Source organism: Clarias gariepinus, chromosome 9 (genome assembly GCF_024256425.1).
Source record: "Clarias gariepinus isolate MV-2021 ecotype Netherlands chromosome 9, CGAR_prim_01v2, whole genome shotgun sequence".
Taxonomy (NCBI): domain Eukaryota; kingdom Metazoa; phylum Chordata; class Actinopteri; order Siluriformes; family Clariidae; genus Clarias; species Clarias gariepinus.
Genome location: NC_071108.1, coordinates 33515347 through 33587435, shown reverse-complemented (window position 1 = coordinate 33587435; position 72089 = coordinate 33515347). Strand labels below are relative to the sequence as shown.

General features: G+C 40.8%; 1 protein-coding gene across 2 annotated transcripts; it reads left to right on the top strand.

The window, feature by feature from the left end:
• Positions 1–32406: 32406 nt before the first annotated feature.
• tcf7l1b (transcription factor 7 like 1b) lies at positions 32407–67784 on the top strand. Of its 2 annotated transcripts, none has more exons than XM_053503493.1 (12): positions 32407–33585; positions 33850–33922; positions 34025–34152; positions 54767–54850; positions 60295–60427; positions 60544–60646; positions 60752–60835; positions 62551–62691; positions 63483–63642; positions 63791–63898; positions 64450–64510; positions 66784–67784. In XM_053503493.1, exons 1-12 carry the CDS (start codon positions 33400–33402, stop codon positions 67281–67283), a joined length of 1761 nt encoding a protein of 586 aa, XP_053359468.1. In that variant the 5' UTR covers positions 32407–33399; the 3' UTR covers positions 67284–67784. The 2 variants fall into 2 exon arrangements, with proteins under 2 accessions (XP_053359468.1, XP_053359469.1); XM_053503494.1 differs by having other exon boundaries at positions 32425–33585; positions 64450–64501.
• The last annotated feature ends 4305 nt before the right edge of the window (positions 67785–72089 follow it).

Sequence of the window (72089 nt, the reverse complement as noted above, 5' to 3'; positions counted from 1 at the left end):
TATAGTCTTGCTGCAATTTTATAAATTTGTGTATTGACAAGGCTTAACATTGTGCGAGTGACAAAGTTGTAGCTCCAGGTCAAAACTAAACAAGCAACCTTCAGACACCGAACATGTCTTTCCTGATCGACTTGAATGCTGTTTTTTTTTTCTTTTTCTTACCAGAACATTCCTTTAAATTGTTTTGACTTTACAGCCAAACTTCACAATGTCCACTCAGTGTTCCCGTGCATAGGTGTGTCTCAGTTCAGTCTGGGTTTTAAAAACCGCTGCTGAAATGTTTATTAGCAGGAGCAGCAGTGAGGCTCTGCTCGCCATCAGCTCAGTGATTAAATCTAAACGTAACTTTCGCGCGGCAGACGATGCGTATCTATGATTTACACTCGCGTTCCCGAACAGTCCGCGTGTTTCTCCTCTACGCAGTGTCGTAGACAAGCAGGGCCGTGTAGCTGTAAGTACAAGCAGATGAAATGGCACCCGGGTAATGAAATCTAAACAGGCCTATTACTCAGAGGAGGCCTTGGACGAGGCTGGCGCTCCCCGTGAAGACTGTACCGCTGTGAAAGGCTGCATTTATAGCCGTTTTGTATTCCTCTGGGTGGGTGGAGGGGTTACAGTGCTGCTGCAAAAAAAAAAAAAAAGGAGAAGGAGAAGGAGAAGGGGGGGGGGGGGTGCCATGCAGGAAAACAAGATTTATTTGACTAAAAGCCACAGTGCCCTTGAAATCCAGAGTGAAAAGAGAAGAGTGGGCTTTGTGCTTTATTGGATATGGGCAACAAAAGAGAGCAAGGGTGAGCAGGCGTTTGAACCCTGACATAAAAGCCTCGCAATGTGAGGCTCAAACATAAAAAATGTTTCGAAAAGAGATGTCAGAGCGTTTTGTGCTGTGACAGAGCTCCCATTACTACCAGGGAGCTGAAATGCAATCGGGGGAAACTGTATCCTGTTGTGACGTTTCACTTTACACACACACATACACATATACGTAAATATATATATATATATACATATACATATATAAAATGTAACGTGAGAGAAGTCTGAGCTGACACAAAGGGTTGTGTTACAGCTTGTTTGTGTCGGAATCCGACATACTCCCGGTGATAGTTATAGATCGTCCTCTATGAGAGTCCTCGGGTTTGAGGAAACCGCGTGTCTGTGATGCATCGATAAGCACGTGTGCTAGCGTGCTAGCGGACATTACATTATATTTTGCTAAGTATCGAACGTGCTTTGCGTCTGCTGTGCATGAGCGGCTGTTCTTTTCACATGCACAATTTTAAAATATGCAATAAAAAGAAAAGAAAATGTGTTTTCATTCTGATGCTTGACACGAAAGTTTGATGAAACTCTTGACCTGTACTCGAACGCTTTCATGCACACGCCGCTAGCACGTGATTGGATTATAATAATAGACAGAGATGCAGGTGTTTATTCCTGTATGCATGCACATGCATTTGTGCTTTTGTTTTGTTTTTTCCTCATTATTTCTCATGCCCTCACAAAATGGTACGTGAGCAGGTCTGTTTTTTTTCATCCACGTGCATCCAAGCATGCATGACTGATCTATCTCTCTCACTCATTTTTTTCTGTTCAAATATGAGATAAAAATGAAAAGAAAAACAGAGCATCTAGGAGAGGTGTGTATGCGTGGGTGTGTCTGTGTGCATATACTGTATATAATAATGTCCTTAAATAAAAGTGCATGATACATACTGTATATATACTGTACAAGCTTATCTTTTTTCATCTTGTGCCATGGTGTTGGACACAAACCCGTTTATATTTTATACACAATATGGTTTAAGCAAGTGCCTAGGCGCGCACCCGCATAGGTAAAAGTGTGTGCTTGTGTATGCATAGGCACTTACGCACTCACACAATCATACTCACACACACACACACACACACACACATGTGTATGGTAAGAGAAGGGTCCTCTCATCCTGTCACACAGTAAACAGTTGCTTTCCCATGAGCGCCCTCGTGTTCCTGTTGTCGGCCAGCTTCGAGCACACTGGGAAACATCCCGGCCCCTATTGTCCAGGAGGTCGAAGGTCACAGGATGCCCCTAAAGCGCTCAGCGAGCGAGGTGAGAGGTGGGATGCGAGTTACGATAAAGAGGCCTGTCCAACCCCCCAATTGAAAGAAAGAAACACATTAAAACGTATTCTTTCTCTCTCATCCATGTCTCTCCCCCTCCTTCGCTCTTCATTCATTATCAGACGCTGCTCTTTCGAGAGCCTGGTGGAGGTGGGGGTCGCTAAGAGGGAGAGGACACACACACACACACACACAAAAAGAAGAAATGGAGGTGGTCCTTCTCTCACATACAATGGCTCGACTCAGCAATTCAGTATCCACTTCCTGCCCGGAGCCGGACGATCCTACACCGCTCTATCTCCCCCCCACACCACACACACACACACACACACACACACTCTGCTGCTGCTTGGACGTCTTTATTATGAGCTCGCACTGGGCTGAAAGACGTGGACGTCAGCTTTCCCACAGTGGCCTGGGCAGTGCTTTATGAGTCAGAGAGGAAAAAAAGGGGTAACTGATTAGTTGCCCCAGGAATTCAGGGGGTTGTTCTTATGGATTGGTTGATTCTTCACGACAAGGTCACATGACAAGCTTCTACAGGCGGAACACACAAAGGGGTGGGGCGACTTTTCTTAACTTTTCCCACGTTTCATTCCCGTTAACGCGCGCAGGCTGATATGAATCGCGGATCAGTGTGAAATGATTTAGCACCATGAGGGTTTAATAGGTTCTTCTAGATCGCGCTATAGATGGTATTGTTATCTCTTAACTTTCAACGTGTTACACAGTTATAGACTGCAAATCAAAAGTAGCTAACGTTCGCCGGAAGTCTATCGGTCTCGAAATCTGATCTGTAAATCTGTCTCAAACCGTGACCAGGTCTTCATCGAAACTACACAGAGATAAACCGACTGAGGCCATCTCGGAAAATAATAATATATATTTTTTGATCTTATCACGGTTTGAGCTCCATCCCTTTAACTGAACATTAACTCACTCAATCATCATCTATATCCTGTTTACAGGGTCACCAGGGGGCCTGGAGCCTATCCCAAGAGACGCGGTGCCGATCCATCTCAGGGCTCACACACTTACACTCACTCTCTCACACACTGGTGCAATTTGGGAACACCAGTTAGCTTAATCTGCATGTCTTTGGGACGAAACCAGAACACCCAGAGGAAACCCACCAAGCATGGGGAGAACATGCAAACTCACATTCAGTGCACACAGACCCCGAGGCGGGACTCGAACCCGGACCCTGGAGGTTTATGCTGAACAATTTTACATTATACAGATGGGCCCAAACAATCTATGCACACTTCAACAAGTGGTATCTATGCCCTTATTAAAAAAAATAATAAAAAAAATCACTTTGTATAATTATTACAAAACTAATTATGTTAGAGCTCTATCTCTTCGTAGACACCGGGACATTATAGAGACGCCCATCTTGTATGATCAGAAATATTGCTTTTTCCTCAGCTCCGCCCCTTATGATGAGCACCCTTTATGTTATGTTATGTTATAAAGGCAGCCATCTTGGACAATCATTCATTTATTCATTTTCTATACCGCTTATCCTGGACAGGGTTGCAGAAGGCCTAGAGAGACCTTAAAAGATCCCGAAGAATTTGGGCATGAGGCCGGGTAGACTCTGGACAGGGTGCCAGTCCATCACTGGGCACAGACACACGCACACACACACACACACACACACACACAGGACACACAATACAGGCAATTTGGGAATTATTCAATTCAATTCAATTTTATTTCTATAGCACTTTTAACAATGGTCATTGTCTCAAAGCAGCTTCACAAAATGAAAAGAAAATTTATGGAAGTGTGTATGAGTGAGAAAAAAATTTGTGTTTAGATATTAATGAGATTGTGAGATTGTCCCTGATGAACAAGCCGAGGGCGAGGAACCTTGAGAGGAACCGGACGCAACAGGGAACCCATCCTCATTTGGGTGATAACGGATAGCAAAAATTATACAGCGACATCATGTTTCAGGCTGCTGGAAGTTCAGCACAACAGAAGTTGTCCAAGTTATCATGGAGTCCAGTTCAGCACAGGGACGAGTCAGCAGGTGCAGAGGACAGAGGGGGGTCTGGATCACTGGGAGCTCAGGGGCAGTGTGTGTAGATCCAAACCACCATGAATGCCTCAAGATCTTCGCAGGGTTGGCCTCCGCCTACTGGAGCTGGCACAATCTCCAGTTGCCTCGGGATGGATAGAGAAAGGAAAAACAGGAGAAAAAGAATTAGTGTAGATGCCGTTCAGGATATTAGCAGCACTAGATAGGAGTGTGCATTTAGATATACTGGAGTACGAGGTTATGGGATGAATTACATCTATGCCAGATTAAAGAGAGTCTAACTGGTAGACTGTGTCTGAGCCCCGAACACTGTCCGGAAGGATATACCAAAGCTTAGGAGATAAATATGAGAACGCTCTACCACCTTTTGATATCTTGATATCAGAAGTCTGGAGTTTTTAGGACCACGATCTTAAGGACCGTGGTGGATTATAATGTGTCAAAAAACAGGCTAGATATGTGGGAGCTAAAGTAGTTTGTAGTTTGTAATTAATTCTAAACCGATCAGGTAGCCAGTGCAGGGATGATAATATTGGGATTGGACAGTTAGTCTAATCTGCATGTCTTTGGACTGTTGAAGGAAACCAGAGTACCCCGAGGAAACCCATCAAGCACAGGTTCAAACTCCATGCACGAAGCCCCGTGGCCCCGGTGCGAGGACACAGTGATGGTCACAGTGACATCTTAGACAATCAGACAGTTTTTAGACACATTATTCCACCTTTTTTACGCTTTCGACTGTAAGTTTACATGGCATACTAATCGTGAATAGTCTCCTTTAATTCCTTGGCTTAATACCAAACCAACCAGACTCTATTTAGAGGACCCACATATTTATTCATTCCTTCATTTTCACTAATTTGCTTATTAACAAAATTGGTGTTAAATTACTGAGTTGATTCTGAACTTCAATAATTAGAGGGGGAAAAAACATCTTGAGATTATTAAACATTATGGTCACCAATCAGTTCTTCTGAAGCAAACCCTGAATAACTCGCATGATCAGTTTCAGTTTCATAATCATTAAAATGAGGACCTCAGGCAGGAGGTCTAGAGGAAGACCAAAGAGGAGATTTATGGATGCAGTGAGAGAGGACATGAAGTTAGTTGGTGTGAGAGAAGAGGATGCAGAGGATAGGGTTAGATGGAGGCAGATGATCCGCTGTGGCGACCCCTGAAAGGGAACAGCCGAAAGACAAAGAAGAAGTTAAAAATGAGGACCTATAAGTAAGTGATGATGTCTCATTCGAAGTGAAAACTGGAGGCGCAATTTGAAAAAAAGGAACAAATCGTGTCACTGTATATCTGTATATCTATTGTAAGATACAAGGTGTACAGTCTTAGGTGTTTGGGTGCAATCATGCAATTAATATATATATATATATATATATATATATATATATATATATATATATATATATATATATATATATATATATTAAATATATATATATATATATATATGTGAGATGTAAAATATATTCATGCATTAATTAAAAATAATATTTTATTGATTATTTATTTTATGAGTATGATTATATTACAAGGTAAAGTATAGTAACAGTTATACTGTACCTATTTTTTGTCAAATGTATTCATCATGTATAAACGTATTTATTAAAACCAATACGCTGCTCTCTTTATCTTTACTTTACATTCCTGTAAATAAGTGTAATATCACTAATAGACAAATGTCACCCCATCACATGACCCTTGGTGTGTATATACCGTACAGTTAATATAATCGCATTGGTTGTCGTTAAAGCACTCCTCAGCATATTCCTCTCCCTGCTTAGCTTTTACCATCAGGTAATTATCTGGTCAAGCTTTCGCACCCGTCTGGCTTAATAACATCGACTTCCGTGCCATTGCACGCCTTTATGATGATAATAAGAGTAAATGACACAGCCCATCAGCACAGAGGGCAAAATCATTGTCTTCTTCTCTCCGCTTGAGTGACCTGAAGTGGCAGAGAAGAAAAGGGGAAAACTTATTGTGAAGCACATAAGTGAGATTCTTTCCTCTTGGCTCCGACCGCAAGGAATCCCACATGCGGTCGAGCGGCGTAGCTCTGGGTTTCTCGTCCTCAGCCGTGAAAAAAAATAAGGGCCCACGCCGTCTTCACTCACCGATCGCTCCGATCGTCATCGGCTCGCTTAAAATACCGCGCCGGGTTCTGCAAAACGCTCTCTGAAAGTCAAACAGATGCAGGAATGGAACTCAAACGCGAGGCACGAGCAAATGCCAAGCGCGGTGACGTCAATGAAGCAAAGCGTTTAAAGGGAATGCCTCATTTGCTTAATCTTTAATAATGTGAGCTAAAACAGCATGCGCTCCACTTCATGTCTCACAATGATGGATTTGTGTTTAAAAATCACATAAAACCGCTTTATTTCTTTTACTAATACAATCATACAGTTTCTGTCAGCGATTACTACTATAACTACAACTTTACCGTAGTTAAATCATAATCATTACAACAATCAAAACATACTGTGTATATATATATATATATATATATATATATATATATATATATATATAGTGTATTAAGGTGTGAATCCTGGAACATAATTGGACGTTCGCTAGCCATGTTTTGCGCGTTTGCTAATTCATAGCTAGACATAACCCGATCCTGTTTAACTGCAGAATGTTGCTTTGAAAAAAAATTTATATTGCTAAACACCTTTTTTTTTTAAAGCATGTTTTTGTAGATTTTCTTTTTAAACTCACAGCTAAATCATGGAATCTTTCTTGTTTATGCGTTACTGCTTGCTAGATTAGAGCAACGCGTTTACCACTTTAACAGCTACGTTTAACACTTTCGTTCAACGTTCGTAAGTGTTCGTGCGTGGCTGACACTACAATCCCAGAACCTGTAGAAAGACACAATGACTTTATCACTACATTTTTTTAACTTTATTTGAGACTTAATTTAAAGCTGATGTGTTTAAAATTGTTATTATTATTCGAAATGACATCATCTATTTATTAATGTCAAAAAGCAAATCAGCAATCCAAAAATGTGAAACAAAAGCCGCGAGCATGAGAACAAAGCCAGAAAAGCAACGAGTGAAGCGACAATCCAATTTGAGGAACGAGAAAACAAAATGAAATTGGCAACGTGGAAACCATGGAACAACATGCAAGAGAATTAAGGGCAAATCCAACACTTAAATCCAACGCTGGAGTAATCAGCCACGAACGTACACTTACGCCTTGCACCTCCAGGGTCCGGGGTTAATTCCCGTGTCGGGTCTGTGTGCATGGAGTTTGCATGTTCTGCCCATGCTTGGTGGGTTTCCTCCAGGTTCTACAGTTTCCTCCCACAGTCCAAAGACATGCAGATTGAGCTAATTTGTGTTCGCAAATTGCCCGTAGTGTGTGAATGCATTGGAATGATGACTGGAGGTCATGAAAATGGGAATAAATACAACAGTAATCACCTTTGGCCTCTACGGACTCTAGCTGCACTACAGAGGTTCCTGGATGGATGGAATAACCAAGCTAAGTAACAAAGCAAGTTGAATTCATTAAAGTTGTTTATTTAAGCTAATTATATAAGCCGTGAGGTCGTGCAGCATTAGTTGGTGCAGGCACAATATAATAAAATAACAAATATTGAACAAAAGTAAAAATGATGTCACGATGTTTGTTTACGCACTTTTTTTTCAGGGACGTAAATAATCACAAATGATTTGCTTGCCCGAGTGTTTTCATTTAAAAAAAAATGCGTTTGGTTGTTAGCGGTCGCTGATTTCCCGACGTGCTAGCTAGGATGTCAGCTGTGAAGCTTTTAGCGACTGGTGTGAAATGAGGGCCGCGTGAACTCAGCTTTAGGTTAAGGAAGAAAAAAAAACAGATAAAGTGTGTGCTGAACTGAAAAAACGATTGAGTCGAGTAGAACGAGCCGTGTCGCCGTGTTGCACCCCCCCCCCCCCCATCCCCCCCACCCCACCCACCCAGCACTCCGTTATATCTGTCATGCGTCCCTCTGGACATTTTCAGAGACGCATTCGTCTTGTTGTTTTACGACGGGACGGCCGGGTGATAATCCAGATGGGCTATTTTTCTGTAAAAGGGGGCCGGGGTCATTCCCACCCTGATTCACCCACCTCGATGGGCTTCATGAAGAAGTTCTTCCCGATGAAATGACAAGATCGCTGATAAGTCATGCCAGAAAAGCAGACAGGCAGAAAGGCAGAAAGGCGTAATGCAGGAGGCTCTGGGGCCTCGAGCGAAGCCGAGATAACGCTTGTGAAACAAAGCTCGGCGTGATTATTATATGGAGATGAAATGCGATGGCTCTCGTTGGGCTTCCGCGTGTGGCCGCTCCGGTTTCACAAGCCTGACTGAAATGGAGGCATGCGAGGAACAATGAACAGAGCTTGAGTTTCAGCTGCACAATCTCACTGGCGGCTTAACCTTCACCCTATCTCGCCCCCGTGGTTTCAGATTGTAATCGTGCAAGGTGTGTGTGTGTGTGTGTGTGTGTGTGTTTGTATAAGGACAGCTGGAAATGGTTTGCAGGGCTACGCTGGGGTTCTGACTCTGTCTTCGGAACAGGATCTGGTTGTTATGTAAGTGTTAGTTTTAGGCGTTGATGGATGTTGCGTAAGACACACTCAGTTTTTCGAGCCTATTTTTTAAAAAATCTGTCAAGCTGCGTTCTCTTAAAACCGTAGCTGGATCGTACTGTAGGATGTGTCCAGTTCGAACGCTCTCATCATTCTCGTGCGATGCTGTAATGTCCCAGTGTGTTTCTTTTCGACGTGGCGAGCGTGTCCGTCCCCCTCCGTTCCACCGTCTCTGTCTCGGTGATGCTGATTTTTTTTTAAAAAATTTTTACGAGCGTATAAATCAGTGCAGTGCCAAGAAGAGAAAAACACAGGATTAGAATTCCACTTCCAGCCTGTCTTCGGGAGTCCAGCTGCACTCGCGTGTTTGTTTAACACAGCTGTGAGAGAATGAGAGAACGATGGAGTGAGAGAGAGAGAGAGAGAGAGAGAGAGAGAGGTGGACTTACGTTATGCAGAGAAGGCATGTTTTGCTTGGCGAGCTCCGAGTCCTTTCTCAGGGTGATCATTGTGCAGCGGAGCGCAACAGAAACCCTCTGCTTAAGATAATCCAGAGGCCCTCAAATACAACACGACTCCAAAAAAGCCACCAAGAGTTATGACTGCATGCACGACTTCCCGATTTAACACGGTTGCGTAATGATTTACACATTTAAAAAGAGAAATTTGGCCCTAAATTGGAATTTACACAGTTGTTTCCGTTACTTCACATGATGTTAGCCGTGCAAATGTAACCACGGAGAGGTGAGAGTGTAATGTGGTCTAATATGATGGTGCTGTAACAATGCTCTGCTTAGCAAGCTGTCGCTAATCATAAAAGTTACAATTAAAAAGTTTATTTTGTAAAGGCCATCTGGCTAACACATAGCGGGATGTTTAGTCAATTAAATCAGACAAGAAGGCTTAATTGTTTTTACTTTTTTTAAAAAGTGACATCTTGAATCTCATCATAAGCCCCGCCCTCTTTCCTGGGGATAGCGGATTTCCTGGAACCTGATTGGCTTAACGTTTTAGTTCACATTATCCCGTTCTGACTTACATTATAGCGGCTATAAGGCACTCGTCCCTTCACTATCCCAACCCTCTCCCTTGAAGGTAAAAAAGGCGTTCGAGTCAAACCGGGACGTGTGAAAGTGCTTGACATTTACAGAAGACTACAAGCACAAGGACGGTGATGAGACTCTCAGCCGCAGTAAAACATTGGAACGGTGCAAACATTTCAAAGAAAGTTCATCCGCAAAAGACGATCCCGTCTGGTGGCTCGGAGCCCACTGCAGTCGTTCCCGTGAACATTCATGGAGTGGAATTCCTGATCCTTAAAAATCGATGTCGCTGACTTGTGGGAAGAGGTGCATCTGTCTGTGGGAACTGCACACACAATCATTCACCAACGTAAACATTATGGGAACCCAGCTGGAAGTTATTGGCCTCGCTTCAAGACATTTCCACATTTGAGGCCATTAAAGGAGTTCCTGGGAGGCCGGGTTTAACACCTGTCCAATCATGGCTTCTTATGGTATAAAAGCACTAGATATAAACTGGGATAAGTGCATTAATGTAGCAGGAGATTATATAGAGAAATAAAGGGCGCTTATACTTATGGAAGGTCCCACTTTGACTCGAACACCACTCATATGAAAAAATAGGTCCATTACTGAGAAACCGCCGCAAGACTAAAAGTTACAGTGTTTGAAAGCGCTCACACTGGAGACTCTTCCCATCGACATGTCAAAATAAAAAACAAAGAAAAACTTACTAGAGCAATTTTTTTTTTTTTTATGAAATATGATTCGGTTGCCCGAACATGTTTGTCTGAACTACTCCCTACGAATGAGATTCTGACCAATCAGGATCGAGACTTTAACAGATGCAATAACACTAACAATTAAAAAAAAAATCTTGACATTTTACGAAGTTAGGGTGTGCTCTTCATATCATGTTTCACTCGACAGGAGTCATCTATCGTGAAGCAGGGGAAAAAACACGATGCAGAACCGGAGTGTTATTGTTAGAGGAAGCAGGACAGTGTGAGAATGCAGGGCGACTGGATCAACATGTTCATCTACTGCATCCATCACTGAGATCGGTCAATGTGCAGACACACGCATGTGTGTGTGTGTGTGTGTGTGTGTGTGTGTGTGTGTTAGTGTCAAAGCAGCATGACATCCCGGCAAGCAGGCACCACAGAGGTGTTGGTATTTCTTTTTTTCATTTTTTTTTTTTTAAAGAAAAACATTTTACTGCCATGTTCTCCAAACAGGTATTACCCCAAATCTCCCTCACTTTAGATGTTTACTAAAGACAGAACAAAAAAAAAAGCCCTGAGGTAATTATCATTTCTTCGTACACAAATCCGGCTGCACTTTCTCAACATAAACACTTTGAGCCATGCCTGTGTTTTCTTTTTCCCAGACAGTCTGCTAATAGATAAACACACGATCCGCCTCAGCTTCGATTCTGGACCGGGACCAAGACCCAGCTCCTGGGGCAAACTGTTTCAAACGAACTGCCCACACTTTTGCATGCAAAATGAAACACAAGAATGAAAATGATAACACAGAATGAAATTATAACACTGTGTTCTCTGTGTACACGATATCTCCAGTATATACACTCTTTGAGTTCTTTTCTTTTGCTTTCTTTCATGCCTCTCTGTGCATGCAGAGACCCTGTGCATGTGAGAAAACGTCTGTAGTCTGTAGCCACAGAAGTTTCAGTACGTGTGGAAGCTCTTATCGCAAAAAAACGCAGCAAACCAAACCATTTTTCAAGAATAGGGGAACTATTGAGTTATCTGATGAGTCGTAAAGCAAACAAAACAAAACACGAGCTCAGACCATCAAACCAATTTGAGATGGTTTATTCTTGCTACTAAACCCTCCCGGGCCTGGGGCGGCTTGTCTGGATTTCCCCCTGCATGACAGCAGGGCTGTCCGGAATACCAGACTGATGTTTGTCTTAAAGGGCACCTATAATTCAAAGATACCTTACTTTTCGTCCAAGCCAATTAGATTCCTTCCTATAGCAAGTCCTGAACGGGTTCTGTTTCGAGAGCATGTACGTAAGTCTAATTTGTTCGTAAGTCTAAGAAAGTCTTTAGAATTCGAGCCGATGTTTGAACGATTGATTAGCGATGTCTGCCATCTTTTCACTTCGCTGCATTCTCTCAATCATTTTTACTTTCGCTTGCCGCTTCTCAACAGTACCAGCTTCATGGCTGCTGCTTTTTTACGCTGCACACACATGACAATTCATGCTGGACATGTGATCTAACTTTAACGATTTCTGTATCTTCATAAAGTTTGTAACTCGATTGTTCGGATGTAGGGGACTTACTGTATTGTGACCTCATACTGTTTAAGAAGAGCCCCGCCCTAGGGTTGCTGCTCAGCGCTGGTGTTCTCTTGAAGTGAGATCGCCCGTAGTGTGTGAATGGTGACCGGAGGTCACACCACGGTCGTAAAAAATAGGAATAAATACAAAGGTCACCAGTGGCCTCCAAGGCCCCTAGTTGGACTACGAAGGTTCCTTGATGGATGGATGGATGGATGGATAATATGAATGCTTATTAAAAAACACTGCCAACATACAATGGGGGCGGAGCTATGATGTCAATGTGTACAAAAATTTTTAAAGGTCAGGACCTCAGCTGTACCTTTTACAAATTTGTTTTCATGGAAAAAGATGAAACCACGAACTTCGTGAGATCGAGTCTGAAGTCTGGACTGGTTTGTAAAATAGTGAAATAGTATTAAAAAATCGAGGGCATCATGTAACATGTCAGCCCTGCTAATGTTGACTGACGCAGTGTGCAGCTAGTGAAAAGTTGCTCATGCTTTTCATCATAATCGTGTGTTTAATAAAGATGGGCGAGGACGAGGACTTGAGCATGCACAAGCAGTATCACAGAGTACTGGAATCAAAATGAGCTCCTAAAATGAACCTCAAGCCTGAACTCCAAGTGTGCATGTCTGGGTGCTCAGTGCTCGCCGAAGTGAATTGTAAATTCTGGAGAGTTTCTCTGCACTCTGCTCGGCCTCCCGAGGCGAGTACATCTGTGAGTCCACAAACTCGTCTATAACGACCATACTCGCCGGTCTCGCTTACGCTCTCAGGTCAAGATGGTGAACGGGACGATATTTTATCAGGAAACTTGTTCGCTGTTGCTCGTCCTCTTGATATTTTGCAGTCCGCTTTTTGCAGCCCATGATTGCTGCAATACATCCAGAAAACACTGTGTTTCTCTTTTCCCTGTTAGTGTTTTGAAACAGACAGATTGTTAGCCAAGGAGTGAAAGAGAGAGAGAAAAGGGAAGGAAACAGCTCTGGGTAAGGTTGAGTCCTCCTCCCCCCCCCAAAACCCCCTAACCACGCCCCCCCCCCCCCCCCACCTCGTGAGCCGAGCAGCTGCAGGGTCGAGTGCGCTCCCGGGAGCCGAGCGTTCCTCCTGCCTGAAAAAGGTCGCGTTGTGGTTTTTTACGGGTCTGACGCTGAACACGCCGCCGAGGCATAAAACTTGATGGCTTCCAGACCTGCCGCTTTACTGAGCAGCTCTGGAGGGATCGTATATAATGCAGAGAGGGAAAGAGAGATAGAAAAAGAGAGAAAGACGCAAACTAATCCTGAAATCGAAACCTGTTCCATCGTTCTCGTATTCAGCCCGATGGACTGACAGATACGGGGCGAGAGAAAGGAATAAGGAAGAGAGCGCTATGGGAACAGCTCTTTGCTAGCACTGCATTTCCCAAGGCCAGGAAAGAGAGGAAATACACTAGCTGCATCTCCCTGACCTCTCTGACCCCTAAAGTACCTGTTCAACAACCCCCCACAACAACCCCCCCCCCCTCCCAACACCCCCCTCCCTAGCCTCAGGGGGTTCCTGCGCAATGTGTAAACCAGACAGCCGAGCGCATCCTGGAATGGCCGAAGAGAGGAAAAGGACGAGTGGCATGAAAAGAAGGATGAAGAGAGGCTAAGCTCGCGCTGAAAAGGCTTGACGGAGAGCTAATCTGAAGACCACACAGGGTCCTGACTGCTGTCACCTGTAGTTAGTGTGTGTGTGTGTGTGTGTGTGTGTGTGTTGCTCCACATTTCAAGTGTGACTTTGTGTGAGCCGTCACTTTACAAAATGGCGCCAAGCTAAACGGCAGGTGTGCGGCTTTTCACAATCGCTAACTCCGCGCTTACAGCTGCTTTAGCTAATGTAGCGGCTAATCTAATGAGAACGTGCATGCAAATAAACTTGCCTGCTGAGAAATCTAAAAATCTCCTTGTTATTTTTTGGTAACCCCTGACTTTGCAGCTTTGAAGAAGACTTTAAGCTCCAACCAATGCATAATCACATCACATCATATGGTAAATCCAACTTTTACCATGAACCTTATCATCTAAGTGATTATTCAAATTCTTAGGATTTACATCAGATTTCATACTCAAATATATATTTTATAATTCTATGTACCGAGCCAGATATGTACATTTTTATGGGTGTGAAAAAAGCCAGCTAGCTACTAGGTTGTTGTAGCTACAGCAAGCTAATCCGAAGTTGACTCACCCCTAAAAAAACGTTTACTCTGAGAAGCATTCTCCTTCACTTGAGAACGTGTTAACAGGTGGTTTGTGCATATTTATCCATATTTTTCATAGAAATTTATGTGCATAACATGTGAATTTTTCTTTTTGCTTTGAAAGTACTTGTGAGCATATATGCTATACATTGGTGAAGAATGCAGCTAAAATCTTTTCATTTTGCAAAAGGATGTGTGTAATCAATTACATACCGATCAGCCATAGCATTGAAATCATTAACATGATAACCAAAGGCTTTGAGTTCCACTGGTTCCACTGGGGCAGCTCTGGGCCCTTGGGCTGTGGCTTTACCGGGCCTCTGGGGGTGTGCCTTGGGGTCTGGCACTAGGACATTGGCAGCGCATCTTTTGGGTGCTGTGGGTTGTAGGTCGTGGCCTCCCTGGATCAAAATTGTTTCTCTGGTGCATCCCGTAAGGGCTCAATTGGATTAGGATCTGGAGAGTTTGGCAGCTGGGTTGGCGGCTCTTTGCCTGCTGGGCCATGGGCGCAATGGGTTGTGGTGCCCTGGGTGTTCTGGTGCCGTTCGATAATGACCGGCATTTACTTTTTTACGGCAGTTTGTGCTGCATTGGCTTTTCTGTGGGATGGTTTTTGGTCCATTTTGGTCCATTAATGTTATATATCTGGTGATCGGTGTTGTTCAGTTCAACCATCAGTGGGGTTGATGTCATGGCCGGTCAGCGTACAATAATAGCTATTATAATATCTTGTGAGGGGGCTATTGATCATGTTTTATGAAAGCTGATAATTTATTGTGCCATAGTTACAGCAACGTGGTGGCTTCCTGATGTCAAATAAAAGTGCCAGTAAGGTGCTGGACTACGCTTCCCATCAGCCACCTGGAGTCACATGGCCTTATCAGATGCACCTGGTTTAAGAAACAGCTTGCGTTTGGTATATTTTTAGGCTGGTCCTGTTTACAATTAATAGGAAAAGTTCCTGTTTCTGATTTTGTTGTGTTATTTCAATTTGTTTACCTGACTGCCATCCTCAATCCTGACGCCTGACGGAAGATGGCCGTAGTATCCCGTGTGTTTCACTAACATTTATTGTTAGCGGATTTGAACCGCAGCTGTTTCATTTGAACCGAATTAAATGAGCGTTTCTGTTTTTCTGACAATAAATCTTCCGTAAAGAAAGCTGTTCCTAAATTCCTACGCAACGGGTCCCAGATGCAAAACAGTGTTAACCTCCTCGCCCCTCGCCCCTCGCCCCATCCTCACTCAGATCTTATCACAAACACTCTGCACCTGTTTAGTAAAAAAAAATTAAATCCCCTCTGTAAGTCTCTAATGCCAAAATACTGCTTATGACGGCACAAAACATGAGCGTACACAAACACACACACACACACACACACACACACACACACACACATATACGTGCACAAACCACAAAACTTCCCTTATAGGACTTAAAGTGAAATATGATTCTAATATGATAATAAACATACATCGGTTACTTGTGACTGCACCCATCTTTTTATTAATTTTTAGAAAATAATAATATTTTATTTGTAAAATCTAGAATTTAATGAGGTACACTCATTATGTATAATTAATTTTTTAAATATGATCAATATTCCTGCCGAAGCACATTACAAATATGTTTATTCATCAAAGAAATTATGAATATTCAATTTTTTTTTATTAAAGTTTAATAAAACAGTTTCTGTCTATTAGCTTGTACTTTTCACGCTATTATTTTTTTAAATCTTGTATGTATATAGATATTAAATGTTATTATGTTATTCATCATTCTGTCTGTTTTGCCGAACTGAATGCATACAGGACAAAACTATCTACTCGATCTATCTAAGTTAGCTAAAAACGAAGAAATTACACAGTAAAAATACCCACTATAGTTGAAAAATCTGTTTTTCAGAATAACTTTTACATAATGATTTAAACTTAAAACCATACATTTTTTATTGTATCCATTTTTCAAATGAATGTCAAGATAAAAAAAAAAATATATTGGAATGTTTTACATCTTACAAAATTCGTAGATAACACACACACACACACACACATACACCTTGGACACCTGTAATCTTAATTAACTAATGTACTGTATAGTGTAAATGTATATTTATATATCATGTGTATGTACATATTTAATGTTGTATTGTTTAATAACTCAGCTACTACCTAATATTTCTGACATAAACACAAACTTTCTCTGCACTTTTCCAGCGCCATATGAGTGGTCAGATCATAGCTTAGTTATTTCAGGATGATTTGTTATATTTCCTGACACTTGACACGAGTGAAATATTTGAATACGCCATTCCGTGTTTGTTTATACGACTTTATGGTCCACTGGCTTCCAACGGTCAGTTCAGCTTTCCAAAGGAAAAAAACTCCAGAGGAACATTTCTCCACTTTAAGGGTTCTCATTGCTATCTCAGAAAGTTTGGTTTCAATCGTCAACTTTGTTGCTACAGTTTTTCTTAAAATCCTTCAAATTACCATTTTTTTTTTTGCCTTCAATTGTTCGCCGCTTAGTTTAAGAATTAAATTTTACGATTATTCAAGAAAAACTAGTTTGAAATTTTTGAAAGAAATAACATTTAAAAAACTTAATATTAAAAATGTATTCTGAATAATTTAACATGCAGAATTAAAATATTCTAATTAAATTGGACATGTATAATAAATATCGAGTGTTTTCACAAATGCTAGAATGTTCGGTGTACTGTGCAAGGCTTTGAATATATTTACACTTTTACAATGAAATGTCAAAACTTAAAATTCACACAAAGACACAAGATTCAAACAAATTTTTTTGATTGTCTACTTTAGTTGATATATTAATAAATGCCAGTCATAATTACATTTCCATTCTTATTCACAACACAATACTGTTTATATACACTGGAGACCCAAAGCTTCAGAAACGACTTGGTAACTCTTTCCAGACTGATATTTACAAACATTTTGTTTCTCATCTGTTCTAAAATGTATTTAGATTGTGTGTGTTTTTTTAATAGATGTTTTAGAGTGCTTTACTTTGTAGGCAGGTTCTATTTTCTTTAAGTGATTTCTTGATTCATCAGGTCTGGCAGTAATCAGGTCTGGGTATGGCAAGTAAAATAAAATTTAGCTTTCCCAAACGTATAATTTATTCATGATTTAGCAGGGGCTAGGGAGGAGGCAATTACTTTTCCACATACGGCGGTAGGTAGGTTCAGTAGCTTTGTTCCCTTGCTACATGAAATTATTACATAAAAAACTGCATTTTGTATTTACTCAGGTTATCTTTGCATCGTATTAAAATTAGTTCTCAATCATTTAAGTGTGACAATATGCAATACGTTCATTTAAATAAACAGGAAGGGGACAAATACTTTTGCACAGCACTTTACATTTACACACACAACACAACAAAAGGCAAAAAGAGCTAAAAATGATGACTATGACTATGGTACGATGAATAAAAAGGACGTCTTAAAGCGAATCAGCTGACGTTTATTATAAAGTTAATTCTGCTCAAGATAAAACCTCCAGATAAAAATAATTAAATAAATAACGACAGCGCACGACAATGATGTACTGTACAGTATGTCCGAGTCATGACGTTCGACTTATTTTCGTCTGAAACCTCAGAAGGCACTTTGTAACACTGGGTGTGTGGTTTTGAAGAGACAATGTTTCTGCGAGAAGGATACAACAGCGTGAAGAATTTCAGAACAAGGTGTCAAGGCTGGCGCTGAAATTTTTTCTAATGCCTGAGGGTTTCTGAAATGTGACAAAACACAGGGGGTACAAAGTGTAACAGTTTGCAATCTGAATAGTTTGATAGTTTGAATCCGTCTTGTGTAGTGATTGTCGAATAGCACTGCAGTTTGAATGACTTTGAAAAAATGAAAATGGAAACAACAGGAGATAAAGTCGTGAAACATGCTAAGAGAAACAACACAAAACCGCGAGCCGCGCTTGTATCGTCTTGTACTATTTTTTTTTTTTTTATTTATAAAGAAGAAAAAGAAAAAGCAAATCAGCTCAGATTTTTCCTGTCCATTTGGACAAACAGCAGGATGTTTCCAGGTACATCTCACACTCCTTTGAAGTTGCTGGAAATAAGGCGCCTGAAACGCGGCCCTGAGATCGTGTGCGCGGGTGTGTCGATCGATCTGAAAAGCTGGACTGTAATGGAGGCTCCTGTCTGAGAAAAAGTAAATATAGTCCTCATAAGGACCAGAGGAGTATCGAAAATGCTTGTAAATGATAAGGAACGCTAGATCAAAGCTAGCAAACAAGTTCAAGTTCAAGTTCAAGTTCAAGTTCAAGTAGGCTTTATTGTCATTACAACCATATACAGTTAGTACACAGTGAAACGAAACAACGTTCCTCCAGGACCAAGGTGCTAAGTTAAGGAAGGACTGAATATCACTACTATAACGTAATCCAGAATCCAGAAAGTCTTACAGAAGACTTCAAGCTCAGTACGGTGATGAGACTCTTAGTCGCTGTAAAACATTTGAATGGTGCGAAGTTTTTAAAGGAGGCTGTACATCCCGGGCCAAGGTGGCTCGGAGCCATTCCCGTCATTTTTGCCTGAAAATCGATAGATACTGTAACTTGTCCCCAGCCTGTAAGAGACGCATCTGTCTGTGTGAAATGTAGACATGAAACATTCATTCACCAGCACCACTTTACAGGAACTCGGCTGGGAGTTATTGCCACGTCCCCCGTACAATCCTGATCTCGCTCCGAGACATTTCCACATGTTTGGGCCATTAAAGGAGTTCCTGGGAGGCCGGCGTTTCAGATCAGGCAGTGAATCGGGCAGTCCGATGAAACTGCACAAAAAGTCCCAGGTTGACCCGAACACCCCCATAAAGAGTGTGACGAGTTGATATTTAATTGAATAGCAACCTACTGTGGTATAAGAGGATTAACACACTTTAGGACATGCTGTTAGTGGAAAAGTATGCATGGTGACCTGCAATTGACGGTCATCTCATCTTACGGTGAATTCTCCTGGTTTTGGGGGGGTGGGGGGGTTTAAGACAAGGAGGGTGAGGTCATTCATCAAAATGATTTCTACCAGGGTATATAGTTTTTTTTTTTAATTATAAAACTTACAAGATTACAAAAGTCTCATTTCTACAGCAGGTTTTAGTTGTAGATGAAAGCGTTTATGAACTACAAAGAATGATGTAGCTGAGGTTGAGCAACAATCTCATGCTGACAGACGTTTTATTCTAGTCCTACATTTCAAATTTTGTAATAATAATAATAATAATAAGTTTGTTTGTGAGTTTATGTGAGATACATTTTACAAACGTTTATTTAACAAAAATATAACCCGGTTCAGAAGTCATATGTGCTTTGAGATAATTTAAGGACAGGAAAGCTAAATCAGTGCTAGTGAGCCACACGTCCGAGGATGAGGGCGAGGCCGAAACGTGAGAATTGAAACACAGTCCCTTTTGTTTCCTCCTCTGTCTCGCTCACATGGCTGTTCCTGTTACACCCTCTGGGCCGTAAACCCCGTCACCTAATATGGCACAGTCGTCAGGCTCGAAAACTCCGCGCACACCCATGAGTCAATAAGTGCAGAAAGCTTTTCTTCAAGACGAAAGGGTGTGGCATGGGATGTGAAAAAATAATAATAATAATAACAACACCAGAGTCTGTCTTCCACCCAGACCAGAGTGACTGTGGAGCCTGAGCGGAGAAACAGGTGTAGAAACAATAACTTCACTCTGATTTAATTAAACCTTCTGTTTTGATTACGCTCCAGAACACAGTGTTCATGCGTTTATAGTAATCTGTCTTTCAAAATGTTTTGAGTCATGAGAAAACATGCCGAGGTGTGTGAGAGTGTGTGTGTGTGTGTGTGTGTGTGTGTGTGATTTTGGGGGTTGCTGTGCTTCAAATGAAAACAAACACACAAGCGTCCCAAACAGCCTTGATACGGCATCTGAGTCAGCACTTCAGCAGTAACACTGTTTCAGAGATGAGATCTGATCAACGAGATTTCACACAAAGTTCTCTGTAACTCTAACAACTCGCTTTGTTTGTTTGTAGAGAAATTTAACCATCGTTAGGTCAAACAAACAGGTCACAGAGTTCAATTAAAAAAAACAAAAAACAAAAGTGACATTTTAAATCTTTTTTTTTTTTTTTACATTTTATACACTTTTGACAAATAAGATGCAATCGCATGGAATTTGTAAATTATTCTGCTTAAATAGTAAATTTGTAAACTTCTATTGTTATTTTAATTTAAATATCTTAATATGATTTAATACAGATGTGCACACCCACATTAGAACATCTGTTACACCAAAAAATGAATCAAAGTTCAGTAAATAAACCAATAAATAAAGTTACAGTACAGTATTAAACAGAAGTTTATGCAATTTTTTTTATATAAATATAGATACAGCAAAACCTCGGGATACAAATTAAATTTGTACTTAAGGCAAGAATGTATCGTACTGTAAATATATCATATTGCAATATGAATTTTTCCATAAGAAATAATGTAGATGCAGATAATCCATTAAAGCCACCTAAAAATATTACCAATATAAAAGAAGTTTTAAAAAGCATAAAAAAATCACATAGCTTTTTACACAATTTATCGCAAAATTTCAATTATTAAGCTGAAAATTCGTACGGTAACCTATGTGTATGCTGAGGTTCCGCTGCATTTATATTTATATTTTTAATTTCTTTACATTTGCACTGATATATTAACATAACATGTATTTAAGCATAAAGCTGACAACATCCACCCTCGGAGGAAAGTGCTATCTGCCCTCTTCCACATAGACAGCGACTGATGGGCTAACGTCACTGTGATTGACAGGGCAGAGGGTGTAAGCCCCTCCCACTCAGAGGACGCACTTTCCTGTCGCACCACTTGGAATGCTCATCCCATCGCAGACAGCCATAGCTAGCTAGATCAGTCCAACAATGATTCAACAATACGATATTAAGCATAACAGCTTCTCTCAAACAATATACCATAATGGTATCTGATGTTTGATAAGCAGCTGTGTCTAATTGGGAATGAACCCCCCACAGTTATGGGTTATTATGGGGTAAGCATTGTGATGAGTGCAGAGATGAGGGGCTCTCATTAAGGCCAAATCAAGCACTCCTTTGATGAAGGGATGCAGATCAGCTCGGCCTGGCAGCACATGAAAGCACCACTTCGGATTCTCCAACTTAGACATGCACAGGAAAGTCTAGCGCTCGTGGATACACAAGGATGAGAACGCATACACACACACACACACACACACAAACACACTGTGAGTGCTGAGAAACACTGAGGTTCACCGTCAGCCACTTCAAAGCAAGGCAGCTGCAAGGACAGACATGAGTGAATTAATTTGATAACTGACCCTCATGTACTGTAGACACGCACGACATGGGAATAAAATCACCCAAAAAGATAAAGAATCCCTCTATCTGTATCTGTGAGCGATAAGCTGTAATTTTAAATCCCAGGACTGCAGATAAGATAAGAGTCATTTAATATTTATCCACAGCACAGAGGAATCATAGACAGAAACATGGAGTTTTCACGCTTTATCTGAGCTTTATAACAGGCAGAGGTGAAGATGGAACTTTAGTTCAGGAGTTTGAGTTTCTTTGTGGCTTCCTGAGTGCGTTGATGAGCCGTGGGTTTGTATCTTCTTCTCTCGTCCAGCCGATGAGATTACGCCACACTACATTCAATTCGCATTTCAGTTTAAAGCTTCTTATCTAGTTTAAATGTATAGAAAAAAATCTAGAAACATACCACACACCATCTATATGGAAGCATGTTTCCAGCATGTATCCCATACATGTATCTCATAATTATGAGATACCAAGTCATGATCTTGATATAGGTTTTGATATAGATAGTAGGTCATTCTTTCAAAATACCACATCAAATTTAAGAGATACTGGGTTATAAGGCACTGTAAGGTGATAATTATGAGGTAATTATAAGACACATACTAAGTCATGATTATGACATACTAAGTAATGTTTATAATATATCAAGAAACTAAGTCATGATTATGAAATAGTATGTAATATTCATTATATACCAAGCTACTAAGTCATGATTATGACATACTAATTAATATTTATGAGATACCAATATACTAATTCATGATTATGAGATATTAAGAAATATTTATGAGACACCAAAATTATAAGTCAAGATTATAAGATAATAAGTAATATTTATGGGATACCAGGATACTAAGTCATGATTATGAGATACTAAGTAATATGTAGGAGATACCAAGATACTAAGTTATGATTATGAGATACTAAGAAATATTTCTGAGACACCAAAATAGTAAGTCATTATTGTGAGAAAATAAGTAATATTTATGAGATACCAGGATACTAAGTCATGATTATGAGATACTAAGTAATATGTAGGAGATACCAAGATACTAAGTTATGATTATGAGATACTAAGAAATATTTCTGAGACACCAAAATAGTAAGTCATGATTGTGAGATAATAAGTAATATTTATGAGATACTAGGATACTAAGTCATCATTATGAGATACTGATTTATAAATATGATATACTAAGGAATAATTAGCATACCAAGATACTTAGTTGTGATTATAAGATCAAATCATTTATCACAAGATAAAAATCATTATTGTGTGACACCATAGTACTAAGCCATGTTTGAGGTATTTAAACAGAAGTATCATAAATAATCATGACGCCAAGTCATGGTTAAGAGATACAAAGTCATAATTATGAGGTACCAAAATACTAAGCTAGATTATGAGATACCAAGCTACCAGGTCGTGATTATTAAGTACTAAATCATGAATATGAATTACTATGTGATAATTATGTGCGATACCAAGATACTAAGCAATGATTATGAGACACAAAGTGATAATACTGTACTGAAGTCAGGATTATGAGAGCCCAGATCATAGATATGAGATAACAAGATAATGAGTTATGATTATGAGATAGTGGGTCTTGTTATGAGACACAAAACCATAACTATAAGATGATATGTTCTGTTATCTTCAAAGCGGTTCAAAATCCTGCCTTAGTACTTCATGTGTATGATTTGTTTTCTCATCATTTTGACTTGGTGAACAGGTTATTTCAGTGACTGGTAATGAGATTTGATACACATCATCGACCACGGCATTCTCATGGTACACACCAAAGTTACACTATAACTATCCGTGTGTGTGTGTGTGTGTGAGTGTGTGTCTCTGAGTATAAATAGTGTAGATTTCCTTTTTTATACCTATCAATTTTTCGACTTACTCAAGTAACATCCGGACACATCCTCTATACTTTAATTTGGGTGTTATTACTCAGTCGGTATTTTCACCCCCACTGATGTCACCGGTTGTGTTTCTGGAGCATTTTGGTGTCAGAAGCACAGTGGGACCACATAGAGCAGTTTCAGATCAGGTACTGACACATTGAGGATGATAAATTGCTCCCAGAGAGACAGTGTTGTGTTTGCCTCAAGTCTTTTAAACCCTCGTCTGCTCGACATTAAGCGTTTAACTTGCACCGGACTGCAAAAGCCAGCTTCAGGAGAATGACTGTACATAGAAGTAAAGTAGGACTGAAATAAAGACACAAACCCAGTGATTCATGAATGCATTCGTCGAGCACCTGCAAATCTTCCTAAACGCTGACATTACCCAAAAATCCCACGCTGACCCGCTGACCGAACTGAACAGAGTTCTTGTCCCTGGTGAAATCCTGCCATTTGTGGAGTGGCGACGAGGTTCCAGTACCAACTCTCGCACCGGGGTGTTATTTCACACACCGGCAATATTTAAATTCCACCTGCGTGTGTATGGCAATGACGCAAGACTATACACACACACACACACACACATACACACAGACACAGAGTCTTTACCAACAGGGAGCAGATTCCAAACAGTATGCATGCAAATATACACACGTGCATGTTCGTATGTGTGTGTGTGTGTGTGTGTGTGTTTACACAGCAGTACATTTCCTGAGTTCAACATTTGTGTTTCTCAGTGCATTGAAACTGGACAACTCTGCAGTCTAAGACGGCAATTATTTAGACGACAGAAATTATTTAGTCATAATTAATTGGTAATTATTTGCGCATTTTTTATTTCCCACGGGGGAAATTTAACAACAAATCTTGGTATCTTTCCTACCAGATTGTTGTGCTAAATTAAACGTGGGACATGATGTGTGTTTAGCCTGCTGTCATTACTATCAGCTACTCGGTTTAGCTAAAGGGGTGGAGCTTGAAGATATTAAATGTTATGATGGTGGTGATTATGATGTCACTGCACAGATTTGTGTGTTTGTTTAAGGAGGATGTTTAGGGAAGATGTAGTGAGTAAAGAGCTCCTAGAGATGTAGCTTATTAACATTTGAAGAAATGAAGGGTTTATTCCATAAACAGACGTTGTTACATTTACACTAGATGTCTAAGTAAAGCTCATCTTTCATTAGGTAAGCTCTTAGAATTATGGCAAATTAATTAATAAAAACAAATAAATACATTTTATTTCGACATAATTAAATATTTAAAGAAATTAAAGACTGAACTGATTAAATGGTCAAAGGTGCAGTTCCTTCATACATGCTGTTAGAGTTTTACAACATTCTAGTCAAATTTTTTTTAGGAATATTTATATATTCAAATAAACATAAGAGAGCAAACAATTACTGAATAAAAGTATATTTACATAGTTAAGCATGGAAAGTAAAATATTACTAATAGTTTACTTATTTGTGCACTTATACGTATTTTGCTAAAACGTTATCCCACAATTAAACTGTCAATTTCTTGTAAAAATCTAATTATATAAATAAATACATACACTTATAAACATGCAATACCTCTTTAAAATAAGTTAATTAATTTCAAGTGCAGCTCAATGAATTATGTCACAAGAATAAATATTTTTAGCTTATATAATTACATTAATCAATACATAAATTACATAATGTAAGAAATGCTTTAATTAATTACCGGCTCTTTACTTATGCAATGACGGTTCTTTAAATTAATACTGAATTAAATACTGAATACTGAATTAAAAATTAGTCTTCATTTACAGCACAGAATTTATACATTTTATACATTTTCATATTAATTTATTGTCAGATTTTATTAAAAACCAGTCCAGCCTACTATATTATAAGGATGAAAGATCAGAGGAACAAAAGCTGGTCTGTTTTTTTTCTAGTAACCAACCACAAGCTTAAGCCTGACCCTTTACATCAGGTGTTTATGAATTATTATCCATTTATGGTTATTTTTTATTTCCATCAAACAAGAGTTTACATACTTTACTTTACTTTACATACTTTACTGCTATTTATAGTTTACATACTGTACATTAAGGTATTATATAAAGTATTGAGGTTTTTCTCTCTTAACATAAATATACTGCAAAAAATTACACAAGTGAATTTTTTTTTTTTTATATTTTTAATCTTTAATATAACTAATAGTATGTGGTATTTCCTTATAAAAGTATTTACTCTTTTATTTTTTTTTAACTTTAACATAAGTTCGTTCTATCTGCAATTATTAAATAAATAATTATGAAATGATCTGCCAATAGACTTAGAAAACCCAAAGCTTGAAATTATCGAAAATGTCTAAAAAATTATCTTGTAATTTTATTAAAATGACTATTTTACTATATTTAACACATGGAATGATTTCATTTTCATTGATGTAATGTTCACTGGTGTGGAAAAAAGCGCTGTTACAAAGCGCTGACACTAAACACTCCTTCCATGATTGGTAAATAAACATCTTTTGGCTCGACTGTATATTGTAAAACTTCTTTAACCAACACATCTGCAATGTGAATGAGCCGTTACTATGGAAACAATAACACTTTAGAACACGAGCCTCAATAGTAATAATAAAAGATTTTCAGTAGTACTACTGTCTGCTGGTTAGAGCTGCTGTTATAGGAAATTAATCAACACCTCGCATCTGACCAATCAGAATCCAGCAATTAGCGGCACTGTAGAAATGTGAGACGAGGATCTGCTGTTAACGTGCGCACACACACACACACACACACAGAAAAGGAACACATTTCTATTGTTTGAGGAATAAGCTGATACAGATTCACTCCAGAAGGTGTACACGCACACACACAGACACACACACACACACACACACACACATACACAAGGTTGCAGGGCCCTAATGAGGCCCTGAGAGACCCTGCTAGCCTGTCAGTCATCCCCTGCACCACACTGACATGTGGCTGACAACAGCAATGAGCTATTTACTGGCGCACACACACACACACACACACACACATACACACAAAGACAACGAAGGTGATGTGTGTTGTTAATATGCTGGTAGGTGCTCCAATCCACAGCTCATCCTTTTACTGTTAGGATAAATAAGAGGAGAAAATCATTTAGTTATAAAGTGTTTAAATTTTTTATCATTTTCTTTTCAAGGGATGCAAAATTAATCTGACTGTAAGCAACACGATGGAGGAGTAGGAAAGAGAGTATTTTAAAAATATGCTTATATGCTCAACGAATATGTGAGATACTGTATAAAGTATTGGATAATATACAGCTGTTAGCTCCGACTGAGCAATCTGATTGGACGAAAGCCATTCCACGAGTGGTGATAATAGAAAGCAACATCACTGGGACATTAACTATTTGTATGACCCATGACGCATCCCAGGTGTTGTCCAGTGGTTAATGACACTAACTGTGTGTCTCAGCGTGGGTGAGAGTGGGTCTGTACGCTCCGCAGTACTGAGGAGAGAGCAGCTGCCTGACGAAACCCACATTCACACCCAGTCACAGAAGCACTTTCAGCAAGAACACACATCTGATAATGTTACGTTGTCTTAAACAACACGCCGTCTCCTTCTGTGATCTTTTATTTACGACTACAAAGATCACTAGTTTTTAACACAAGGCTGAATCCCAAATCCCTCTCTAACCCCTGATCAAGGGCACTATTTGGTATGTAGACCAAGGGACTATATACCCTACATAGTGCACTAGCTTTCCATTTACTGCTTTTTGTGATTTAAACCCAGAACGTTAACGGAAGCTGATATTCTAAAGCGGACCAAGTGGAAATATAAAGAGAACCTTAAGAGATTTACAGGACTGTCCACCACATCCATGGTTTATTCTCCTCACCTTTTGGCTGCATAGTGCCGGTAAAAATTTAAAACTAAATTAAAGCAAAATAACTGGTTAAATTAAGAAACCAATCATAATCTGTTTTCAGTTTGATAAATGTTGATGTTTGTGGAGGTGTTATATAAAAGGAATACCACATTGAGGTCATGCTGTTGTACTGAATATCAGCACTGTGGTATCTTGTGATACCTGTGATTGCATCACAGGCGTGCTGATAACCAGTAGTACAGCACTCCCCCGTATGATAATGCTTAGTTATCTTTGCTTACCAGAAGAACATGTTTTGGAGTGTTGTATATAGTAGGAGTGTAGTGTGCAGGGTGGGATTTAGTCGTGGATTTAGTATGTATTAGTGCATACTGTTAAGTAGTCTGGATTTAACAATGCAACCCCACGTTCTACCCCATTTGCCCCGTCGAATGTATAAAAAGTTTTTACGAACACTCTCAACACTGAAAAACGTATAGGACATACTTTTGAATTTTATGATCCATTATGAAGAGACAAAAGTCTATAACGAAGTCTATGATCTGTCTACAAACTGCTACAATGCTGCAATGTTTTTTTTTTGTTTGTTTGGTTCAAACATGCTGGAAAGTGTTTTTTGATGACTAGGAGATCTCCTGCCCCATGACTCTCTGATTAACGCCCTGGGATTTTCTATGATCTTAAGGGTTTGGGATTAAATCAGGGAATGTGGGAAATCCCCCTGACATGACAAGATGTGAAAAAAAAGGATTTTGTTTTCTCTCTGGTGAGAGAATGACTGTTTTTAGCAGCTACTGTATGACTGATAAGTTATAACTGATAAGTGATAACAAGACGACATTAACTATAGCCATAAATGGATTTTTATTTTAAAAAAGCACATGCAACGCTGTATATAAATAGCTCTCATTAGTAAATCGCTGCTGTGTGAGAGGAACCAACCACTTGATTCAGAAGATGCTGTACTTCATACTACAACAACACAATATGGAGTGGTTTGTTATTTACGTAATGCGTGTGTTAATATGGCATTTAATGTGTGAATCAAATCTGAGCTTATGCATCACATTTATCAAGTGTGTCATTTTTCACGCTAATCTGCTAGCTATACGCGTCCCTTGCTTGCTAGCAACATGACTGCCATCGCTCCACTGCGAGAAGGATGACGAGAAGTACACTCAACCTCAACATGTTTTGGGTGAATTTCTTTCCTTTTCTTTTCTTTTTATTATAAACGGAGGTCTGAAATGAGGTATTAGCAACATGAGATGAAAGATAAAAGACATTACAAAAATGTGGGAGAATGAGGAAATGAAGACAGGCCAAAAACAGCAACAAAAAGAAAATGCTAGAGCAAATGCTATTAGAGATAAAGCTGCTGCGCTTCCCACTCGTTTAGGAAACGGGACGTGTACCTCTGACACACAAACCTGACTCGTAAAGACTCGCCGTAGCTCCAGCGAATCCCCCGGATCTGAGCCGAGAGCCGCGAGTTACTCGGAGAGCTAATGACCCATACAGAGTAATCACCTCAAACAAACACTTCATCAGAGGTGCTCAGACATGTCCGCCTGGCAGCACACACCGATGTGAGACTCTGTCTCACTCACTCACTCACTCACACACACACACACACACACACAATCAGGAGCTAATTTGTAAGACGGTAACTCTAAACTCGAGCCGTGTCTTTGCATGTTTCTTCAGGGCGGGCCGGATTCGGACTACAGTCTGCCGATTTAGCCTGGGACAATGTCAAGGAGATTACAGCTCCATAACTGTTACTCACACACACACACACACACACGCTCCTCTTATAATATGTAGCCATGGGCACACAAGATGCTAATAATGGCAAAAATACAAAGGTCTTTGGAAGCTAAACTCCACATTTATTTATAATAAGAGTCTTCAGTGTCAGAGTTGATGCTGTAACTTTAAGGTATCTTTTAAAGTCACATCATATTCCCTGCATAATAAACTAAACTCAAGGCATAAGTTTTGGCACCCACTTTTCAGTCTTTATAAAAAGTGGCCACAGTGCCAACCACCACGCCCCCATGCTGCCTGACTTAATTCCTTTTTTTTTTCATTTAAAAAAGAGCGTATGTGGTTAAGCCTGAAGAAAAATGAAGTTTGTTAAGCATTAAAAGAGCATTGTGTGAGGTAGTAATCAAATAATGATTACCATACATGAGACGCATCCTAAAATAAGTAGCATTGGAAAATATTGCATAATGGTACAGCATATGAGGCATATTCAGCTAAACAGAAATCTCTTTGTAACTGTCTTTTATCCAGTTATAATAATCCGGTTTTATTCATTGCTTCACCTTTAACATTACCTTTAGAAATTATGTAAAATACTAATCATGTTTGCTTGTCTGTTTTTTTATATATATATAAATCCTGCTTTATGACAATAGGATCTGTCACTGACCCATGCGTATGCAAGTGTGTGTGTGTGTGCATATGTGTGTGGCCCCTAAGATGCCTCTTGGTGGGAGGTTTAAGGATCACTCTGCTCTTATAGGATTCCGTCACACCGGTATGAGTAAAGCCCTCACTAACAGACCTGTCTTATCCTCACTATAGCACCACCTCACTACTGGACAACACACACACTCACACACACACTCAGCAGGGACCTGCAATTACAGCGGCACCGTGTCATTACGGACTTATACAGCATGCTATTATCACACCCTTATAGACAGGAGAAGGAGGAGAAAGCCTCGAAGCCTCGCTATAAATTATAAACAAGATGAAGCCAAGCAAAACTTTCAGATCTGAGTTTTATTAGTCCTACGTGAGTAATAATAATAATCATAATCATAATGATAATAATAATAATAAAGAGGATCACCATGAAATGGACCCCTACTTCTATTCAATTAGTCAAAGTCATTAAGAAAGAAGAAAAAGAAGAAAAAGTGGGGGTGTGTGGCTTCTCCATTGATGGTCATGCCCTAGTTGTTCTTTTGTGAGGTGAAGCGGCGATAGAGGGGGGCCTACACGACACGTGAAGGAAACCGTCTGGGAAAGCAATGACATCATCAATCTCCACCAGTGGCCAGTGGAGCATGAAAGGGAAAAAGAAAGTTTTAAAAGAGAGGAAATCATCCCTTTAAAAAGAAAAAGGTTAACAATGTATATTTTGTCCATTTTTGTTTTAAAGTCAAACTTTAAATGTGTGTGGTGCATACGATTCAAGATAAAGAAACTGCACGCTTTACAACGAGCAACGGTGCATCAAGCAGGACAGCAAATGGATCCTGTGATGCGTCACATAACCGACATCAGAACCACGGCTACAAGAACAGGCGGCCATTTTGAATCCTAAAATTTTTTTACCACTTATTGCTGTACATTTTATTAGACATTTAACCCAATTACAAACTTTTGCCATACGGTGCAATACAATACAAAACTGTGCAATACAAAACAATCACTTTTGGACCAAAAAAAAAAGTAAATAGTCAGAATACTCCAGACAGAAACATTTCAAAGCACAAACTGGTTTACTAATGAACAACTCGAGATAATGATGATCCATAAATATCCATCATGTAGGTCAGTATTTCCCAATCATAAGACTTTCTCCCCTACTTCATTCACTGCACATGTTCTGCTCTAGCACACATCATCTTTTAACTTATCACCTAATTAGCAAATCCTCCATGACGTTAGAAAAAAATGTTCTGGAACCGGAAATCATATCAAAATATGCAATAGGGCTAAAGGAGCAAAGTAATGTTTTTTTTTTTTTTTTTTGGAAAAACACTGATGTAGGCTGATGCCAGGGAACTTATTTAAAGACGCCCTCTTGAACAAACTGTTCCTTTAAAAGCTCCCCTCCCTGCTGAGTCGCTACGATTCACTTCACTGAATCAATTATGTGAAATCCGATTCCTTTTATTTTATAAGCTTCCAGAAATATCTACAGAGAAAAAGTATTTTGTGTAGATATCATTTTGACTCTATACCTTTCACTTTTACTTGTCTTATAAGTTGTTTTTGTAGCACTATCGCCTTGCACCTCCAGGGTCCGGGTTCGATTCCTGCCTCGGGGCCTGTGTGCATGTTCTCCCTGTGCCCAGTGAGTTTCCCCCGACTACTCTGGTTTTCTTTCCACAGTCATGCAGATTAGGCTAATTGGCGTTCCCAAATTGCCCGTTGTGTGCAAATGTGTGGATGAAAATGGCTGTGGATAGAACCTTACACTGGTTACTAGGTTATTACCTAAAAGAAATATTAGTCAGACACTGTTAAGAATGTTTTTTTGTTTGTTTGTGTATTTGGGGGGGCAAATGTCTATGATGACAGATAGGTTCCTAGATGGATGGATGACAACATTGTTTGTATGATTGATTGAGTATAGGTAAATTGGCGTTCTAACTAGCATAGAGTGGAGAAAACAATGTTATATATGCATTTCTCATACAGCTTAGAGGTAAAAGATTTTTTAAATTTTTATTTTAAAATTGTTATTTTTAACCATTTCATAATGGTTCGATAGTTGTGCAACATGAACTTATATATAAAATATGAATTAAAATACTAAGAATAAGTATATATATATATATATATATATATATATATATATATATGTGTGTGTGTGTGTGTGTGTGAGTTCTTTGTGCTCAATGATCAAAGAAAAGAAAGCTGAATAATAAATAAATATATATTTACTCGTTATAATTTATATATATATATATATATATATATGTTATATTTTGTCAATACAGTTAAAACTATTTATAAAATTCTATTTAATATAATAATCATAAATCACAAAAGCTAATCGTTAAAGTCTAATACTATCACATTAAGACAACAGTTATGGAAATGATTCGGGAGCGCGCGCGAATCGATTCCAAAACGACTCCTCTGCTCGGTTCCTTCCCGCGAATCGTATCGAGCGCGCGTGTCGTTTTTCAGCGCGCGGCTCCTCCTCTGCTCCGCGTTTCTAAACGCACGGGCGCTCCGCGCGCGCACTGCCCCGACCAGCAGCAGCTCAGCGTGCACGCGAGCGGACAGATCATTCTCCTGTCTGAGGAAAAAGAGACAGGCTTCTTTAATTTTCTTTTCTTTCTATTATTATTATTATTTTTAAAACACAGCCGAGACACCGAGTCGTGCCTGCGGAAAGGATTTTAAAGATTGCGATATTTCTTACTTTTTTTTCTTGTTGTTTAAGGAGCCGTTTTTTTTCCATCGCTCGCGCACATTTTGGGTGAAAAAAAAAAGTCTCGCGACGTGACCGTTGAAACTTTTTCCCCCCTTTTAGCAACAAGCTAACCTCCCGGAGCCTGCTTGTGGAAGCCGACCTGAGGCGACGGGCAGAGTTTGAGGAGGTCTGGGGGAAACGAAAAAACGCTTTTAGTGTCGACTTGTTGCGCTCGAAAAGTCGAGTTTGGATTGCAGGAAGCGAATTTCGAGCGCTTTTGGAAGTTTTGCAGACTCGCTTGTGCGTGTTTTGTATCGCTTTTGTTCTCACAGAAGAACCGGGCTTCACTCATTTTACACGATTCACTCACTCGACTCAGTCACACACTCGACTCCCTCACTCCATCAACAGCCGAGAAGTTTTTACCCGAGTCTCGAGTGAGTTTTGCAAGACTTTTTGTTTTTTCCACCTTGTTTTTTTTTTGAGGTTTTTAGCGTTTGTTTCTACGGAGCAGGATTTCACAACGTTAGTCATGGACAAGTTGGATTTCGCTTCCGAGGATTACTACTGAAATAGTCTTTTATTTTTATTCTCTTTTTCTCCAAATGCTGCCCGTGAACTGAGCTAACACTTGTTTTTCATACAGCAAGCTACAGTTCCCTGATCCAGCACGTTTTTGGAGGGATTTTAGCGCATATATCTATCTATCTGTGTGTGTATATAAATATATATATAAAAAAACACTCTTTAGAGCCAACATGCCGCAGTTAAACGGAGGCGGAGGAGACGAGCTCGGGGCGAACGACGAGATGATCTCGTTTAAAGACGAAGGCGAGCAGGAGGAGAAGACAGCCGAGAGCGTGTCCGCCGAGCGGGACCTGGACGACGTCAAGTCGTCGTTAGTGAACGAGTCGGAGAATAACAGCAGCTCGTCGGATTCGGAGGTCAGTCTGAGCGTCCAGGAGGGGGAATAAAATAAATCAATTAAATAAACTTAACATACAGCCCTAATGTAGTGGCTAAATTTTGGGTCAGAAAGAAAGAAAATTGCGCGTGCGTATTAAGCACGCGAGGTTGCAGGTTGCCATGGTGACCCACAACCGCTCCTGTTTAGCCTTTTTCTGTATAGATTAGATATAAGATATAATGCGCAAAGGTGTGATATCGGTGTCTGGTGTGTTTGTTTATTTATTTTTGTTTCTCCATAGCCGACTGAAAGACGCCCACCACCTCGTTCCGACATCGAAAGTTATGAAAAAGCCCGAGAGTGTTTTACTGAAGGTAAGCGGTATTTTCAGGTTGTTTCCTTATACCCCATTTGGCTCAAAATTATTCTTTTTTTTTCATCATGTCGCCTGGTCTTCATTTTTTTCCCTTACAAAGCACTGAGAAGACATGAAGATGGAGGTTTGTTTAAGAGCCCACACTACCCAGGTTACCCCTTCCTCGTGCTCCCGGATCTCACCAACCCATATTTACCCAACGGAGCTCTCTCTCCAACTGCCCGGACCGTAAGTACCCCCTCACACACACACACACACACACGCTCTGTTGTACACCACCCATGTCATCACTGTGCGCTGCTTTTAATGAGCCCACAGCACACGTTTCTAATGGCCCGTGTTACTGCAGTTCTCTGAAATTTAGGGCTCTGTCTGAACTTCACACGGAGCATAAAGTTCAGCCATGTGCACAGAGTACAGAGGATTGCTACCCTGGTTACGGACATTTTAACATTTGATCAATGCACATTCTTATTCGAAATGGATTTCTAAGACACTTTGGAGGTTGTGTCAAGCTTGCAGGCATATCTGTCCGTCGAGGATGACTGTAAACATGTCTGATTTGCACCACATGTGGAGGGGAGAGATACTCCACACTTTGTGTATTTTAAACCAAAACTTTTAACAATTGCTCTCTTATCGGGAGGTTGTGGCTAGACAAATCGATTGTAATATCATATAACCATTACAGGTTTGTACCTTTTTTTTTTTTTTTTTTTTTTTTTTTTTACAAAATTTTTAACATACCAAAAACTCAGACAATGTCATGTCAAAAGAACATGTCATGCCTAAATTTTAGGTATGTTAAAAGGTTTTTGTGTTTACCCTGTGCTATACTTTTATTTAATAATCAGATCACATAACGTCCAAGTGGAAAACTAACCCATTTAAAATAAGGCTAGGTTTTGTTTAATATGCGTATTCAGGTACAAGCAAACAAACCCAAAATAAACCAGCTGAACCTATTCACCTGTTAAATGTAATATTCACAGGCCTCTGTGTAGGTGTGAGAGAGAGAAAGAGAAAAAAAGTTATGACATCATGTTTTTCTATCGGAGTGATTTAGTGACAAGGCACTGTCATGGTCCTCGCTTTGCTGGTGCCAGTCTTTGTCTCGGTGTGTCTCTTGCTTGGCTGTCATCTTCGTATTTGTGTGTGAAATGCTTGGGGGATGGAGCTAACACCATAAAAAAGTGGACTCCAGTGCAGAGCTGCCTGGCTGTTAGTTTGCCAGCAATTAAGTTTTTTTCTCTTGAGTTAAGTCCTGAGTTTGCTTGCTTGAGTTTGCAACCCCCCCAACTCCAGTTCTCATAAAATTCTTGGGTATAGTTTGAACTGGATGATTGGCTGAAAAAAAAAAAAAGGTAAACTTTTTTTGTTTGGTGCCAGGCTTTTATTCGTGTGTGTGTTTGGCTGGTTTTGTCTTGTGCAAGGCGTCAAGTTTTGGATGTTTGTGAAACCTCAGATGCCTCATTTGTTCGAGTTTAGCGTCGTGTTCTGGGAAAGTTGAGCAGCCCTTTTTTAGCTCGTGCACTGGCTTCTTTCAGCGTCGCTCGCTAAAGAACTCAGCGGGCATTCATGTCAGGAGAAAGAAAAGTTCAGGCCTCTGCAAAAGTGAAGCTTTCTTTTCTTTCTTTTCTTTTTTTTTTTTTAAACATAAACTGCAAACCATTTCTACTAAATCTCTGGGTTACGCCACTATTTATTCCAAACCCACAAATCCCTCTCCTTGCCCTGAATCCCAAATGCGTTTTGATTGGGAGCAGCCAAGCATTTGACTGAAAAGTAGCACAACCCCCCCCCCCCTTTTTTTTTTCCTCTTCTCTTCTCTTTGCCAAACTCCTCCTGTTTTTTTTTTTTTTTTTGAGCTCTTCTCCTCCACCCCCCCCCCTCCTTCCCTCTTTCAGTCCTCTCCATTCAATTACTGAGGCGTTAGGCCAGCATTGTTATTCAGAGGGGGTGCTTGATGGCTTCATTGCGGCGCTCCGTAGGCCCTCATTAGCGTAATGGTCTCTCCTTACGCACTAGGTGCATACCTTTGCAGAGATCCTCTTTTGTTTCTTAGCATATACAAGATTTTTTTTTTTTTTGGTAATCTCTCACAACCTCTTCTCCCTCCTCCTTCTTTCCATCCACCATTTCCATACTTTGCTAATGCCTCATGTGTGTGCAAAAATTTTTTTTTTTGGTGTTTATTCCCCACCCAAAAAAAAAGGATTTTGTAGGTGTTCTTAGTGGTGTTTTGCATAGCTGTTAGACATGTTTGTGAAGTTTGATCAGACATTGCAGAGGTGTCGTTTCAGGTCAGAAAGGCATTTTGTCACTGATTTAGACAAATAAGTCGCTTGATAATGTGCATTTTTTTTTTTTTTTTGTTTAAATTCCTCACGCTCGGAACATTTAGTTTGCAGTAAGCAGACAGACAATCTAATTGACTTGGTGCCAAGAGTTGTGTGTGTAAACTTATCAGATTTAGCCCAAGGTGTCAGTCGGTGGTGGGGAGCTGTGGATACCTGTATCTGTGTGCACGCGCGATGTAGACGAGCTTAGCCTGTCACTCAACACCTTTTCCGTCTGAGCCGTGATTTAGTCGCCTAAGTGACCGGCATTCTTTACATATTTACACACCAGTCTTAATCCGGGGCCCTCTCATACACCGACCCCGAGATGCAGCTGTCAAAATCCCACCAGGATCTTTCCAAATAAACCGGAGGAGGCCCTGTGTCTGTCCGCCTCTCAATTACCCGCCCTCACCTTCTCTGTGGATGCAGACTTCTGAGGTTCAAAGTAAACGCACAAATGTGCATCCTGTTTGCCAGCAGGATACGGATAAGCGTTTAGTCTGTGCCTTTTTTAAAAATGTATATATATTTTTTTAAAACAAGCTAATCTGGAATGAATGTAAGTGCTCATGCTGTCCTTACGGATTGTTCTGAGGTGTCAGGCCGAGATTTGTGATCGTCAGCTGGCACAGATCGTTATTTATTTATTTATTTATTTAATTATTTATTTATGTATTTTAATGCTCAAGTTAAAGGGCAGCTTGGCACATTTATATGCAGCTCAAATCTGAATGTGAATCGTGGCCTCATTTGAGAAATCCTGATTTGTGTTCCCAAGGAAGTGAAGAGGATGGACGGGAATTAAACAAACATGGCCGACAGCGACCATGCAGTAGACCATATAGCATCTAATCTTCAAATTAACCGTGATGAGGTGTTGCTTACAGACTCAACACACTACATGCATAACCTGAACGAGTCTAAACACCGATGCAGAAGTATGATATTTTAGGTCCGATTTGAGAATCTTTACCGTGATGACGCAAGGTTTGCAGTAAGGTCCTTTAAGTTTCTTCTACGGACTGGTGATTTTAGGGTTCAGCTCAGCCGACACAGAGGTTAAGTGGCATTTCAAAAGCAGAAAGTCGAACCCTACATTGATGCTCTGTGTTCTCTAGAAAACATAAAGACCTCCATATCTCAAATTTTTCATCCCAAAAGAGAAACCAGCCTAGCTTGAAAAGATGTTTTAGGCTTGAGAAAGGGAGGGAGTGGGGGACGAAAAAAAATCTGAAAGGCTGCGGTGTATCAGAGTTTGGAATACCTGTGGGAGTTTGAGCAGGAATGTAAATATTGAGGCGTTAAAAGAAAAAGGCCATTATTCTCCTGTAACCTCTGCTTTCGTCGGCCCACGAGTCGCTTCAGAGCTCCTCATTGTGAGACGATTTAAAGAGAGAGAGCATGGTGGTATTTGTGCCTGCTTACAGGTGTGCAAATACAACCGCCGTGTGACTTTTCCATAATATAAAGCAAGTTGAATACGACAAGATAATTTCTTTTAGCTCCTCCCTAATGCTGCTGTCTTGTGGCACATTTGTCGCTGTTCTAGTCAAAGCAATACATTTGTTGTGTCTTCTTTTTTTTTTTTTCTTTTTTTTTTTAAAGGCAACCGATGAATCACTTTTTACAAATGGTCTAGCAGCCCCCCCAAAAAGCTTATGATGATCATAATGGGATACCTTTAGAATGTTTTTATATACATATAGCTTTGAGATTTCAGAAGTGGAAGCGATGGAACATTCCAAGACCCACCCAAAGTGACTCACCAGTTCACCATCCCCAGGCTTAACCTTGTTTACACTGTCGTCTTTATCTTACTAATGAAGGTGTAGAGAGATGCTTATTAGTTAAGAATAAAACGTCTGAGCATGCATTGTTACAGGATATGAGGAAAAACCCAGGAGTAGTCGGTTAGTCAAGACTTTATTGGGGAATAGCTAGCAGAATGTAACTGGTAAGGAATGAAACACTCCCAGATGCGCAGTTATAGGAAAATAATCAGCCAATGTAGTGGCGCGATGATGAGGAGGCCTGTTCTATTATTGTTATTTGTGTTGATTTTCTCACAAAGTTCTACAACCAGTGCATGGACACACATTGATCGTTATAGAGCGTGAATCAGCACCTTTTAGACAGTCAGATTTGAGAATTACACAGCGCTGTGGTTAAAGTTAGGCGTAAGTCACCTAAGCTCATCTCTCTTCACCATGTAACAATGGCATAAACGTTGGCGCCCACACTCGCAAACAAAAACAGCCACTGAAATCATTTGTGCACCGTGTTTAGTCTGCAGCGCTAGGAGGGGAGGGCGGAATCTCCACATCGTTCTCTCGGCCCTTCAGCATCCCTGTGATGCTTAAGCTTAGACACGTTTCCATACCCGATTCAGATTTTAGCGTGTTATTTTGCCTGCTACTAAAGGAATGCCTTTGTTTTAGTTTCGTTCTGACCTTTGGTTTTGGTGGTGTTTCTTCAATATGCATGAGGATATAGTAAGGGGAAAAATTTTACTGGAGGTATTTATCTACATTCTTTTTTAGTTTTGCCCCAAAAAAACACTGCAGCCTCCTTTAGCTCTCCGCTCCCTCTCTGCCATTAGATATTCTGTTTATAGTCCTGCATGGCTTTCCAAGAGCATGGCCCTTCAGGGGGGATTCAGCCTCTCTCTCACACATTCACCAATGGCTCCCATCATCCTGTCACGTCCTTTGAAGTATTTCAAGTAAAGAACGTGTATAAATTTATTTCCTCATCAATATATTAATCCGAGGCTGGTCTTTTTGGTTGCCGATAGAAACCCTGCCCTCTTTTAGTCTCCCCTGACGGCCCGTGTGAGTTTGTGGATTGTTTGCTGTTTCCTTATTAATTTCATTATTCCTTTTTATGAGACTCATCACATCTCGATAAAGAGCATCAAATATTAGCAAAAATGTAATAACCCAACATACTACCTTAATCGAATTCCATGTTTGCGTCCCATCTCGGTCTTTCTATTCTTCACATAAACACTGATTGCAGTTTAAGAGCATGTAAACTTGCTGCACTTGCCCAGAGCATCATTTAACAGCGTAGAGCAATCCCAGCGTTCGCTTAGCCACTGTGCAATTAGCAGAAGTCGACTGAAATCAGCGTTAGCTCAACAATTAAAGCCTCAAACACAATGAAGCCAGAGGCCTTTTCAGAGTCAGAGGCACAAAAGCTAATTCTGTGGAGGAGACGTCATTAGCATGAGAAGTGCAAATTGTCGCAAGTGCTCCAAGATTGTTGTGCGCAGAACTGTTGAGGCATACGGACCAGAAGGGGAGGGTGTTAAAAAAACAAAACAAAAAACAAACAAGCACCCATGTTTATAAAGCATATGTTTACGTTGTTTCTATTGATGTGTAATGGGAATAGTTTAGCATTTCGCATCATCAGAAATAACGAGCGTGCATATTCTTGACATATACATGATACGGATACCAACTGGCACAGTGTGCGTGTCCTGTATAAGCCTATAGGTATGTGTGTGTGTTTAGGCACAGCTCATGTTTCAACTCTTGCAGATATCAGTACCCGTCACCCCCAGACGCAAAGGTTTGCCCCCCAGGGAGCAGGAGGGCCAGAGGGGAGAGCCATCTCCGCCTCTCCAGGACCGATAAGACCTCTCAGGCCTGATTAATAGCGTACCCTGCGTCCACCTCCCTTGTCACCCAAAAAAACGACTCCTCCTTATCCACCTCCTCCACCTCAGCTGCAGCAAGGGCCTCAGGGGATGACGTGCGGCCCCTCGCTCCGAGTCCGGGGTTTTATTTCACGTGCAGAGGCATCCTGGCTCTTAAAAACCAGGGCACTAAGTGCTAGACTCCAGGCTAATAAAACAGGATTGTTCCGAATGGGGGGAGGGCGAGAGAGAGAAGGGGAGGGGGTACACCTCCTAAACAGAGTTTCATCAGTCTGGTATTCCAACCAGATGGTTTCAGTTAAAGCTTAGCAGAGAGAGAAAGAGTGTGTGTGTGTGTGTAAGAGAGTGAGTGAGTGAAGTGGACAGAGTCTAAGAGATTTAGCTGTGATAGGAGGCTGCTTTTAGGTGCTGCAAGATAGAAAGAAGAGGCCCAAAGCGATAACACCAGAGTCACCAAAAGCAGCCCACCAGACACCCAAAGACGGTCATGGCATGCGTACATGTGTGTCCGTGTTTAAAAGAACAGCGAAACCGCACGGGTGACTCGGAACACTGAACAGGCAGTTTTGCAGTCCTAACCACTGGCATGTGTACAAGAAACAAGTACTCGCTTTATGCACACACGCCACTCAAGCAGCGTGCAGATTTAAAGCGCCGTTGCACTTGTCTGACAATCTGCCGACCGTCGGCGCTATGTGCAGTTTGTAAGAAGGAGATAGAATTCCCTTCGTAAACGACACATCGGAGAGCAGGGTGTGTGTGAGAGAGCGCTAAAGGCAAGCCGAGGCGTTTGCATATTTCTTCATGCATGTCCTCGAGTTGTTGTGTTAAGTAGGTTTCTTTTCGTTGAAACCTTGCGTCTGCTCTTTACTACGTGCAGCGAATCGGCAGGCAGAAGCGCACAGGGTTTCGTGTCGAGTCAGTCAGCCCTGTTGATAGTACTTGAAGTGTTTGTGACATTGCAGGACGGATATTCTCATGATTCTAAAGTTTAAACCAGCGCTTTTTTTTACTTTACTAAGATGCAACTGAAATCAAATAAAAGATCTGAGATGTCCTTTCTTAGCTCTGCCCTCTTCCTTATACGAGCGATTAGATGTTTGTAGTAACAGTAATATGATCAAGTCTGATTGTCTGCTCCATCAGCAGAGCTGGATTGCATCCTAAATGCATCTGTATTCTTTTGCAATAAAGCGAGCATTGAATAAAAATCGCAATGTCCTCCACGGCACATCCGCACACCCTGAGCTGCTCAAATGTATGAGAGATGGAATCAAGTGTCCGATTATAACCGTACGCATGGTCCGGGATGAAACTGCTTGAAACTAGTACTGCAGAACATATAGTCTCTCTCTCTCTCTGGTTGCGTCGTCACTGGTGTGTCGAGATCCTGCGCCACGTCAGCTGTCATCACAAACCAGTGCACATGTGACTCCAGCATGAGCTTCAGCTTTATTTGGACCGTCTTTAGAACAGGACCGAAGGTGTGTTGTTATAGTGAACATGGAGTTTGTGTGTGAGGGAGAGAGAGCGAGAAAGCAGTTGGGCAGTAGTGAGTAGGTGTGTGTGTGCATGTGTGTGTTGGCAGGAGGAAAGCTGGCGCTGAATAGGCTCTTTGAGTGGCTCAGACTGTAATGTGTGTCAGGACAAAGGCCTCAGAGCAGCAGCTGAGACGCGCGCACACACACGTACATACACTTACACTTTCGCTGAAGCTGGGGACTTGAACACTGCATACACATACACTAATCGTTGTACGCTAATCGTTGTACACATACGTTGCGTATCAGTGCAGTGCTTTAATGTGTGTGTGCGTATATGTGTACCTGTGTGCATCACCAGTCTCCTGCTGAAAGCAGCCATGTCTAGTATTCAGTGGTGATAGGTACCACTAGGGTGCCAATACTTTATTATTAGCTTTATAAATGGGCAGTGTTGAGTGAGATGTTAATCAAGTGAGGGTCTTATAGACATGTATTTTGTGTGTGTGTGAGAGAGAGAGAGAGAGCGCGCTCAGCAGGTGGGTTAGTTGTATATTTGCTGCTTTATGGGTTTTCCATGAGGAGGCTGTCTGTGGCATTACACACACGAGCTGCAGCTTCATAAAAACTCCCTCTTAAACTCCCACTAGCATTCAGCCTGTCTCGCTTGCTCTCTGCCTGTCTCGCTCGCTCTGAATCTTTCACTCACTCTTTTTCTTTATAACTTGCTTACTCTGTGTTGCTTGCTTGCACTGTTTTTGTCTTGGCCTGTCTTACCCTGTCTGTCTCTCTAGTTTTCTGTCCCTTTTTTCTTTTTGCTTCTCCCCCTCTTGGCCTTTATTTTTCTTTCTTTCTTTCTTACTTTTTTTCTTTCTTTGTTCTTATCCTATCAACTCCTGTTTTTCCTTTCTTGTGTGTGTGTGTGTGTGTGTGTGTGTGTGTGTGTGTGTGTGTGTGTGTGTGTGTGTGTGTGTGTGTGTGTGTGTGTGTTGTGATTAGCCTCGCAGTCCTGCTGCTGAATACTCACTCTGTGAGACTAATTCGGGGTCAAAGTCTCTCTCTGTCATTTAAACATGTTTGTTCGCCCACACCTTAGCCTTAACACACACACACACACACACACAGACACACAGACACACAGCATCTTCTCAGTCTTACACACAGACCCCTAAGTTTCTGGTAAGATGTCACTCATTGCTTTTTTTTTTTTTTTTCAGGGGTAAAGAGTGAAAGGTCAAGGCCGTGGGTCAGAGGCTTGAGTGGGTTTAGCGAGGCCATTATTGTGTGTGTTCACGCTTGATGACTGACGTAGAATTTTTTGACGTTAAATATTTTCTCCACACACACTTTCTGAACCGCAGGGACCGTTTGTTGTTATTTTTGTGTTCTTTATCCCCATTTCATCATTTATGTGCACAATCCTGGGAAGAATCTCCTTTGTGCTAAAGTATGTGCGCTCACTGTGTGTGTGTGTGTAAACTGATCATCTTAACTATCTGCTACATACTTTTTTATGCCTATTACCTTAAATCTTGTATTAAGACCATGATTATTTCTTTTTTAGGCACGCATTCACACGTGCGCACACACATCTTTAAACATGTGCACAATACAAAGACCTTGGCTTTGGATTTTTTTCTTTGGTAATATCCCTCACTCCATCTTCACTATTTTTTTAGTGTTTGCAGATTTTATTTATTTATTTTTTTAGACTGCTTCATGCTTCAAGGTGTTGCTCTTGCTTTGTCATGAAAACATTTTGGAGCCACGACTTACCTTGACCGCTTGAACAACGTGTGAAGTAAGCTATAACATATTGCTGATTTTAAAGATGAGTGGAAACCGTATTTAATAGCGAGCACACCTGAAGGCTGAGTGACTTCATTACGCTTGGAGGAATGTGCTGAAGTTGAGGAGAGAAGCAAATGCAGAACTGTGGAGCTTAAACAAAATGCTGTAAAGCCACACCAAGCTGATTTGGAAACTGTCCTGAGGCTGGTGGTGCGCTTGCTTACTCTCCCTCCATCCCTCTTTGCACTCCAGTGTGTGTGTGTGTTTGAGGACTGTTTCATATTAGCGTTCAACTCCCGATTTATAAACCAGGCTGTAAACCCCCTCCTCTAATTGCCTTCCATTTTCTTTTCTCTCTGTCTCTCAGTGCTTGTCTTGTTCTTTCTCTTCTTGCGTAACAGTCTGAATTGGTTCATTTCATTCATCCTCTTTTTTTTTTTCCCCCCTTCCTTCCACACATCTAACCGTTCTTAAAGGTTTCTGTCCTCCAGAGATCGCAGATCTTCTGGGACTTTTTGAGTCGCTTGTTAAAAATCCTCCAATCTGGCTCACGTTTCTGTCTAGCTATCTTTCTAACACACACACGCACACCTTTATATGTACCAATGCAGCTTGATTTAACACACACTGACACGTTTTTCCTGTTAGACGCGCCTTTCCACGTGGCTCGCATTACACGTTAAGTTTTGTTCTGATTATCCAGGAAGCATCAATTCATTGTTTCTGTCATTTACGTTAGTTCCCGTCCTTATACATTTCGTACTGCATTTCTGTACTAATGGAGATCGAGCCACTGCTCAGGTTTTATAGGGTTTTGCGTAAGGTTTTATGGAAGGAGTCTCCAGTGTCTGCGATAAAGGAGACTGTACTTGTAGGTTTTATGACAACTTCAGGACAGATGATTTAATTATTTATTTATTTATTTTTAAATGTGGTCATGAGCTTAGGGTCAGAGAGACTGGAAGAGCGCGAGAGAGAGAGAGAGACCAAAAGGTCCAGGGAGGGAGAGAGAATATTGGGGAGTAAGGGAGATGGGGAAATGAGAGTAAGAGGGAGGAAAGGTGCTGAAGAAGGCGATGGAGGGACTGGAAATGAGAGAGAGCAGAGAGAAAGAACATCGGGGAGGTGAGAGGCTTGAGGAGGGGACGAGTTGAGTTAGAAGGGGAGAGATGGGGAGAAGAGACAGACAGCACCAGTACTCCTGTCCTCGGGAAGATTTCGATCTAATAAGAGATTCGATGAGGTTTACAAGATGCTCGCTTCGCCAGACAGCCGTCGCTGCATTTTATGGCTGTTTACCGTCCTGATACAGAGCAGTTACTCATTCTGTGTGTGTCATGTTGGCTGATGTGCCTTTTCTTTTCTGATATTTATTTACTAATTAGTTTATTTCTTAATACATATTAAGTTTTGCATCACTCTGTGTCTTGCTCAATACAGTACCCACTGATAACGATCCTAAATCGAGAGAATCGAACCCCGGCCCACACACAGACAGGAGGCAATGAGATCGACGTCTCCTTTTGTTTGTCCCCTTCTCCATTTCGTCTTATCTCCATCTCGGAGTCTCCCTGTGACCCATTACATCCACATCCAGGTGTGGTCCTAACCTAACCCCACCCTACCCCCACAACCCCAAACACACACTTGTGTTAGATTCTGTCATTGTACTCTGGAGTCTTCCTGTTTGCTCTGCTATGCCTGAAGGACTCAGGATTTCAGGCTCAGTGCTAAAAGGAACAAGCAGTGATTTTAAAAAGCTGTGTGTTCTCTACAGCCAGGGTCTGCTCATCAGTGTGAGGAATAACTGCTGAGCGCTTGTTATCAGGACGCTCACTGTGGGCGGTGCTGTGTGTGTGATATCAATCTATACTTGATTGTTATTCAGGTTTTGGGGTTTTATGTGAAAAACGTGGTTGTGTGCGCGCGTCTGTGTGTGTTTAGTAAGGTGTCGGTCGTAACGCCGAAGCCTGAACAGATTTAGTGAAGAGCTTGAGGCCCTCACAGCTGGAGCTCTGCACGATCCATCCAGTGTTTTCCCAGCGCTGCCAGGGCGTCCCACATTTGGAAATACTCATGTTTTCTACACACACACACACACACAGACACGCACACAAATTTATTTTTTACATGTAGTTTTTACTTTTTACTAGTTTTTAAAATATTTCATGGATAGCATTTCTGATGAAGGTCTTTGCAAGACATCAATAGCATTTTTGACGCGCAGACTTTGCAAAATGTCTTTATAATCAGATTTTTGGTGACGCGTCTCTGTATTTGTGGAGAGAGGAAAAACGAACAAAAAAGTCTGTACTTATGAACGTCTCCGTCCACACCAACAGCGCTTGTCCATGCAAACAACTCTTTAGAAATCGTTCTAGTTTACAAGCACAGCAGTTTTCTAAATATTTTCATTCACACGGACCTGTTTGAAAACTTCTCTCTTCACAAAACACACACCGTGTCCGTCCACACAGAATAAAAAAAATAAAAAAAATGGCCTTCTGATCACACCAGTCGAGTAAACAATTATGTCCGTTGTCTGACGTGTAAGAGTCTTAAGTCTAGAGAAATGCAGAAAGGAATTGCAAAGACGCAGCCAAAAGTTTTTAAAAACAGAAATAGTTTTTGACGTTGAGTGGCTGTTTAAGGTTATGCTCTTTAGGAAGCCTTAAAAAGCCATTCCACCTCAAAAATGTTTATAAAACAACATGAAAATACACTGCTGACACATACAGAGCTGCAGCGTATTTGCACATTTAATCTCACACACACATGCACACAACAGACATTCACAGGTTGTGCTTTGACGTCACCATGTGTTTCCCGTCTGCACCAAGAGTTTATTATTTTTCATTCATTTTTTATTTATTGTATCTTATTGTGTTAGCACCTTTTAAAATGGCATTTCGAATCACCGGTTTGCGAAATGTGTGTACGTGTGTGTCCGGGGTCGAGTGAGTCTGAGCAGGCAGGGCTGGAGATCTGGGCCTCTATACACACACACACACCCCTTCCCCCCTTCATCCCACAGCTGTCTATAGATGGCTGTGTGTGTGTGTGGGTTTGTGGAGTGGGTGGGTTTGTGTCAGAGGGGGCTGTGGAGTGAACACAATCACTGCTCTGTTTTCATAAGACTTGTGGTATGTGTGAGCAGAAACAAATGTGTTTAATTTAGCCCTCTTTTCTGTTCCTTCCACTCCTCCACCCTCTCTTTCTCTCTCTCTCTCTCTCTCTCTCTCTCTCTCTCTCTCTCTCTCTCTCTCTTCCTCTCTCTGTCTCTCTCTCTCTCTCTCTCTCTCTCTCTCTCTCTCTCTCTCTCTCTGAAAGGGCCAGTTTAAATGGTGGCTCTCTTAACACAAGCTCTTACTGAAGGGCTGGCACTCACTCAGCACCGCCAGATCAAATTTACTCTCAGGCAAATATTTATTTTCTTTTTTTCAGCCAGGCGAGGTTTGACTTCTCTCTCTCTTCCCGAAGTTTACAAGTGATTATTATGCCAGCGGGTGAGGCGGGCCGTCTAGTTGCCAGTGGTAACCCCATAACCAATGCAGCCCATAATTATCTGCAGCGACTCGTCACGTGGTCGCAAATAAGACTTCTAGGATTTTATTTTAGAGGTATTCTGTTTTGCTACATGTTAATTTCTTTATTTCTTTATTTATTATTTTTATTTTTTTTATTTCTTTATTTATTTTTTGCCCTCTTTAGCAGAATATGTCCGTAAGGGTTTTTTTTTTTATTTTAATTTTTTTAGGTTTGATTCTGCTGTAATAGCTTAAGCAGTCATTATACACACACACACACACACGCGCACATTTATGATGTTCCAGTGTTAAGGTTTTACAGCAGGTAGTCAGTCAGCCATTTCACAGCGAGCCACAGTGCCTGGTTTTTATTATTTTAAGGAAAAAAAGTTTGGCTAATTGCTCGGTAATTCGCTCGCCTTCGCTACCCTTAAAGAACTCCGCAGCTCCAAGCGCAGGTCAGGTGACGAGTCACATGTGCAGTTGGTCTGTTTTTGGCATTTTTCTCAGAGAGAGAGAGAGAGAGAGAGAGATTGGGCTGAAGGGTGGGGGTGGTGTAATCAGATCCCCAGGTACTGAGGAACCTCACAGTGGCCTGGTAATTGACTTAAACAGTATGACCAGCTTTCCTCTGCCCCAGGAGAAAGAAACACACACACACCCACTTATTATTTACCGCTGCTTCTAATTATGCACAAGATTTCACTTCAACTGTTTTCCACAACACAATAGCTCACTTATTCTATAGACTCATCTTTCAGCTAAACCCAGTCTGACCGCCTTTCACTCACTTTCTTTCCCTCGCTTTATGTCTATCTGTGTTTCTGTCTTACTCTTTCCCTGTTTAATGTCTTCTTTTCTAACTTATTTCCATGTATTATTATTTATATACGTCTGTCTTTGTCTCTCATTCTCTCTTTCAGTGTCACTGGTTTTTAGTCTTGCGTTCATGCCGTTTAATCTCTTGCTCTCTTTTTTTATGCTTTCTTTTTCTAACTTTCTGTCTGCTTGTCATTCTATGTCTTTCAAAATCTGTCTCGGTCTGTCTGTCTTTCTGTGGACGTGTCCCTTGTGCAGCTGAAACAGGATTATCAGGACAACGCTGTTCCTCAGGAGGAAGTCGTAGATCAGGATCATGTCATGACCAGATTTCAACCGTGACTCGGACGAGCGTGACAGCTGCGACAAAAAAAAAGTAAAAAAAAAAGTGTCTGGTCTCATTTGGGGCAGGGGCGCGACTAGGTTCACACAAAGACACGATGGAATTTCAAAACTTCCGCTGCCTTTTCAGGGCACAGGGGTTCAATCAAAGCGCAGGATCAGAGCAGTCGGGTATCCCAGGTTTTCAGTAGATAAAAGGATTTAGAGTATAGAGTTAATTGTAACGAGTGCTGAATTAAACAGAAGTAAGGTGTTCACTTCGTTTATTTTGTTTTTATGTCCATTTTTAAAGCACCTGAAGTTGTTCAAGACATGCTTACAAAAGTTTACTTCAGAAGAAAAGTCCTTTTATATATATTTCTTTTAACCACAACACACTTGTTTTGTCTGTTGGGAAGATATTTAGTTCTACTTTTACAGCCTGTTTCGTGTGTGTGTTGATCGTTTCGGCATCGCAGTGTATTTATACTCTTGTTTTTGTGGCCACACTTTCTGTCCTTTTTTTTTTTTTTTGCTGTCCTGTCCTGTCCTTTTCTTTTCTTTATTCACGCCAGTACTCGAAGCGTAGACCGAAGACTTAAGCTGTCAAGTATTTAAAAACAAATTTCACACACACACACACACACACACACACACACACACACACACACACACACTTCTCCCCTAGCTCTCACCTCGGTCCCTCTCCACTAAAAGCTCTATTGTGCTTTAAGAGCCTTCTGAGTCCGTCCCAGGGAAAAAAAAAAGGGGTCGGGTTGCTACGGAGACTGGTGGACTCTGTCTGGTTGACCTTTAACCCGAGTTTTTAGGGATGTCAAGCGGTGAATGGGAGAGCCGCGAGGTCACGGCAGAAAGCACTTAAATTGTCAGCGTCCACACAGCAAACGACAAGGCGTGTAGGCCAGATACCCGTACGGGAGTGCGGGTGCCGGGACAAGCCGAGAGCACATTTGAAAACCTTGTCTTCTATCCTTTTTTTTAACGAATGAATTTTTTTAGCTTTATGACTTTTTTAGTTCTAAGACTTTTTCGCATCTCGACTGGCCGTAAACTTGTCCTCGGCCAAAACAAACTAACCGAGTAGACCCCACTCTCGCAACAGAAAGATCGAGACGTGGAGGTGTTATACGGTTTGAAGTTCAAATCGTGGTATCTGTGTAAACCGGTTCTGAAGTGTTATCAGTTTGCTTTTCTGCAGCAGTGTAACAGCACGTGACGTCTGCAGGGTTCAGCCGATCTTAAGCTCCTCGCTGTAATTACAGCTCCATTAGCACGCTTGTGTCTCTCCAATTTGCCTAAGAATGCCCTCTGTAATTGTTTAATTTGCCACAAGTTTTGAACAATGGAGCCCAGCCAGGGTTAGGTGGGGATTTTATTTCGTCCCGCCCCTCTCCTCCCGTGTGTGTGTGCGCGCTGCCTGGACTAACAAGAGGTGTAAATGAGCAGCATTAGGCAGGTGATGGACTCCTGACAATAGACAGGCACACAGGGCAGCGTTAGCGTTATCAGCGCCGATTAGCACCTTAACGCAGCTCCCCGCAGGAGGGGCCATTTGGCATCTGCAGGGGGGCTTAAATAAGCACCATGCACGCGCGCGCACACAAATACACCAGGTGATTGACATTATCTTCTGGGTGTGTTTGTGTGCCTGAGTATGGAGGACTGACTATGTATGGGATGGAGGAATTTGTTGTTAGGAGTCTGTGTGTTTGGAAGGGAGAGGGATGATTGGATTGTGGGTATGCGCACACAAACACACTATGTGGTCATTTTGAAAACAAAGAAATGATGGAAATTTGATGAAATGAATATTTGTATGGAAATCTGAATGGTTAAAAAGAGAATTTGGTGTGTGGAAGGGATTAAACGCGAAACTGTTTGGTATCTTACAATGCTCGACGCTGACTTTTCTACGATTTACGTATAAAGCCTTCAGCAAAACAAATGATAAGCTGAATCACATGATGAGAAAAAATATTATTAAAAATGAATAAGTTTTACTGTTCAACAAGAACTCTACGATTTTTAAGATTCTGATTGATTTTTGTAGAAAAATTAATAAGATAATTTCAGTAAAAGTTCTCAGTCTGGCTAAAAGTCCTGGCTTTGCGCTGTGTAGATTTGTGGTTGCGGAGCTTCTTTTCAAACGTAAAAAAAACTTTTTTTTCTTTTTTTTTTTTTTAGCAAAGTGCAATGTTAAGTAAATAGCACAGTGTTTGTACAGAGAACTGGATTAAACTCATTCCCTGTAACGACACTGCGAAGGTGGAGTTAGCAGCCGCATTTCTCTGACGCCGTCCTCCACACCTGACCTAAAAGCGTGCAACAACTTTGTCAAACTTGTGTGTCCCAGATCGAGTCTAAATGAAAGCATGTCACATATCCGCCTGTCCATTCGGGCAACTCTTTCCCCCATTTTTATTTATTTATTTATTTTTTTCCCCTCTCCACACTCTTGCTGATGAATGCCCCCTCACATCTGCCCCTCTGGCAGGCATCTCTCTGTCTGTCTCTGTCCCTCTCTCTCTCTCTCTCTCTCTCTCTCTCTGTCCCTCTCTCTCTCTCTCTCTCTCTCTCTCTCTCTCTCTCTCTCTCTCTGTCTGTCTGTCTGTTTCTGAGCCGACAAAGCTTTCCTGGCTGCTCTCCTCTCCTCGGCGCTCTCACACTCCATGAAAGAGACGGAACAATCGGAGCCGAGCCCGCTGGCACTCGCCGAGCCCTGGAGCATATGCTGTATTCTCTCTGTTCAGACAACCAAAGGCACTCGTCTGGCACCGGTTCCTTTCGCCACCTTTTGTGTCACACTCGCGTACCCGTACAGCCCTCGTTTACCAGCGCCTGAGCTCCCACTGATCTCACAGGCCAAGACCAAGCGCTGGAAGACAATTAGACAGAGGGAGACGGATCAGACACAGCCCAGATTTAGAGCGAGACAGAGATTGAGAGATTAGATATAGAAGCGAATAAATAGATAGAGACTGGATCAACACAGAGGCATATAAGTAGATTGATTTGACAATAGAGACGGATAAGCGCTTACACGGGTAGATACTGAGATGTGAAGATAGATAGATAGATAGATATAGAGAGACGGATAGACAGACAGATGGTTAGTACAGAGATTAATCAATTAAAAAGATAGACGGAGAGGTAGATAAAGAGATGGGCTGATAGAGAGAGAAAAAGTGAGAGACGGGTAGAGATTGACAGATTGATGTAGAGACTGGCAGGTACAAAGGCAGACAGATGTTTAGATAGAGAAACAGATATAGTAATAGATATGGAGAGATGTGTAGCTAGATAGATGGACAGATACAGTGATGGATACAAGGACAGGGTGGAGAGCTAGAGGTGTATATCAGTGTTCGAAGGCATGTCTGTGACCAACCAGACCACCGTCTACACGCACAATTTTGGTTCTGCACACTGAAGCTCAGGATAGAAGTAATATTTCATTAGATGTTACAGGTTTGTTCAGGTTTTAAGAGAGTGAGGTAGAAACAGATTAGGAAGAAACAGACTGCTCACAAACATTATCGTAGCTCGTCAGTTGTGTCGATGCAATCTACAACACACCAACGCGGTCACTGACACACACAGACACAGTTTTTCCCACTACACAGCCTTCTAACAAACAGCTTCTAACAGTTAACACACAGGAGAACGTTCTCAAGTTCCTGCTTTAAAAAAAAAAAAAATTATTAGGGCTGGTTTGGGATTTGCAGTAAAGGGTGATGAGGTGTCTGTGTGTGGTTTCATGCCAGCTCTTGTCTGCATTGTTTAAACTGAACTTGAGTGCACCTGCAGAGCATTGGTGCAGAGCTATGAGAGTTCTGTACAACTTCTGTGATGACTACACCCAGTCCCAAACACCTCTATATCTGCACCGAATACACGCCTCAACATCCCTCTCTCTCTCTCTCTCTCTCTCTCTCTCTGTCCTGTTGTCTGATTCTCACTCTTTGTCTCTTTTCCCTGTCACCTTAAAACTTTCTTTCCATCTTTCTTTTTTTATCCATCTGTCTCTGTCCTTATTTTTATCTTCCTGTCTTCCATAAAATAAATTATGCTTACCAATGGTGTCATCTTTTTTTTTGGGAAGGGAGTTTGTGTGCATGTGTATGTGTGCGCCAGCTTTAGGACAGTTTTAGTGGCACTGGTCTTGGCCCACTGCTCTGTTTAGACAAGCCCGATGTGCTAAGTGGACAGGACACGGACACACACCGGCTTCTTAGGCTGTGTCCTATTATAAGCACAGAGTTTTCTACTGAGAAAAAGCGGCAACGGTGTCGGACACACACGGGTGTGTGTCAGGGATGGGCAAAGAGTGGAGAGTCTGTAAACTGTTTTTGAATGTTTAGAAGTACTTTCTGGATTATGACACAGTTTATGGCCTGTGTTCTCTTTTACTTTGTCTTTAATAAAAAATATATATTTTTTTTTTTATGCTGATTTTTTGATTAAATATAAAAATTCAGTTTATTCCACACATCATTAATAAGCATGATGCAACGTGTACAGAAAATACAGACCTTCCGGGTTATAAGCGGATAACCAGAATAAATAAAACCTATTGGATTTATCTTTCTTATCTCATGCTGTTATTGGTTTTCTCCTCCTTTCTCGCATTACTCCTTACTGTCTCTCTCTCGTTTCTATGTCTCTGTTCTCCTTTCTTTATGCATTATCACATCTCTCATACACATTAAAAAAAAAAATTCTCCGTTATTTTATTCACATTATCTTTTTCTCTCTTTTTCATTCCCCAATTTCTCCCTTTCTGTTCCTCCCTCCCTCTCTCTCTCTCTCTCTCTCTCTCTCTCTCTCTCTCTCTCTCTCTCTCTCTCTGTCTTTGCCATTCAGCTCTAAGAATTTCCTCTCTTTATGGATGGGAACGAGGGGCCCACAGTGTGTTTCTCTCTCTCTCTCTCTCTCTCTCTCTCTCCTCTCCTCTCCTCTGGCCCCCCAGCTGTCAGGAAACAATACCCTGTGCCTCCTCCAACAAACCTCATTCCTGAAAATGTTTTTCTTCTCTCCTCCCTCCCTCCTCTCCTCTCCTGTCAGCCCCTCTCCGTCCGTTCTCTGCTCCGTAATGCCTTTTCCATTTTTAAACCCCAGGCCGTGTAAACTTTTTCCGTCAGCGTCCAGCGCTGAGAGAGTGAGAAAGCAACTCAGCCCCTCAAATCGACCCCCCCCCCCCCCATAGTTACACATTCTGCCTTGATCTGACCCTCAGAAACACTCATGGGGAAACGGGAACCTACGAAGAAATTTCAGTATTAGCAACCATGAGGAGGACCGCTAGTTCCTGAGTGCTGTCATGCTTTATTTTTTTTATAAGCATTTTATCACTGTTCATTACACACACACACACCACCAATTCATTGGAAAAATAAATACAGATGAACGCTGAGGAGGTCGAACCCCTAGGTTTTTATTGATTTATTTAATATCCCAACTTGCTAAAGCTCTGCATTCACATTAATCAGCTCACAAACTATCCAGTGCTGCGAGAACGGCTAAACATTATTACAGTCAAATGGAAAGAGAGCTCGTTTCTCAACCCACTGCTTGACCAAAAATAGTGACGGTTTTGGGTTTGTGTGTGTGTGTGAGTAATTATCTCGGGCATCGAGGGAAAACGTTTTTCCCACGAAAGTTCAGCAACGTCGAGTTGCTCCTCTATCAAAGAATCCGAGCGTAACATACACTCGCGTCTCCCCCGGCTTCGTTTCAAGCACTGTACGAGTTAGCACCCAGCGCGCGCCTGTTTGCATTCTGCCGTATTTTTGGCTTCATTTTGTTTGTTTCGATAGCACCGTGTGACAGCGAGTGAGGTTTGTCAGACCTGCCGCAAAGGACGACGGTAAAACCTCCTACTAAGAGCGGAAACGCAGACTCTCTTACTCACACACACACTTTTCTTGGAATAGAAATTAGCTCAGCACAGCCTGCAGTTATCCGTAAGAATATGGGAGCTCTCGCACAACAGCTTTTTATTAGTTTTAAATCTAGGGGAGCAGCAGGGAGAAAAAAAATGTCCGCGTGCATGAAAATCTGCTGTATCCGGCCATTAAACTGATCCACAAACCAGATGTGCGAGACGAGCTTCGAGTCCACGGGTCGAGAGAGGGGGGAGGTTAAGGGGTTTGTGTGGAGGGGCTTTAGGTTGGGGAGGGCGGTTAGAGAGAGTCGTGGTCGTCACTCATCAGGGGGAAAAAAAATTCTGGACACCTGGAATGCAGCATGATGATGATGATGATGAAGAAAGGGGGAAAAAAATGAAGATGCGCCAGAGGTTGTCACAGGGGAGCGGTCAGGAGGTCAGGGATATTCACCAGGGCATCGTCGGTGAATCCGAGCTCTCACCGCAGTCCCGCTTTCCCAGCACTCTCTGTGGGACGTCCTCCCAGCTGTCTCTCTCTCTCTCTCTCTCTCACACATACACACACACTGTCTTTCTCGATGTGATCCCACAGATGGGCTCTTGTAGAAACACATTCCCCGACAAACGCCGATTTCACACTCTTCGCTCTGCTCCCATTCCTCACGCTCACTCATGCTGACACACACCTGCAGGTGTGTATGTCTATATACGTGTGTGTGTGTGTGCTTGTAAGTGCTCTCCGTTGACTCGTTATTTATGAGTTTTTCCTGGGCCGAGCGTTCCGTCGAGTCCGCACACATAGCACAGTGTGTGTGTCACTTCATCATCTGACATCAGTCACTATTAGACGCGCGCGCACACAGATCATTAGCTTCTCAGGAACAAAGACCAATCAGCTCTTCTACACCACATTTCTACAGGAGTGTGTAAGGTTTATTTATTTTTGTGTTACTCTAACAATTTGTTTTGTTTTGTCCTCCCTTACACAGTACCTGCAGGTGAAATGGCCGCTGTTGGACATGCCGAGCTCAGCAGCACTGAAGGACTCCAGATCACCTACACCGGGACATTTGGTAAACACACACACACCCCTACTGGCATGCTAAGAGATAGACGGCATTGCTGTGTTCATGTGAAATATGAAGCATGTAGTGTATCAAAACATTAAATCTGTTCTAGCGCCGCATACTTATAAGTGTTGGGAGTATTTTGTCCATCGTGATTTATTTATTTTTCCTCTAAGAGTTTACCCCTTAAACTGGAGACTCCTTCCTTCTCCATCACATCTTTTACCAGTTATTTCATAATCTGATTATTATAAGTGCATCAGCTGTCAGATAAGTGGTCTTTTTGAGTGCTTGTGTATTTTGAGAACCACATCAAAATGTTTGTGTTAATTTTAAACCAATATTTTCAATCCACAATTTTTTTTGGGGTCCTGACTAATCAGAATCCAGTATTCACCAGTGCTCATTTGTTTTTATATATATATATTTTTTTAAATCAATACATTAGCTCTATAGCTGCTATTAAGGTTGATTTGACCATTGAATTCTGTTTATTTCTGTTTTTTTCTTAGCCAATTAATTTTATTTCAGCTCACTTTTGCAAATCTTTACCGTTTTGATATTCCTCTTAATCCTCTTTTTAAACCAGTCATCTTTATCATGCTGTAAATATCTTCTACAGGATATTAAATACATGTAAAAAAACAGAGTAATGCCCCTTTAGTGCTAAGAGGAAGTAAGTACAGGAGTCAAACGGGGACACTTCTGAACTTAGCGATTCCATGCTAGGATATGTTGTGGAGGGAAAAAGTTCTTCCTCGATCTCCTATTAAAGCTGTGTTGAGCGAATTCTTGTTTTTGAGTAACAGTCTCTCAGAAGATACCGTTTCCCTAAATGAAAAAAACGTGGACACTTTTATAGACTTTTTTTTTTTGTTGTTGCCAGGAATCACATCATATGATGTAACCTGTCGCACCTTTTCCTCGTTGTAGACAATACACAAAGGTGGTATTGATGAGTGCCGTGTCACGTGTGCGTTGTTGGTGAGAGTTTTTAGATGGTCGAGGATAAAATCTAGATTTTGACAGAGAAGTAGCGATGCTTGTCCCTCACTCCGCTTCAGCGCCGAGCTGCACAGAGCTGCATTTCTGTGCATAATGAACTGCTCATGATTGTCCCATCGCCTCATCTGATAGCGCGCTGGGACTGACTGCGTTCGAATCCTCCTACACAGTGTGTGTGTGTATATATGTGTGTGTGTATATGTGTGTATGTGGGCTGTAATGAGACCTGGGTTCTGGGTAGTAGAACCGGTTTGAAGATGAGGGCAGTGCGAGATAAGAGATCTGCGGTTAGAGACAAGAGCGTGGTGTGCTCAACAGTTTGCCCGAGAAAAACACACAAACACCGCATCGCATCACATTCCCGTTCCAGACCTTTTGTGTGCGTACATGTGTATATTAGTGGGAATTATTATTATTTTTTATTTTTTTTTAATTTATTTTTTTTTTTATTTCAACATAGGGTCCACATTTTTCGGAGACGCCGTGGCTCTCGTATTTTCTTTAACTGTTTTGATTACTGCCAATTAATAATCTAAATTAAGGCAGGTTTGAACGACTTCTGCTGTCTCGTGCAGAAATATTATGATGCAAGTCCACACATGAATAAGAATGTCCGAAAGCTATGTCCTTGTGCTTTCCGACATTGTCAAATTTTTTTATAGTTATTAATTTTTTTGTAGTCATTGTTTTTTGTTTTTTTAAATGAACCGTAATAGCAAAACTGTTTATTTTGTGGGTTGTCTTTTTTTTTTTTTTTTTTTTTTTTTTATGCCTATGGTATTTATTTTATTTATTTTTACAAATTGAAACAAAGTATTGTTGTATGTGCAGACTTTATGCATCGTGTTACACATCCATCAGAGTGGTTTAATATTTAGTTTTTGCCTTTTTAATAGAAATTTAGTTTTCTGAATATCTCTTTTCACTTGCGGTTGAACTTGCAGATTGTTAGACTTCATAAATTGACCACATGGTGGCGTACTCTGAAATCTCACCGGTTTCAGCTCATGCAGTGGCGTGTTTTGTTTTTGTTTTTTGGTTAAGGAAAAAGTTGTATACCAAAGACGCGACTTCTGATGTAGTTTCTCCTTCTACATTTGTAATTAATCAGGATGTTTTATTGCTTTGGAAACCGGATTCAGTCTGAGATTTCTTTCCTGCGTCTCCTTGGTCATTGGTTTGTGCTTCACTCAGCACTTAAAAAAAAAAGTTTGTGCGCGCGCGAGAGAGATGGAAAACGAGGACGTCCCTAACAAAAACCCATCCGTCGCAAATCCGATTCCAGTTATTTACAGCTGCTCGACCCGCGATTCACCTCGGCACGAGATCGGCGCGAACACACTGCCAGCTTTGTTCAACCGTGCCACTGTGCTGTTATAGTTTTAATCTCGTACCTAAAGTTATAAAGCGCAGCATAACAAGAGCAGGAAGACTTGAGGGAGGGGCGGCCTTCAGGTTAGACTCTGATGAATAGTGTGTATTGAGGAGTATTGAGGAGCCTGTTGGTTTGTCTCTCCCCTCGCTGGGCTCCTGAAAAAGCGCGGACGCACGACTATCTTCAGCGCAAAATTTTAACTTTGTAATTGTATCAACGCACGCTTGAAGCCCCGCCCCTCTTATCTCATTACGGATCTGTTGCTTTAAGTGATTAAATGTTTGTTCATAAAGTTACGTTGGAGCGCTGGAGTATACGAGGTACATACAGGAAGTTTACATACGTTGCTGGATGAAAAGTTTTTCCGTGAATAAGAAAAAGGAAAGCAGTCGATGGTTTGCGTAAAAACCTCCTAATACAAACACACACAGACGCACACTGACATTTTTCAGTTCCACAGCTGGTTTGTGAAAGCACTATTAACGATGATGCGTAATATTTTTCTTCTTGGCTCGACCAGGACTATGCATTAGCTCGTTAGCTAAACAAGCAAACATCAACTCCTGATGATTTATCAGGATGGTAATATGCTGTCATTAATTCTGGAGGAAAAAAACACACACGCTCTCTCACAAACACACACACACACACACACACACACACACACACACACACCGAGGGCTGATCACGTCGCAGCCTGAGGGCGAGAAGCTCAGAGGAAACAGCCAAAGTGCTTCAGAGCGAAGCTAATGAGAGGTAGTGACAATCATACACACACAAGAGCACGCACGCACACACACGTACGCACGCGGCGGTAGAACTCACCTGGGAAACGTCATCTGCGAGGTTGTAGGTTGCGGACATTAAGCATTCAACCAGTGTTATGGCCCGAAGTAGGCGGGGGAGGGGCGGGGTGTCAGACTGGCACCACACGCTCACATCGGTTCGCGGTCTCTGCTCCGTGTCTCACGTGTGAACCAATTTAGGCCCCTGTAGTCGATTTATTTGCGCTGGTGAGAACACAGGGAGAAAATAAATCGTGTGTATGGGTATTTAATTCATAATATTTATTATTTCTCTTTAAAATATTTGAAAAATTTTTAAGTGTGATTTCAAGGCAGTTGCATGACATTTTTTTAAATAGTTTGTACTTATTTTTAGTTCATCATTAAACTTTAATAACGTTAAATTCAATAATAAACTAAAAATAAATAAAAACTTATTGAAAATCCTGACATATTTATAAGATATCGTTAAACTTCAATAACGTTTTAAATTCAATTATAAGTTAGAAATATGTTAGGACTATATAATGAGGATTGTTTTGTCATATAGACCCACACTTTAACTGTGTGTGTGTGTTGGTTGTAAAAATATAGACCGTGGTAACCATGCCCATGACCTTACACTGAGGTATGTGCGTGTTTGCACATATCTATCATCTCCATGTCATCAGAACTAGTCAGATTCTATGTTTTTGATAGATCTAATAAAATCTAATAGGCTTGTGTGTGTGTGTCTGTCCTCATGTCCATCGGCACTTATTCAAAATGCTGATGTCATGGTCAGGCCACTCTGACATCCACTTCCTGTGAGGACGACAAACAAAGCTTGCCCTATCCCAGCATGCCTTGCGTTCTCCTCTTTTTCTTTTGCCTTTTTTTTTCCTCCTTAGTTTCTGAAAACCTTGGGTGCCTCCCACCCTGCAAATGAATACCCCACCACCCCCCCTACCATAAAAAAGCGCACTCTGTCCCCTCTTCTTTCATATACGCACACACACAGGTCTCACTTTGGTACACAGAGGCTGTTTGCCTAGTAATTTCTTTCTGATGTAAGGGAAGCCCTCCTGTCCTCCCTCATGTCCCAAATCAGTCCCGCAGGATACATGCCTCCCCGTAAGGTCGTCCCAGAGAGTCTGGGGCTTTTTGTTAGGATCTGAAACTTGCGGGTTACACATTCTGCCTCGTTGCTCTCCAGACAAAATTGCGTCCAGAAAGGAATAAACGAGGGAACAAACTTTGACTAAACACAAGTTCTGGTTTCTGATTGGTCCGTGGTTTTTAACAGATGCGCTCTTTTGTTTATAAAAAGCTCTCTATGGTTTCTATAGCGATGGCTCATTCACCGGCCGGATGATAAACATGTATACTCGTTATAGTAGGATAACGAGTAGGAGGACATTTGCGTAATGCTTATGGAAGGGGGGCACAGTGTAGCCGTTAGAGTCTCCGCTGTCTCTGAGACCGAGGATCGACAAGCCGCTCTGTTTTGTTTTTCCTTTAACTTCATGTCGACAGTTTATTTTTATAGTTAATTATTTCATTTAATCCGTCTAGAGCATGAATAGGTTGTTTCACCTCGATCAAGTTGTAAAGCTAGGAAGCTAAAACGCTTATACTGGGATTGAGAGTTTTTTTTTTTTTTTCTTTATAGAGCAAACAACTTGTTCCATGCATTTCAGCCAAGAACTCTTTGTGAAAAATAACTCCGAGGAGCTGACCTGATAGTCTGCCTCTCGTCTTTCTTTAAACAGCGCACTACACGCTTTTTGTAACATAGCGCTTCGGGTTTGTAACAAGTTCCGGCAAGTTCCAGGATAAAGCAGGACCTCCATTAATCAGACTGAGCACAGGCGATGACAGAAGGCGTTTATTTTTTTGTTTTCACCCAGGCGCTCTCTCTCTCTCTTTCTCTACTACTGTCACTCCTGCACTATGCAAACATGAACATGCTGATACACTTTGTCTCTGTATTTGAGTACGAGTGTATGTGTGTTAATGTTGGGCGTGAACCTTTTTGGCAAAGACTACCTTTTAAAATGTTTTTTGGGTTCGAGCCAGATTGCATCACAGGGTCTTGTGTTGTGTGTTTTTTTTTTTTTTTTTGCCCACCTCTCCCCCTCTCACGCTCTCTCTCTCTCTCTCTGACATTATGTGCTACTACATGCCCACACACACACACAGCCATACCACATCTGGATATGCACTGCGATTGTAAATACAGATCCACCCAGTAATTAGTTTTTACTCTCTCTCTCTCTCTCTCTCTCTCTCTCTCTCTCTCTCAGTCTAATAAGGTTCCTGTGGTGCAGCACGCTCACATGCACCCGCTGACCCCCCTCATCACCTACAGTAATGATCACTTTCCTCCAGCGACGCCGCCTGCACACCTCTCCCCAGAGATCCTGGACCCTAAGACAGGTACTTAAGACACACACACACACACACACACACACACACACACACACACACACACACACACAGGTTGTCCATTTTTCCCCCCCTGTCTGTGATTCTAACTGCAGCTTGTTTTACAGGTATCCCACGGACCCCTCACCCCTCTGAGCTGTCTCCATATTACCCACTCTCTCCAGGGGCTGTGGGGCAAATCCCTCACCCTCTGGGCTGGCTCGTCCCACAGTGAGTTACCCCTCCATATCTTAAACACGCTCACGCATGAACACACGCACATACACAAGTCATATTAAATTAGTAGTGTCTAACAATAACTTTTTCTTCCTCTAGACAAGCACAACCCATGTACTCCATTCCTCCAGGAGGTTTCCGCCACCCATACCCAGCACTCGCTATGAATGCTTCCATGTCCAGGTGTGTGTGAGAGAGAGGGTGTTTTACTTGAATCAATCTGAAGTGTACACACCTTCACAAGATCCAATATGATATATGTTGCTGGAAAAGAGAAACAATGTACAGAGTAACACATTTTGAGAAATCGTCAGATTTTTTTTGGGGTTTTGTTTTAACGCAACAGTCCTGGTTTGTTCACTAAATCACACTGAATTATATCGTGATGCTTTGTGTGCCTCACGTGACTAGAGTGAATTATAGAAACAGCTGAAGCTGAGCACCCCCAAAATTTGCCTAAATCAATCATCAGGTTCAAGGTTTTGTGCAAAAGCTGAAAGTCATACACCAGGATGTAACTTCTAGATGTCTGTGTTATGATTATTTTTATACCTTTACCTTCCCGAAGGGCACTTTATGTCTTTTTATTTTTTATGTGTCTTAAGATCCTCGATCGTAGTGGGTCAGAATTTAGCTAAGATAAACCCTATGCACTTTTTAACCCTCCTTTTGCTTTTTACGGATTCAGCACGACTATCTGAAGTAGTTACAGATGCTGACGGATAGTCCGGGGGTGTGCTCTCTCTTTCCTGAGCGATTAGCCATAATGCCTCATTGTGCTCAGCTGCGAACCCGCACTGTCACTATAGCTGAAAGGTGTCCTGTTCAGCCCGCTGGAGGAAGTGGTTTCTGTGGCTTTTTTTTCCCCTCTCCTCAGAAAGGTGTGTGTGTGTATGTGGAAAGTGGTCTCAGGTGTCGAGTTCTCTTTGGTTTCCAGGGTAACTGCACACTCGGCTCTTTGCCTGTAGCAGGACTCATAATAGTTCCTTTGAGAGCGTCTTTATTTGGGCTACTTGTAAAATATGAATGAAAAGGTATGTGTGGGTGTGTGTGTGTGTTTAGTCTAGACACATCATTAAGAGGCTCACAAAAAAAAAAAAAACTGTGTCAATGAGTGGTCAGGGATTACTATGGATTGAAAGTGTGTGTGTGTGAGACATTTTGCGATCAGACACGATGTGTAAATGCCGAAGAACGCAGAATGCTGATGGTGCAACATTTTAAACCAGGAATCTCCGAGATAACATTGTGTTTTTATCCTCATGTTTATGTATTTTGTTATCTCTCGCTTGTTTTTTTTTTTTTTTTTTTTTTACTTGTCCCGCAGCTTATCTGTAAATGTTGCGTAACGTAGGTGCAGCTTTGCCTGATGAGTTAGATAGCGAAGATAATATAAGGTCGCATATGTTTGTTTGCGTAGAGTTGGAGTTAGAATCGGGCAGAGGGGCAGATCTTTTTTTTTTCTTTTTTTTTTTTTTTTGACAGTCTGGTAAAATGTAGTAAGTTGTACTGTGTATAGACAACTGACAGAGAGAAAACTGGCAGAGAAACTGAAAGATGGTCACGGCCTTCCAAGTGGAACAGCTTTCATGTCGGGAGTGAGTGTGTTGCTCAAAGAGGCTGCCTACCTAGGGAGCTGCACACTAAAAGAAACACAGTCTGGGAACTTTATTAAACGTGTTCTTTTTTTTTTTTCCTCCTCAAGATTGAAAGGTGCTTTATTGGCATGACAAATATTTATTTACATTTGTATTGCCAAAGTTTAGAAATAAGGCACAAGAAAATGTAAAAAAAAAAAAACTAAAAAGAATACTATAGGAAGAGTAATAATAAATAAATGTATATAAAATAAGAGTAGAGACGTTTAGTTAAAGTCTTTCTCCTTTCTTTCTCTCTAGCCTGGTGTCGAGTCGTTTTTCTCCTCACGTTGTGCCTCATCATCCTCACAGCCTTCATCAGACGGGAATCCCTCACCCTGCTATAGTCTCTCCAGCCATCAAACAGGAGCCCAATGGAGAACTGAGCCCTGCCTCACACACGTGAGTACTCGCACGTGCACAAACACTCAGTAAAGCACTCGGCACCCACACACGTTCGCGTTATTTAACAAAAGAAAAACAAGTAGTAGAATTATTCTTATAGACACAACCCAGTTAATGATAGATTAGTTAACTGTTTGTATGTGCAAGTCAAACCTTTAACTTTTTATCATTTCACTCAGAGCACAGCTTTATCACAATTGGTAAAATTTTGTGATAAAAATAAAATCTTTGGAAACCTGGATTTACATGACATGTATGACTGTAACAATAATTGTATAACAAAATGCTATTTTTGTCTTAACAATTTGATAATGAATGAAAGCAGAGGTGTGAATGGACATTAGGTTTTTTTTTGCAAGTCTTCTTTATGCTCTGTGTAGTTGAAGGTGGGGGCGGGGGTGGATAGGGGTGTTTGGGGGAGGAAGAGAGAGACAAGTATTACATTCAGATTTTTACTCAGTATTTGAGTTTGGCTAGTAAAAATCAAAGCCAGATGTAAAGCATAAAATTATAAAGTGCCCCGCGGTGGTTGTTATTCATACACCGCTCATGGAAAATGGATCACACGTGCAGGTGTTCTCTCTGTGATTTAGTTTTGTTTGGGGGAAACTCGCACAAAAAGTGACTCCCTCCTCCTCTGTTATTTTTGTGAGCTTCCTTCAGTTTATCAGTGTTGTGTCTACCAGCTTACTACTGGCTCTCTGGCTCTTTTACACATACACACACACACACACACACACACACACACACACAGAGAGTGACAAAGCTGTTGTTTCTGTTTGGAGCAGGAAGTCTCCAGGGCCGGCGAAGAAGGAGGAAGAGAAGAAGCCGCACATTAAGAAGCCCCTGAACGCCTTCATGCTGTATATGAAGGAGATGAGGGCCAAAGTGGTGGCCGAGTGCACTCTCAAAGAGAGCGCCGCTATAAATCAGATACTAGGGAGGAGGGTAAGGACGAGTGTGTGTGTGAGAGAGAGATTTATAAAATTTTAAAGCACACTGTAACTGACACGTCTTTGTATGTGAAGTCGATAGACAGACAAGCATTGTGCTAATTTTTGTAATAGAGATTGTGTGTGTCTGTTTATCTTCGCAGTGGCACTCTCTGTCTCGGGAAGAGCAGGCCAAATACTACGAGCTGGCCAGGAAAGAGCGACAGCTTCACTCTCAGCTCTATCCCGGCTGGTCCGCACGAGATAACTATGTAAGAGAGACACACCTCCTACACACACATATACACACCTTACACTTAATATTGGTACTTACCAGTTTTCCAGGAAAGATAACAGGATTTTTCTGACTGTTTTTTTGTATTCTGCGTGTCAGAACTGTGGAGGAACCAGGAAGCAGTTCATGATGATGATGATATGTGTAATGAATTTGTCATACTTATGAATATGTTCCAGACGTCACATGTTTAAAATCCCCAGACTTGAAGACTGTGACTTCATTTTCCGATATTAAATAAATTTTTTATAAAAAAAAATTTTTTAGTTGATTTTCCAGTTCTAGCAAACGCTCACATTTATTAATATTCCTCATCTGGAAATCTCGCTTCTGTAATTCGCAAAGTTAAGCCGTCTCAAAATAATGGGACGAGAACCAACTCTTTAAAGCCTTAAACTTAATCATCTCAACGCCTGTTTTCAGAGGGAGGGACTGATATTCGATGCGTCATTAACTTCATACGTTATTTCTCTGGTGGCATTGGCGGTTACATGGTTTTCACTTTTTCTTTTTTTTCTCTCTCTACAGGGCAAACGGAAGAAGAGGAAGAGAGAGAACAAGGCTGTCTCAGCAGCAGAGGGTGAGGGGGGTGTGTGTTCAATTCCCTCTTTTTTTTTTTTTTTTACTAATCGAGTGTGTTTCCTTTACTGCAGCGCGCGCACACACACACACACACACACACACACACACACTCAGACAGAAACCACAAAATGAGCTTCTTTGCTGTTCAAAATAGACCTAATTGTGTACTTGAATGCAGTTTTGTTGGTCTATTAAAGGCATAAACAATATTTTTTCCGCCTCCTTCCATGAACCTGATCTCTAATGAATATCAAGAGAGCTAAATTATAATGCAACTTTTGAAAACGTTTTTAAAGAATAAAATCCAAACTGAGTTTTAAAGTTCTTTTAAAAAAAATCTTATTAATAGTTGTAATAATATAGTATTATTAGACGTTTTATAATACAGTATTAATAGTCTTAAAATAGTTAGATAGATCAGTTTTTTTCATTTAATATAAAAACTGATATATCTGCAGGAATATCTACAGGAATATAGCTGTAGAAGCTGGCATGGTGTTAAACAGCATATTGCTTTTTCTTTCTTTTTTTTAAGTATTTTTAAGTTTTTATCCGTAGTGATCAGACACGGATCAGTTCCTGAAGATTGACGTTATATACAAATATGCCTTTAAAGACTTCTGTTAAAGCTTTAATGTCATCCGGTTTAATGCCGCCTGACCACGAGTTAGTTGCACTCACACATGTTTCCTCCAAACCCCATCGTACCAAACCTTACACATCCCTTAAAAAAACCTGGTGTATTGTCCACTCACGTGTTCTTTAGGGCATGAGAGATAAATAACCGCGAGATGAAAAATATATTTGGCATCTAGTGGCATCTTTTCTTGCCCTAGTTGTAATTGTCCAATCAGTCGTCCCTCCACAGTGTCACATGACGAATGTAGCGCAGACAGAACCGTCACTGCGAGTTTACGAGAGTTCAAGATTCGTGTACTCGGTGTGAAAGCGCACAGATGAAGAACTTCCTCCTCTTACTAACTCCATGTTTGTGACATCCAACATTCTCATAGTTGTATTAATCAGTAGAGCTCATTGTCCACACTAACCTGCTGTCCCCTCCCTGCACTCTGTGACATGCAGCGTATGAAGTGCAGTGCTAGCGCAGGCAGGTACGGAGCAGCCTCGCTCACTCTAACCCTTCATACACACCATCATAACCGCCGTCACCATCTCTGTCCCGTGTTCGTCCATCGAGCAGGGTGAACATACCGACCTGTCTCCATTCCGTCTTATTAATCAGTCTCTCTGGCTCTTCTTCAGTTCATCAGTCTGGCTTTTCATCAGTCGAGTCACAGAATCGCTAGAGTGTCACTCTTCATCGGTTTCTTTTACATCTCAGCTTTGTTACATGTTTTGTCATTTCCGTGTACCGTATATGTGTGTGTGTGTATATATATGTATGTATATGTATATATATATGTATGTATATGTATATATATATATGTATGTATATGTGTATATATATGTATATGTATGTATATGTGTATATATATATATATATATGTATGTATATGTGTATATATATATATATGTATGTATATGTATATATATATATGTATGTATGTACATATATATATATATATATATGTATGTATGTATATGTATATGTATATGTATATATATGTATATATATATATATATATATAATATATGTATATATATATATATATATATATATATAATATATATATATATATAAATAAAATATATTTATTTTCCGGACTAGAAGACAGATTTATAGTAGTGTGCAATATTTTAATATAACATCATCCCAGTATGTACTGTGACAGCAGTGTCAAACATTGCCATTTTGCAATGAATACAACACTTTCTTATGTGCTGTTATAGGAAAATAATCAACAATGAACATGGGGTAATGATAAGTTGTTCTTTAATTCCCTGAATAATTTTTTCTTATCATAGCACAGAACTGGAAAGTGATTTTGTAGACATATTGTATTATTTAAAAAAAAAATCTATTTACACGTTAAGTTTTACTCCTATGTCACTCGCATTATAGCAGCTATAAATAATAAAAACATCCTGTCCTAGTTATGTATTATAAATACATGTGTGTTGACGTTGTAAAATGTAAATATTACTATAAAGCTGCAATTTGCAGCTGTGCTACTGTCAGATGTGTTGTTGTAACCTTTTCTGTAGCAAACACCTAAATAGCGTAAAGTCCGGAAAATGCAATAGTAACGTAAGAGTCGTAGCGAATTTCTCACGTGCTTGTGTGTTCTAAACGGTGTGTGTCTCTGCTCCCGACTGCAGATTACTCCGCACGGAATAAGAAGCCTTGTGTGCAGTACCTCCCTCAGGAGAAGATGATTGACAGCCCGGCGTCCTCTCACGGCAGCATGCTGGACTCACCGGCCACGCCCTCCGCCGCCCTGGCGTCGCCCGCCGCGCCTGCCCCCACTCACTCCGAGCAAGCCCAGCCGCTGTCGCTCACCACCAAACCCGAGCGTCACCACCCTCACTTCTCTCTGATCTCCAAACCTTCATCATCCTCATCCTCTTCTTCCGCTTCCACTTCCTCCTCCTCCTCTTCCTCCTCCTCCTCTTCCTCATCTCACCCCAGCATCTCTCTTGCCGTCAGCTCCTCAGGCCCTCATTCGACCCCGCATCTCCTCACCCGACCCATCCCCTTCGCCTCCCTGCACCCCTCACTCTTGTCCCCGCCTTCGCCGTTCCACCAGGCCGCCCTGCACTCCCATCATGCCCTGTTCCAGACGCAGCCGCTCTCCTTGGTAACCAAATCAGCCGACTGAGCCTACAGGAACAGCGCTCTCTCTCTCTCTCTCTCTCTCATTCAATCTCTTTGCTTTCAACATGCTGTACATTGCTTTTTTTACAAATTTGCCAACCCCTCCCCCCCACCCTCCACCTTCCACATAGACGTCAGGTTAACTTTTGATAAGCGAAAAGTAAATGAATATTATTGGTCAATATTTGATCACCTGCTTTTCTGTGTCTCTCTCTATGAAAGTGTATTTTTTTGTAAATTCTACTTTGGAACTGGTTTCTTATTTGATACAGTTATCCAGCGAAAAAACTCATTGTATAAAGTTATGACTTGTATTACAAACTTCTTTAATAAGACAAGAAGGAACGACAAAAAAAAAAATTCTTAAAAGCGTACATGTAATTAATGGTAGTTTTAAAGTTTTAATTCCTAGTACAGGCCGTTTATTAGAAGGCTTTTGAGACTACCCCTCCAGTTTTGAAGTGTGTGAACTTGATAAAATAAAACTTGTAAATTGTTTCTAGAACATGAACGCCTTTTTGTGTTTGTTCGTTGTTGTTTGTTTTTTTTCCTCGACCTTCTTCTTTTCCGCATCTTGCCGAGGGTGAGTCAAAAATGGTCCGCACTCAGGTTATAGTAAAACTTCTGTTGGCCTGCGGTATGAGCAAAAATAGAAGCCTCCTCCTGCTATTTGCTTGAAAGAAGAGCAGCATAGATTTTTTTACCTTTGGCCCTCAAAGTGTTTTGTCACAAGGAAGTGTGTATGAATGGATAGAAAAGTTTAAAGAACATCACACTAACGTTAGCCATCAAGAAAGAGCTGCTCGACACTTTGCTTTGAGGTGTTAAAATATCCTCCCTATAGTCCTAATCTTGCTCCATCGGACATTGGTCTCCTGTGAGCAGAACTACGAGGATGAAGATTCACTTCTGATGAAGAACTGAAGAAAGCGTTGCATTATGGTTTTATAGTGTGTTCGATTAATTAATATTTAAAGAGATTTATCAGGCTGGAGTCCTCAGTAACGTAAACAAGCTGTGATTTCTTTTTAACTTTAAGAGCGAAATAAAAGGGGAGGCTATGATAGAAGAGAGAGGATGTTTATAGCTGCTGTATCAGAAGGATGTGTCCTCCTTTAATAAATAAAACATGCTATTGGAGTTAAAATTATTTTTGGGTAAGAAACTAGATCCACTTTATTTGCTGAAGGAGACGTCCTCGCTCAGGTTTCGCTCACGGGTGTCGTACAGCTTCGTCACTCGTCACACAGTTGGTCACCACTGCACACGCTGTCCAACGTTTATCTTGTACAGGATCATCCGTTTACTTTGTGTGTTTAGATTTTACAGTCTAGTGACTCTGGGAATCTGTCTTGCATACAGTGGAGAAATTATTGATTTCTGCGTGAAAACCTGAAATATTAAGGTTTACAGGAGTGTTAGGGCAAAAATAAAACAACCTTGCAAGTTTTGGATTTTTTTTTTTTTTTTTTTAAAGGAAGAAAATGAACTTGTGCTTTAAAAAAAATGTGGGAGAGTTTGCCATGTTGTGGATTTTGACTCTACATTGACTCCATACCTTTGTGTAGTTTACGTGAATAACGTTCACGTGTGATGGATTTATAAGAATGGTATTAAACATGGCATTTAAATGTGTGTATACAAGTTTGTACTTGTGTGTATGAGTGAAACGTGAAGGCTATTTCTGACAAAAGTCTTTTTATAAGACGTCTTGAGACCGTTCAATTCAATGAAGTGTAAATAATTTAACAGTGTAAAAAAATATTTTAAAAAGAGGTAATGTAGGATTTCAGCTCTGAAATGAGTTCATGTGAGGAATACAGTTAAAATGATTAAATAAATTAGACATGTTAGGTTTAAAAATCTAATTTGGAAATCTAAAAAAATGAATAAGTTGTCCAGAGAGAAAATCGTACAGAAGAAAGAAAAAAAAAATCACACATTTGGGATTAATGGACAACAGTATTACAGGTGAAAAAAAAACATGAATGTAAGTAAATAAATAAAGTAAAAAGACAATTTTTTAAACCAAAAACTTTATTTAAAATTTTTTAATGTAAATAAATGTTTTATATATTCTTTAATGAACGTGTTAAAATTACAAGTGAGTGAAATTTTTTTTAAAAAGTGTTTAAAATCTGCATGTGTAAATATGTGAGCCCTCACGTCCATGTTCTTCCCCTTTTTTTTTTTTTTTTTTTTAATATCTTGATATTTATAAGGATTTAAATCTTTAATGGTCTGAACCTCACCGGAAAATAAACAGCTGTGCCAGAGCAACAAAATTTCCTGCCAAAAAGTAAACACAAATAAAAAATAATAGACATCTGTTCCTTCCTGGAATGCAGAGTCCCAAAACAACAAGCGAAAAAAGCAGGTCAGTGAGTCTTTCTCTCTCTCTTTCTCTCCATTACTGCGTCTTTCCTTCGTGGCTCTGGCTCGGCTGTAATTAAACATCGAGGTAATCGCATGGAGCTCTGGGGACCTCATTAGGATTTTCAATTAATGGAAAACACCATGGCGTTCCGGGTTCTTCGGGTTACTGTGTGTGGGTTTTTTAAGGGACTTCGGAGACAACGAGGGGGTGGTGGGGTCGGGTGCTGCCAAGGACAGTGGGGCAGATGTAGCACACAACCTTCACACACATCAACATCGTGGTTTTAGATACTTGTTTTTTTACACACACACGACACTCCTCTCTGGTGAAATTGTAACGTTACTCAGACTACTTTTAACATTATTCATAAATTATTCCTTTAAATTATGTATATCATATTTAGGTGTTTATATATTTTCATATTGATAAATATGTTTTTCAGTAAATTAATCACTGAGGAAAAAGACACATCTGTGAATAAAAGGACCATCAGAATGTATTCTATTTGTTTGTTTACGTTTCAATCTTAATGGTTAATAAACACAAGATAAAATGATTTTAGATGCTTCAAATTTTACACTTCACATTCACGGTTTTAAAAAATATATATTTTTATACAAATGATTCGTATATATTTGCATATGATCTTTCCGCAGTTATTTAGTCTCATTTTATATAATCCTAATAATTTTTTTTTTATTCTATATTTATTTGTAAATTAATAATTAACGAAAAATTTCACACTTTTTAATAAATATATATTATTTAGATCCTTTTTTAATTCATTTTATCTCAAACAATTCATGTATTTTCATACGATTCCCTCTCCAACTGATTTACTAATATTTATTAGAGTTTTTTTTGTATCTCTGATCTTTTTTTCTCCAAACAAATCACTTTTTGCACATCTTTCCGCCGAACGAATCCGTTCATTTTCTTTTTGTGATTCTTTTCCTCCAAACGGATTCATTTCTCACATTATATTTTCCGTCCCAATGATTCATTTATTATCTTCTCATCTTTCTCCACATACCATCACATCGTGTCACTTGACTGTGCAGTATCAGGGCATGACGTGCTGAAATGTTGAGCTGCGCCTTCACGTCTTCTTCGTGTGTTAGTCTCCGTACGATCACGTGTAAATCACACGTGTGAAAGGAGGCAAAGTTTATTAGTGCAAAGACAAAGAGCACTCGGAATTAATAAACACTCGTGCACTGTGTTTAAATTCTGTCTGGTTACTTGATGTCGAAGTTTGTGTGTGTGTGTGTGTGTGTGTGTGTGTACTGGAAGCTAATAATCCATGTCCAGATTCTCTTCACCATTATCACTTTAAAACACTTTGCCCATATCGTTCATCCGAGCTTTTTCCGACTGTACATAATTAGCCCTGGTAGGTGTATCAATAAGATCTAGGAGGAGTGTGTGTATGTGTGTGTGTGCGATAGCGAGAGAGAGAGAGAGAGAGATTGGGGGGGAATAGGGGGGAGGCCAGATAGACAGGCTGACACCTACTGAGTGCTCATTTCCCTCTCTGCCCTCGGGTGAGGTACACACCTGTCAGTCACGCACACACACATACACGGCGTGTGTTTTTCTTTTGCTCGGCAGTCATTAAGAAGGGCAGGAATCTGCCTTGCATCATCCCAGACGAAGCTGCTCTTTCTCTCTCTCTCTCTCTCTCCTTCGGGGGCTCTCTGCGTCTGCGAGAGCCCTGAGCTCCACATCCAGATCCATCAGCCAAATTAAAGCTAATGAGTTGTCAGAGAAAGCCTAGGCCTGAGAAACACTGGTCTATTCTCTGTACGCCACAACACACACACACACACACACACATAAACAGCGCTGCAGAAAGTGTATGTGAGTGACTTTAATATGTGGAAGGGCCAGGCTGGAGAGAGGCCTAGGCCCTGATTATTTTCCCTCGTCCTGTTTTCTCTCTTCGACACAGCGCTAGTTAGAGCGAGCACTCAGCATCATTAACTCGATGCTTCTTCCATCACCTCGCCCGATTCGGACTCTCAGCCGCGCCGAAACACACCACGCCTGCAGGATGTATCTGTGAAATTATTCCGTTTTGGAGCAGCTCCTTCATGTGAAGAAAGCTTTCTGCAACAAAGGACACCAAACCTGAGCAACACCCAGGCTGCGAATAAACACATGTTTAAAGAAAAATCTTAGGGAAATAATGTAAATCTCCTTTGTTTTCTAACGGTTCCTAGTTCTAGTTTCAACGTCTACAAGTTGTTGTTTTTTTAAGCAACGCTTTTAACTTGTGCTAAAAAATTTGAGATAGAAATTTGCATGAATTCACCGCTGATTTTATAACCAAATTCAGGAGCGCTTAGTCAAAAATTGGAGTGTTTATTAGTTTCGCGAGGTCACGCCTCGTTCTGAAGCACTAAATCGGTTGTCTCGAGGAGTTTGGCTTCT

Excerpts from the sequence above, each read along its gene's own strand:
- tcf7l1b (XM_053503493.1), top strand. The coding sequence starts at position 33,400 with ATGCCGCAGTTAAACGGAGGCGGAGGAGACGAGCTCGGGGCGAACGAC. Across the intron at positions 33,923-34,024 it reads CCGAGAGTGTTTTACTGAAG|CACTGAGAAGACATGAAGAT; the intron begins GTAAGCGGTATT and ends TCCCTTACAAAG. Across the intron at positions 62,692-63,482 it reads CTGAGCCCTGCCTCACACAC|GAAGTCTCCAGGGCCGGCGA; the intron begins GTGAGTACTCGC and ends TGTTTGGAGCAG.